Consider the following 67,942-nt stretch of genomic DNA (forward strand, 5'->3'; position numbering starts at 1 on the left):
AACTGGCTGTCTTCTGTATCACAAAAAATTAGGTTCTTCTTTTGCAAAAATCTGGGAAGCATATGGTGGTGTGCAGATGTGTGCATGTGTCTTCCTTGTCTCAGAGTTCAGACAATGGTGTGTTGCTTATGGGTAACTTTGTGTATGTTCAATTTTTGCTCCACATGTTTTCTAGCTAAGAGAAAGCAGAATTGTAGCTGTTTCTTATTTACTTTGTCATGACTTGTTCAAAGGAGAATATACTACAACTACATCGTATTTTGAATGGTCTCAGCAGAGGTCAGAAAAATACTCTCTTGTATGATGTCTTGAACCTTGATTTTTCTGCCTCATTTTCTTTGTTCTTTTTTTTAAACCTTTGTCTTAATGCCCATTTTTAATCAATACATAACGATTGTACAAATTTATGTGGTACATATGATGTTTTGATACATGCATATAATGTGTAATGATCAAATTAGGGTAAATGGAATACCTGTTACCTCAAACATTTATTATTTCTTAGTGTTAGAAACGTTCCAAATCTCTTGCAGCTATTTAAAATATACAATAAATTATTCACTGTAGTACCCTATTCTATTATCAAACACTAGCACTGATTGCCTCTTTCAAGCCATATTTTTGTACCCATTAACCAATCTCTCTTCATCCCTCCTGTACTTTACTTCCCAGGCCCTGGTAATGACCATTCTACTCTCTACCTTTAAGAGATGAACAGTTTTAACTACCATATATAAGCAAGAAGATGTGATATTTGTCTGTCTTTGTCTTGCTTATTTCACTTAATGCCAGGTCCTCTAACGCCATCCATGTTGCTGCAAATGGCAGAATGTTATTTATTTATTTATTTATTTATTTATTTGTGTTATACTTTAAGTTCTGGGATACATGTGCAGAACGTGAAGGTTTGTTACATAGGTATACATGTGCCATGGTGATTTGCTGCACCCATGAATCTGTCATCTTGGTTTAAACCCCGCATGCATTAGGTATTTGTCCTAATGCTATCCCTTCCCTTGACCCCCACCCCCCAACAGGCCCCCATGTGTGATGTTCCCCTCCCTGTTTCCATGTGTTTTCATTGTCCAGCTCCCACTTATGAGTAAGTATGTGTGGTGTTTGGTTTTCTAGCTTCATCCATGTCCCTGCAAAGGACATGAACTCATTCTTTTTTATGGCTGCATAGTATTCCATGGTATATATGTGTCACATTTTCTTTATCCAGTCTATCATTGATGGGCATTTGGGTTCGTTCAAGTCTTTGCTATTGTAAATAGTGCTGCAATAAACATACGTGTGCATGTGTCTTTATAGCAGAATAATTTATAATCCTTTGAGTATATAGCCAGTAATGGGATCGCTGGGTCAAATGGTATTTCTAGTTCTAGATCCTTGAGGAATTGCCAGTGTCTTCCACAATGGTTGAACTAATGTACACTCCCACCAACAGTGTAAAGGCATTCCTATTTCTCCACATTCTCTCCAGCATCTGTTGTTTCTTGACTTTTTAATGATTGCCATTCTAACTTACTTGAGAGAGTATCTCCTTGTGGTTTTGATTTGCAATTCTCTAATCACCAGTGATAATGAGCTTTTATCCATCTGTTTATTGGCTGCATAAATGTCATCTTTTGAGAAGTATCTGTTCATATCCTTCACCCACTTTTGGATGAGGTCATTTGTTTTATTTCCTTGTAAATTTGTTTTAGTTCCTTGTAAATTCTGGGTATTATACCTTTGTCAGATGGATAGATTGCAAAAATTTTCTCCCATTTTCTAGGTTGCCTGTTCATTCTGATGATAGTTTCTTTTGCTGTGCAGGAGCACGCTAGTTTAATTGTATCCCATTTGTCAATTTTAGCTTTTATTGTCATTGCCTTTGGTGTTTTAGTCATGAAGTCTTTGCCCATGCCTGTGTCCTGAATGGTATTGCCTAGGTTTTCTTCTAGGGTTTTTATGGTTTTAGGTCTTACATTTAAGTCTTTAATCCATTTTGAGTTAATTTTTGTATAAGGTGTAAGGCAGGGGTCCAATATCTGTCTTCGACATATGGCTAGCCAGTTATCCCAGCACCATTTATTAAATAGGGAATCCTTTCCCCATTGCTTGTTTTTGTCAGGTTTATCAAAGATAAGATGGTTGTAGATGTGTAGTGTTATTTCTGAGGCCTTTGTTCTGTTCCATTGGTCTATATATCTGTTTTGGTACAAGTACTATGCTGTTGTGGTTACTGTAGCCTTGTAGTATAGTTTGAAGTCAGGTAACGTGATGCCTCCAGCTTATGTTCTTTTTGATTCCATATAACATTTAAAGTAGTTTTTTTCTAATTCTGTGAAGAAAGTCAATAGTAGCTTAATGGGGATAGCATTGAATCTATAAATAACTTTGGGCAGTATGGCCAGTTTCACAACATTGATTCTTCCTATTCATGAGCATGGAATGTGTTTCCATTTGTTTGTGTCCCCTCTCATTTTCTTGAGTAGTGGTTTGTAGTTTTCCTTGAAGAGATTCTTCATATCCCTTGTAAGTTGTGTTCCTAGGTATTTTATTCTCTTTGTAGCAGTTGTGAATGGGAGTTTGCTTGTGATTTGGCTCTCTGTTTGTCTGTTATTGGTGTATAGGAAAGCTCGTGATTTCACACATTGATTTTGTATCCTGAGACTTTGCTGAAGTTGCTTATCAGCTTAAGGATTTTTTGGACTGAGACAATGGGGTTTTCTAAATGTACAATAATGTCATCTGCAAACAAATAACTTGACTTCCTCTCTTCTAATTTGAATGCCTTCTTTTTTCTTTCTCTTGCCTGATTGCCCTGGCCAGAACTTCCAATATTGTTTTGAATAGTAGTGATGTGAGAGCATCCTTGTCTTGTGCCGGTTTTCAAAGGAAATGCTCCCAGCTTTTGCCCATTCTGTATGATACTGACTGTGGGTTTGTCATAAATAGCGCTTATTATTTTGAGATATGTTCCATCAGTATCTAGTTTATTGAGTGTTTTTAGCATGAAGGTGTGTTGAATTTTTCAAAGGCCTTTTCTGCAACTATTGAGATAATTATGTGGTTTTTGACATTGGTTCTGTTTATGTGTTGGATTACATTTATTGATTTGCTTATGTTGAACCAGCCTTACATCCCAGGGATGAAGCCAACTTGATCATGGTGAATAAGCTTTTTGATGTGCTGCTGGATTTAGTTTGCCAGTTTTTTATTGAGGATTTTTGCATCGATGTTCATCAGGGATATTGACCAGAAATTTTCTTTTTTGTTGTGTCTCTTCCAGGTTTCAGTATCAAGATGATGCTAGCCTCATAAAATGAGTTAGTGAGGAGTCCCTCTTTTTCTGTTGTTTGGAATAGTTTCAGACGAAGCTCCTCTTTGTACCTCTGGTAGAATATGGCTGTAAGTCCATCTGGTCCTGGGCTTTATTTGGTTGATAGGCTATTAATTACTGCCTCAATTTCAGAACTTGTTATTGGTCTATTCAGGGATTCAACTTCTTCTTGGTTAATCTTGAGAGGGTGTATGTGGCCAGGGATTTATCCATTTCTTCTAGATTTTCTAGTTTATTTGCATAGAAGTGTTTCTAGTATTTTCTGATGGTAGTTTGTATTTCTCGGGGATCAGTGGTGATATCCTCTGTATCGTTTTTTTATTATTTCTATTTGATTCTGCTCTCCTTCTTTATTATTCTGGCTAGCATTCAATGTAATTTTTTCACAAAAAAAAAAAAAAAGAAAAAAAACAGCTCCTGTATTCACTGATTTTTTGGAAGGGTTTTTCGTGTCTCTGTCTCCTTCAGTTCTGCTCTGATCTTAGTTATTTCTTAGTTATTGTCTTTTGCTAGCTTTTGAATTTATTTGCTCTTGCTTCTCTACTTCTTTTAATTGTGATGTTAAGGTGTCCGTTTTAGATCTTTCCTACTTTCTGATGAGGGCATTTAGTGTTATAAATTTCCCTCTTAACACAGCTTTAGCTGTGTCCTAGAGAGTCTAGTATGTTGTCTCCTTGTTCTTATTGGTTTCAAACAACTTATTTATTTCTGCCTTAAGTTCATTATTTACTCAGTAGTCACCCAGGAGCAGGTTGTTCAGTTTCCATGTAGTTGTGCGGTTTTGAGTGAGTTTCTTAATCCTAAGTTCTAACTTGATTGCACTGTGGTCTGAGAGACTCTTTGTTATGATTTCCGTTCTTTTGCATTTGCTGAGGAGTGTTTTACTTCCAATAATGTGGTCAATTTTAGAATAAGTGCTATATGGTGCTGATCAGAATGTATATTCTGTTGATGTGAGGTGATCTGTAGATGTCTATTAGGTCTGTTTGGTCCAGAGCTGAGTTCACATCCTGGATATCCTTGTTAATTTTCTGTCTTGTTGTTCTGTCTAATATTGACAGTGTAGTGTGAAAGTCTCCCACTATTACTGTGTGGGAGTCTAAGTCTCTTTGTAGGTCTCTAAGAACTTGCTTTATGAATCTGGGTGCTCCTGTGTTGGGTGCATACATATTTAGGATAGTTAGCCCTTCTTGTTGGAGTGATCCTTTTACCATTTTGTAATGCCCTTCTTTATGTTTTTTGATCTTTGTTGGTTTAATGTCTGTTTTATCAGAGGCTAAGATTGCAATCCCTGCTTTTTGTTTTGTTTTGCTTTTCATTTGCTTGGTAAATATTACTCCATTCCTTTATTTTGAGCCTCTGTGTGTCTTTGCGCGAGTTGCATCTCCTAAGTACAGCACACCGATGGGTCCTGACTCTTTAGCCAACTTGCCAGTCTGTATGTTTTAATTGAGGCATTTAGCCCATTTACATTTACAGTTAATATAGTTGTGTGTGAATTTGATCCATTGTCATGATGCGAGCTGATTTTTTTTGCACATTAGTTGATGCTGTTTCTTCATAATGTTGTTGGTCTTTATATTTTGGTAGGTTTTGCAGTGGCTGGTACCGGTTTTTCCTTTCCATATTTGGTGCTTCCTTCAGGAGCTCTTGCAAGACAGGCCTGGTGGTGACAACATCCCTCAGAATTTCCTTGTCTGTAAAGGATTTTCTTTCCCCTTCACTTATAAAGGTTAGTTTGGCAGGATATGAAATTCTGGTTTGAAGATTCTTTTCTTTAAGAATGTTAAATATTGGCCCCCACTATCTTCTGGTTTATAGGGTTTCTGCAGAGAGATCCACTATTAGCCTGATGGACTTCCCTTTGTAGGTAATCTGATCAGTCTCTCTGACTACCCTTAATATTTTTTCCTTCTTTCAGCCATAGTGAATCTGACAATTAGGTGTCTTGGGGTTGCTCTTCCCAAAGAGTATCTTTGTGGTATTCTCGGTATTTCCTGAATTTGAATGTTGGCCTGTCTTGCTAGATTGGGGAAGTTCTCCTGGATAATATCCTGAAGTCTGTTTTCCAACTCAATTTCATTCTCCCCATTACTTCAAGAACACCAATCAATCGTAGATTTGATCTTTTCACATAGTCCCTTATTTCTTGGAGGCTTTGTTTGTTCCTTTTCTTTTTTTCCCTGACTAATCTTGCCTTCATGGTTTATTTCATTAAGTTGATCTTCAATCTCTGATATCCTTTCTTCCGTTTGAATGATTCGGCTATTGATACTTGTGTATACTTCACAAAGTTCTTGTGCTGTGTTTTTCAGCTCCATCAGGTCATTTATGTTTCTCTCTAAACTGATTATTCTAGTTAGCTGTTCCTGTAACCTTTTATCAGGTCTTAGCTTCCTTGCATTGGGTTAGGACATGCTCTTTGGCTTCAGTAGTTTGTTATTACCCACCTTCTTCTGTCAATTCATCAAACTTATTCTCTGTCCAGTTTTGTTCCCTTGCTGGCAAGGAGTTATGATCCTTTGGAGGAGAAGAGGCATTCTGGTTTTTGGAATTTTCAGCATTTCTGCACTGTTTTTTCCTCATTTTCATGTATTTATCTACTTTTGATCTTTGATGCTGATGACCTCGGGATGGGGTTTTTGCATGGGCATCCTTTTTGTTGATGTTGATGTTATTGCTTTCTGTTTGTTAGTTGTCCTTCTAACAGTGAGGCCTCTCTTCTGCAGGTCTGCAGGAGTTTGCTGGAGGTACACTCCAGACTCTGTTTGCCTGGGCATCACCAGCGGAGGCTGCAAAACAGCAAAGATTGCTGCCTGCTCCTTCCACTGGAAGATTCATCCCAGAGGGGCACCAGCCTGATGCTAGCTAGAGCTCTCCTGTATGAGGTGTCTGTCAGCCTCTGTTGGGAGGTATCTCCCAGTCAGGAGGCACTGGAATCATGGAGCCACTTGAGGCGGCAGTCCGTCCCTTGGCAGAGCTCAAGCTCTATGCTAGGGGAAGAATATAGAGAGGTAGCCTGACTACAGCAGTTTTGCCATGCTGCGGTGGGCTCCACCCAGTCTGAACTTCCCAGCAGCTGTGTTTACACTGTAAGGGAAAAACTGCCTACTTAAGCCTCAGTAATGGTGGACACCCCTCCCTACACCAAGCTCCAGTGTCCCGCTTCAACTTCAGACTGCTGTGCTGGCAGCGAGAATTTCAAGCCAGTGGATCTTAGCTTGCTGAGCTCCGTGGGGGTGGGACTCACTGAACAAGGTCACTTGGTTCCCTGGCTTCAGCCCCCTTTCCAGGGGAATGAATGATTCTGTCTCGCTGGGGTTTCAGGTGCCACTGGGGTATGAAAAAAAAATAATAAAAATCTCCTGCAGTCAGCTCTGTGTCTTCTTTGTCTGCCCTGTTTTGTGCTTGAAACCCAGGGCTCTGGGGGTGTAACACACAAGGAAATCTCTTGGTCTACAGGTTACAAAAACTGTAGGAAAAGTGTAGTATCTGAAACAGATAGCACAGTCCCTCATGGCTTCCCTTGGCTAAGGGAGGGAGGTCCCTGGCCCCTTGCACTTCCTGGGTGAGGTGACACCCCACCCTGCTTCTGCTTGCCCTCCATGGGCTGCACACACTATCTAACCAGTCCCAGTGGGATAAACTGCGTACCTCAGTTGGAAATGCAGAAATCACTTGCCTTCTGCATTGGTCTCGCTTGGAGATGCAGACCAGAGCTGTTCCTATTTGGCCATCTTGCCAGATCTATGAGTTTTATTTTTTTATTTTTATAGCCGAATACTATTCCATTGTGCACATACATTGCATTTTCTTTATCCATTCATTTGTTGACATCCACTCTAGTAGATTCCATTTACTGATTATTGTGAATACTGCTCGAAAGAACTGGGAGTACAGACATCTCTTTGAGAAACTGATTTCAAATCATTTGGGTAAAAACCAGAAGTGGTATTGCTGGATCATATGGTAATTCTATTTTTAGTTTTTTGAGGAACCTCCATAGTGTTTTCCATAATGGCTGTACTAATTGACATTCCAATAAATAGTGTTAAAGTGTTCTCTCTCTCTTTTTTTTTTTTTTCCTAAAGGGAGTTTCGCTCTTGTTGTCCAAGCTGGAGTGCAATGGCACGATCTCGGCTCACTGCAACCTCTGCCTCCCTATTTCAAACGATTCCCCTGCCTCAGCCTTCTGAGTAGCTGATATTACAGGTGCGCACCTCCATGTCTGACTAATCTTTTGTATTTTTAGTAGAAATGGGGTTTCACCATGTTAGCCAGGCTGGTCTCAAACTCCCGACCTCAGGTGATCCGCCCCCCTCAGCCTCCTAAAGCGCTGGGATTACAGACGTGAGACACCATGCCCACCCAGCCTCTTTAGTCTTTTTTACATAGCCATGCTAACAGATTCTGAGGCGATTCTCATTGTGATTTTAATTTTAATTTCCCTAATGATTTTTGATGTTGAGCATTTTTCATATACCCATAAGTCATTCATATGTCTCCTTTTGAGAAATATCTATCCAGATTGTTAGAAAAAATCAGTTTATTATTATTATATTATCTGCTTTTGAGTTGAGTTCCTTTTATATTCTGGCTATTAATCTGTGTCAGATGGATAATTTAAAAATATTTTGCCCCATTTTATAGGTTATCCTTTCACTCTGCACACTTTCCTTTTCTGTGCAGAAGTTGTTTTTTAGCTTAATGTAATCTCATTTGTCTAGTTTTGATTTTGTTGCCTGTGCTTTTGAGGTCATAATCCCTAATTTTTTCCCCAGGCCAATGTCTTCAAGCATTTCCGCAATGTTATTCCAGAAGTTTTATAGCTTCAGATCTTACATTTAGCTCTTTAATCTGTTTTGATTTGGTTTTTGTATCTATTGAGAGATAGTAGTCTAGTTTTATTATGTTGCATGTGGATATCCAGTTTCCCCAGCACACTTTATTGAAAAGACTGTCCATTCTCCAGTGTATGTTCTTGGGAACTTTGTTGAAAATGAGTTGACTGTAAATGCAGAGATTTATTTCTAGATTAATTCTTTCTGTTCCATTTGTCTGTGTGTCTACTTTTAAGCGAATATCTTGCTGACTTGGTTACTATAGCTTGGTAGTGTATTTTGAAGTCACATAGTATGATGACATCAGCTTTGTTACTTTGTTCAGAATTGCTTTATTTGTTTTTATTTTTGTTTTTATTTTTTTATTTTTTTGGTAGTGGTATACAAATTTTAGTGTTTTTTTTTCTATATTGGTGAAAAACGTCACTGGTATTTTGATAGAGATTACATTAAATCTGTGGGTTATTTTGAGTAGTATGGTTATTTTAACATGATCGGTTTTTCCAATCCATGGGAATGGGATATTGTTCCAATTTTGTGTCCTCTTCAATCTCTTGTATTGATGTTTTATTGTTTTAACTGTAGATATTTCTGCCTGTTCCATTTGTGATAAGAAGATATAAGAAAGTAAAGGAATGCCTTAACAGCTAAGCTTTGAATGCTTAAACTAGTCAAAATAATTCTCTTATTGAGATTCTGGAGTTTTAAAAATCTGCTCCTATTTCTTAGTGATATAAACCTTCAGATTTATTTATTTTTGTATAATTTTATCTCTGTATGATTACAAACTTTTTTTATTAGAACCATTATGATTGTAATAAGCTTCAAGTAAAAAATCTTCAATTATCTTATAAGGAAATTTTTTTTTCTAAGTTTTATCAAAATATCTGACTGTGACTCTCTCACTTTTGAATTTATATTTTGATTATCTGGTAACCATACTGACAACATGCCTTATGCCATTATTGCTATAACCTTCTCAGAAAATTCTTTTCTATATCTGAATTCCTTGTTTCAAGACTTGGATTGGCCCGGTGTGGTGACTCACGCCTGTAATCCCAGTATTTGGGAAGCCGAGGCGGGCAGATCACGAGGTCAAGAGATTGAGACCATCCTGGCTAACGCAGTGTAACCCGTCACTACTAAAAATACAAAAATATTAGCTGCAGGTGGTGGTGGGCGCCTGCAGTCCCAGCTACTCAGGAGGCTGAGGCAGGAGAATGGCCTGAACCCAGGAGACAGAGCTTGCAGTGGGCCTAGATCGCGCCACTGCACTTTAGGGTCATAGAGGGAGATTCCGTCTCAAAAAAAAAAAAAAAAAGAGAGAGACTTGGATTTTACCTCTATCAACACAAATTTAAACATGCAGTATAATAGGTAAAATGATACTATGGGCTATGACAACTTGAGATGATAATTCTGGTGTTTTCCAGAACATTCTTTAAAAATATCCTTCACATTTCTTTTATAAAAAATGTTATAGAAAGTTTTATTGAGGTACATAGGATTGATTGACTTCAATACTACTGCAACAGGTTAAATATAAGATTTTTCTGGGTGAATCCATGTTAACATTAAGAATATTTAAGAAAGAGAGCTTCAATAGGGATTTTGAGTAGTATAAAGTTCTTCTAAAAGACAAGTTAGAAACTGAGTATCATTACAAAACTAGAAATTTTTTTTTGGTGAGCTAAGTTAGTTTTGCTTTCTCCAATATTTTATGCTCCCAGTATTATTGCATTGTTATTAATCTTCCCTGGAAACGAAGAAAACAAGAAAATAAATCTTTAAAAAATAATAATAAGCATACAATAGGAGTCATTCTTAATTCCTTATAATTCTTATCAGTCTCTATTGATATTTGTATTCTAAAAAAGATGTATTTGTGGAACAAGTGTTTAATTTAGAGGAATTACATTTTGTGACACAATAGTTATTATGTCATGGAGTATTACTCCAAATAGGAGTAATATTTGGAAGTGAGAGGATTTGGTACTTTAGGAGGCACCAGATCCACAACTAGGTACCTGTTCCAATAAGACCTATAAAGGTCACGCACAATTAAGTTCACTTATAATTGAGGTATAATTTACTATTAGAAAACCTTGTTTCCAATTTTATCTGTGTGACAAAAAATAATTAGATGAAAGTTCTGTTTCTCTGCAACTATTTATTAACCATGTAACTTTGAGCAATAAAACACTTTCTGAGCCTGAAGTTCACCATCTGTATCACTGAGCTAATGATATAAACCTTCTGTGTTGTTGTAATGATTTGAAATAATTCAACAAATTACAAAATACATTGTCTAGATTATGGTAGTCACTCACTAAATGACAAAATATAATATCAAGCATATTTTTATTTTTGTGTGAAACTCTAAGACACCAGGCATTGTGTCAAATGTTAAATTACAGGAATTTATTTAACATTCTCAGTAATTCTATGAGGCAGTCTCAGTTGTTAATGTTAATTTTAAATATGAAGAATGTAAGGCTTAGAGATACTATGTTGTTCAAGGTCTCATGGTTAATACTAACTATGCAAATGGGTGTAAAACCAGTACTCTGTGACACAACACAAGAGCTCTTAATTGCTAGAATAAACAGTCTCTATTTTGACATCCATCTATCTCTGTTAACTATGAAATTATTTCCAACTCAGCATTATTCTGTGTTTTTAATGATGCATAAAGGTATGCCTTATAAACTTATGCTTGGTAATTCTAGGTCAGATATATAGTGGCTATTACTCTACTTATCACAGGTGTCAACTTTACATTTCAGCTTCTAAATCTACCTAACTGATACGGAATGGGCTAATTGGCATAATCCTGCAATAAAGCAGTTTAGTCAATTAAGAAGTATTAATTATTATTATTATTTGAGACAGTCTAGCTCTCGCCTAGGCTGGAGTGCAGTGGCGCTATCTCGGCTCACTGCAAGCTCCACCTTCCGGGTTCACGCTGTTCTCCTGCCTCAGCCTCCTGAGTAGCTGGGACTACAGGTGCCTGCCACCACGCCTGGCTAATTTTTTTGTATTTTAGTAGAGATAGGGTTTCACTGTGTTAGCCAGGATGATCTCAATCTCCTGACCTCGTGATCTGCCCGCCTCGGCCTCCCCAAGTGCTGGGATTACAGGCCTGAGCCACTGTGCCCTGCCAGAAATATTAATTCTTAAGTTGACTTTCTTCTTTGGGAAGATGTAAACACCAGAGAATGAAGACTTCTTAAATAAAGGAATTTAATAACTGGAACATTTTGCTTTATGAAGGATGAGGGCAGAATGATGTTTGACAAACTGGTGAAGTGTTTTTGTATATATCTGTTCGAAGCCCTATGATTTTGACTGGAATTGCCAGAATACTTCCTTACATATTTTAGACAAGAAGCATTAAGGACAGAGATTCCATCCATCCTGAAGCAGGTGAACCCAACAGTAAAGTTGTAGGAACCATCCAGCTTGAAACATCTCTGACCACTTAATGATACCAGATGCTCTGCTGAAAAACTTTTGAAAGTGTTCTTTAAACCTCTTGAGATGTTTTTGATTTCTGCTCTGGATATTTCTTGGAATAGAAATATTGGACTACAATTTATCTTCTGTATCTGTCTCTACTGGCACAATTACTCTAACTCATGACTCCAAGCTTGGATAATAGGGAATTCTTGGCAGAGAAACTTCTATGGCTGGCTTTAAAAAGCTTTTTTCCCCTCTTGGTTCCATGAGTCCCTTAATTGTTATCTTGAAGATATAAGACAATATTTTTCACCTTTCATTTTGACCTAATCAAGTATTGGGATTTATTTGTATAAGTTATTTGTATTCCTGAGACATGCATAGCAATTTTGATCACTAATATATATACATTATGTAATTTACCAAAAAATAGTGACATGAAAATAACTTTTTCTGCTCTTAAGATGCTTCTTATGACTCAAAAGGTCCCATGAGACTTTATATTCTGTTCATCTTATCATGAAGAAAGTTCTGTAAAGATTTTGTTTTAAGTCTGAAAACATTATTTTGGGTCTTGATATTTTCTCAGCATACAATTGCATTTGCCATTTCCTTTTAAAAAAAGCCCTACTTGAGGGAGTCAAACTTGTTTAATTTCTATCAAAAGATAACATTTTATTTTGTAGATTTACCCTGTTGATTTCTGTCAGTAGATTCTTATTAATGACAAACAATTTTGTTAATATTTTCTGCATTTAACTATATGCTATTGACTTGGAACCCAAATTACCAATATACTACAAAATTTCTTATATGGTTTCAATAGTTGCATAAACATTTAAAGGAAAGAATAGGAGTCACATACAATTTATCTTTTTTTCATTATGGAACAGGGATGAAACAGTGCTGCTCGAAACTGGTTTATATTATCAGCATATTATGTAGGCTACACATAAAAATAGCTCAATTTGTACATGAAAATTGATAGTATGAATAAGAACGACACTGGGAAGTAAACTCTAATATTTAAACTTTTTTGGTATTTTAACTTTTGTTTGTGTTTTGTTTTGTTGGGTGGTTGGCATTTGTTCTTAATTTCTCCAGATTGTTAGTTTTCTTGCTATCAGAAGATAATTATACAATCCAACTCACCTGGCTGATATAGCATTTTCTAATCTGTAATGAAGTAGGTAAATTCTTAAATAGAAGCAGAGCGATTATCTGAAAATTCTGTCACTTTCTGCTCTTAGAATACTTCGTCTTCCTTACAACTTTGTGTGACTTCTGTAGATAGGTTAATAAATTTATTGGTTTTCCTCAACTATTAAAGTAGGCAGAATATTAGGGATGTCTGAACACTACACAAAAACATTAAAATAATAAATAGGATTACATTCCTAAAAATAGCAGATAAAATATTGATTCTTTTAGATATTTTCTCAAAATTGAAACTGGACAGCATAAGTCTTCCACTGCATTGAGAAAAAACAGCATTTGTGAAATACTGAATTTGATATAATTGTGTATCTTTTTAATGGTATGCGTCTATGATTTGTATTGAAGATGGGTTAATCTATAAGTAATCACTTCATAAAATTATAATAAGTGACATTTTGTTTTTGTATCATTGTCTTTTCATAAGTACTAGATTTCTTCTAGATTTTGCTTAATGTAATATTGAGACTTCTACTCTCTTACACTTAAGACACCCCACTACACATTTTTCCTTCAAAATATTAGCGAGCTTCTTGCAGCGTGGAAATTTGAGTTTATAGGGATATAGAGAAAAGAAACAGCATAAAAAGTACTTTCATGTTTCTTTTTTGAAGGGTCATGGATGCACTAGAAAAAGCATTAAAACACAAAGCGCAATTATTTTTATTTTACAAAAGTGGCAGTTACAATATCTAGAAGACAAATAAAACATATTTTGTAGTTCTATAATTAAAAATCTATAAACCACATTAATAAAATTTACTTTCATTATTAAAAACAAAAAAATGTAAGTCCACTTGCTGATTAAGGATACAGTTGCTGTAATTGAATTTTGGAAAAATTTGGAGTAAACAGTAGACTCAGGCAGAGCTGAAACTAACAGATGCATACAACATATAGCATATACTATGGAATAACCTGAGGACTGATAGAAAACATTACCAATTTTTTTTTTTTTTTTTTTTTTTTTTTTTTTTTTTTGAGATGGAGTTTTGCTCTGTCACCCATGCTGGAGTGCAGTGGCGTGATCTCGTCTCACTGCAACTTCTGCCTCCCAGACTCCAGAGATCCTCCTGCCTCGGCCTCCCAAAGTAGCTGGGACTATAGGCGTCTGCCACCATGTGCAGCTAATATTTTTGAAATGTTAGTAGAGACAGGGTTTCACTCTGTTAGCCAAGATGGTCTTGATCTCCTGACCTCGTGATCTGTCCGCCTCGGCATCCCAAAGTGCTGGGATTACTGGCATGAGCCACCACACCCGGCTCCACCAACTGTTCTTAAGCATTGTGATAGAATTTACTTAAAAGTCACTAAGTGACTCATTTAGTTCATTCTTATGGCATTCAACTGGCATTCCACTTATGTAGACTGGACAACAAACAATGATATTTTGGTTTATATCTGGGGAAAAAGAGTCACAAGCAGCTGAAGCACCACAGCAAGGAAGACTTGAATGCATAAAAGCAGAATAAGTGGAAAAATACGCAGGAATAATAAAAGCAGATTTCTGATACTCAGGAAAATTGAGACCCCACCTCTCAATCTGTCTGGATCTCCTTTCCCAGCAATGAACCCCTTCCATGGCTGCTGTGAGTGTTGGCTGACAACTCTCAGCTGCTACTTTCTCCACTTTACCACCCCATATCCCGACCTTGGCCAGTGGGAGATTGAAATATTTTGATTGAACTAATCTATAATGTTATGAAAAGTAACTTTCATTGTTTCCTCATCCATGTGTAAATACCTCAGCTATTGGTCGCCTAGATGTCATTATGACACAAGCACGATTACTAGATTTTTCAAACTCTTAATTTTTTTGTAATAAAAATGATTGAATCTTTCAAAAGACAGAATTAATTAGCAAATGTATAATCTAAAGAATAGCCTTCCTAATTAAGAATTATAATAACCTAATAAGAGATAAATTTACATTGCAAAACATCTTTCTGTCCTTCCTTAGAATTATCTATTTATATAACTCCATTGTTTGCATTTTAATAAATTTCCTACTATATCTATGTTGTATATACATGTTGAAATACATATTCTCTTCAGTAACCCTTACCTAATATTTAGGTAAGCTATCTTATCTCAACCTCTGAACCCAGAGATAAGGATAGTACAACTCAAAGAAAATAAAGAATGCTTAATCAGGTTCCTACAGAGATTCAAAGACTTTTAAAAGTGGTTTTATTATATCTGTAAACAATGTTTTTATCTTAATATTTATAATTATTAAGGTACTTTAGTGTAGAGAACACTTTTTATTCATTTTTAAGCTTAAGAACTCTAAAAAATTATTTGAGTTATGAACGAACCACACCTGAAACTGAGGAGATACTTGAACTACATTCCATTACTGTAGCTGTTATCTGTTGCCCCAGTAATGTTGCATAATCTTTTTTTATTTTTATTTTTATTTATTTTTTTGAGACAGGGTCTCACTCTGTTGAGCAGGCTGGAGTGCAGTAGCACAATCTCAGCTCACTGCAACTTCCAGCTACCAGGTTCAAGAGATTCTCCCACCTCAGCCTTAAGAGTAGCTGAGACTACAGGTGCTTGCCACAAGCCCAGCTGATTTTTAAATTTTTTTTTTTTTTTTTTTGTAGAGATGAGGTTCTTCCATGTTGCCCAGGCTGGTCTCAAAATCCTTGGTTCAAGGGATCCACCCACCTCATCCTCCCAAAGTGCTGGTATTACAGGTGTGAGCCATTGCACCCAGCCTAAAATTAAGTCATTTTGATCATGGTTGAATGTGTTGGTTTGATAATGCTGCTGACTTTAGCAGGGATGGATTGGGCTCATGTACATGTCTATAGTCAGGTGCTCCTCAGCTGAAAGTTGGCTTTTAGCTGATCTTGGCCAAGCCTTCTATAGTGTCTGGGCTTTCATTGCTACACATGGGCCTACTGGGCTCTGCTCATAATTCTAATAACGTAGATAAAGGGCAAGAGAGACGAAATAGAAATGTATAAGCCTCTGCCCCCATCAAATGTGTGTCTATTCTGCTAGCTAAAGCAATAATGTACCCAAACCCACGGTCAGTGTGGAAGGGTCTGACCAAATGCTGTAAAATTGAAGGCCAATAATGCAGTCAATCCATTTCAATGGTCTGCCCTTCAGCTTAAACTTTCACTAATAAATTTTACTTACCACAATTTTCTCTTTTCATGACTACACTGGTGAGCTTAGAGGAAACAGGAAGACATTTTCTGAAGTTTGAAGGAAGAGAAACAGCCTAGCATTAAATATGTAGTCTGGGAATATAGCATTATTATAGGATCTTTATCTTCTCAGGAGGCAAGACTCTGGTATATTTCTAAAAAAAAAAACCAGTACAATTATTTTAACTTGAGGGTCAAAAAAATTATGATGTGAATAAATTGTTTTCAACTCAATTAAATGCAAAATGTGTAAATCATGTACTGTATACTAGATATAAAAGCCTATTTTATAGACACATGGTATTAAAGTAAAAAGAATATTTCATACATCAGTGCTCTTCAAAATTTAAACTGTACTTGAATCACCTAAAGGTTTTGTTAAAATTCTTATTCTGATTCATCAGGCCTTGTGGAACACACAAAATTCTTCGTTTTTAAATAGATGCTAGGTGATCTTAATATTCCTGGTGTGGAACACCACTTTGAGTAGTAAGGTCGCAGATTAGGCTTTTAAAAAAACAGAGTCTAATGTGAGAAATGAGAGCGAGGCATGTAAATAGATAAAGTACCCTGTGTAAATGTGATAATAGAAATGTGTATAGAAAAGTAGAGCAGAAGGAAAAGTTTGGAACTTTGTATTCTATTAGTCAATACATGAAGTTACCTAATACCATAACATAATAAGGGAAGTACAAGTACTTCTACATTGTCAGAGCATGATGAGAAGAGGTCAGAGAAGTTATTACAACTGAGGCTGTGCCATATCATGAGTGTAGTTGATGGGAGCCATCTACATATCTACAGACTTAAAGAAGGCCATTAACTTGATATACTGTTTAGTACTGCCATCCTTGTGACCATGTGAAAGAAACAACAAAAAGAATATAGGCACTGAAACTACTCTAGAGATATTTTCAGTAGCACCCTATGTTGAGAGCCTAAATTAAAGTGGTGACAGGTAGGATGATGCTAATGTATTCAAGACATATTTAAAATATAGGAGCAAAACGCATTCGTGATAGATTAGTTGAATAAAAAAGAAAAAAAAAAGCTAAATGGAAGAAACATATTTAGCCCCTCCCCTTAGATGTTACTATGGATGCAGAAGTATATATATATATATATATATATATATATATGAAGTCCATTATTTCTCAAAGATAATGTGTATATATATACATTATATATATATGTATGTGTGTGTATATATATATATGAAGTCCATTATTTCTCAAAGATAATGTTGAGAGAAAAGAATATAAATGATATCCTGGTCAAAAAGACTTATTTTGCAAGGAAAGTGGATGTTCTGTCTTAGAGAAGAAAGCATTTTAACACTTACTGGCAAAATCTGATTCTTATATATTTATTCTTCTTTCCAATACATCTTTTTGTTATGTTGTAGAGTAGTGTTTTACCAGATGGTCCATTTTTGGTGACTGTTTTCTCAGATGTTTATCAATGCACCCTTTAGAGTTTCTGATCGACACCTAACTACAGTGAATATTAGGTGCTTATGGCCATACCTGCATGATATTATTTTGAGAACCACCCCTTCCTCACTTGATAAATCTGTCAATCACATCATCCACATTGCTACAGGAGACCTTGGAGCGTTGGCTGACTCAGTCACAGTTGTCATTGCATTACTGGTGCTACCAGAAAATACCCACTATCTTCTCTAGGATCACAAGTCATAAGGAGGATGTGAGCATAGAGCTGCAACGACTTTTTTGAAATAGCCCTAATCACAGGAAAGAGAAGAATGGAAGGAGCTGGAGTCCTAATAACATCCTCCATGTCCCTGGATTCATCCCTGCTTAAAGCCATGTTTACCTTAGACTGTAGCTACATAATCCCATATCTCCGTTTACAATGTTTAATCCATTTCAAGGCAACTTTTGTTTCACATCAATAAAAGAATTTGGGTTAACTTCCCTCCTACAGAAAATTAATAAAAGTATCTATTTTTTCACTTTCAGTGGAGTAAAATTATCAATTTTTTCCAGTTTCAGTTTTTACTTGTTTTTAGGCACATGAAACTATCACTCTGTATAATCATGTGGGTCACGCTAGGCATATACATAGCTACAGGTAAATTGCCAGAAATAAATACAAATTAAATCACAACACTCTACTTTTTGCTAAGGACTGATGTCTTTGTTACATACCCCAACCCCCCGCCACCCTTTTTTTTAATAGTTTCAGGAACATTTTTAAATGGAGGTAAAAGAAGTACCATACAGTGACTTAATTTTTTTTCATGAAAGAAACTAACTTTAGTATGATAAAGAGGCCAGATCTTTCACAGAAATCAATAGATGTTTTTTAAGGGCCATTATAATATTTCCAAAACCAAATATATAAACAGACTAATAATACTATGGGAAGAAACAACAATCATCAAAAGAGATTGCACGTAGTCCATTAGCAGTTTCTACCTACCTAAGGGCAAATGAAAGTCAGCATACATAAAGTGCAAGGAGCCTCGACATGAAGAGGAGCATGAGGAGGATGGAAAGAACATTGAATAAAATTTCTGCAATTTTAATCAGTTGCTCATTTAGTCATCACCTGAACATAAATTCTATGAACACCGTTAGAGGTTATTCATTCATTCAAGTTAACATTTGAAAATATTTTTAAAGTCATATACTGAAGAAATAAGTTAAATTGTTAAAGAGATGCCATATTATCTGAGGATAATCTCATAGAAATTGTTATTCTTTATTGGAAACAGAAATATTAAATTTTCAAATTTTGCCAAATTCTCAGCCCAGCTACTTTAAACACAAACTATTGATGTTTTGAAAATACATGGGCCCCACATTTTGTATTTGAACAAGATATGTATGTTATGACTTAAAGGCCAAAGGCATAACTTAATTTTAGTTGAAAACAAACACCGCAAGAGGCAAATAATTCAAATGACTTCCTGGGAGCATTTTTCTTCAGTAAAAAAAACTCTCTTAAAGAGAAAATTCCTAGTGGTCTAGATAATGAGTATAGATTTAAGTGCCTTTTTTTTTTTTTTTTTTTTTTTTTTTTTTTTTCCTGAGACAGCCACAAACGTATTAGGCAACTTGCTTTCAGAAATTATTCAACAAATATATAAAGATTAGTTTCCAAATTTTAAAAATAGTTATTCTTTTCCAGATGAGACTGATTTAAAAACAAAAACAATATATCATGCCCATTCCTATACAATCTTTTACATTTGAATTCATTCACCTAAGTATTGCGATTGAAATAAATTAATTTTAAATAATCACTAAAAAGAGCTTTCTATTTATTCTGTCAGTGTATGTGCATTATGAGGTTATGCCCTTAAGACAACTGAAGCAGAAACGCAGGCAAACATAATCACTTATTCATCTCATCTGAGTGAAATAATTCTTAGATGATATTAATGTGTTTGTTGCTCTCCTATTCTCAATTTCTCCCATTAGAATCTTGTAAGCAAATTTTACTGATGCCTGGATAGTCTTATTGCTATTGTTTTATGATTCTCAGTCTAACCATTTATTCATAGACCCACCAATTTATTCCATAAATTATTGTGCCTTCATCGTGGGCAAGGCAATATGCCCGGCATTCAGAAGCACAGAAAGCTGAATAATTTACAGTTTCGACTTTTGGTGAGCTTACAAGCAATGTAAGTATGGAAAAGCTCCATGCAAAATATCTGTAACATAAAGTAATAAGTTTGTGAAGACAACTAGATCACTGTAACCATGTGAGACCAAGTAAGATTTGAAGAAAGTGGCATTTAAACTTTACTTTAAAACATAAATGATATTTGAACAGATAAAGACAGAGGAAGACAAATCAGATGAAAGGGATGCCGTACAAAAATACATAAAAGCTAAAAAGTGCAGAACATGTTGGGTAAATAGGTAGACTAAGGAGAAATACATGAAGGGGAAGAAGAGAGACAAAGCTAAAAAGGATACACTGTTTCACCAGATAATAGCAAGTTTTGAATGCCATCCTATGAATAACCACCGTGCATTGTAGAAATTTAGGAGCTATTAAAAGTGTTTGATTAGCCAGGTGTGGTGGTGCATGCCTGTAGTTCTAGCTACTCTGGAGGCTGAGGTGGGAGGATCACTTGAGCCCAGGAGTTTGGGGCTTCAGTGAGCTATGATTGCACCACTGCACTCCAGCCCTGGCAACAGAGTAAGACCTTGTCTAAAAAATAAAAAAAAAAAAAAGTATGAGAAAAGTCATGCTAAGATCAAACTGTGGTTTTGTTATTAAGTTATTGGATGGATTATATGGCCTTAAACTTGAAGTCAGGGAAAATAGGCTCTTAAAAAAGTCTTCGCAAGAAAAATGTTAAATTAGGATAGTCACACTGAAAATGTAAAGAGAAGGCATATGATAAAAATGTGATGGGCATAAAATCAGTATATCCTGGAGACTGGGTGGAAATTGAGGAAGCGAAGGCAAGAGAGACAAAAATGCTTAGGCTTGGTATTGTAATCCTAGGTGGCTGGAAACGGTAATTAGTACTCATATGAATTAAAATAGAGATATATCAGGATGCAATAAGTGATAAGTAAAAACTAGTGTTAAGTTTTTTAGCTAAAATATTTGATTTGAGAGAAATAATCTATTGCAGAAAATCAGTGGCTGATTATCACAGTTATCAAAGGAGGTTAAAAGCCAAACTAAACAAACTTACAAAAAGTTTCTAGGTTCTATCCTCAGGAATTCTGATTCAATCTGTCTAGATAACATCATATATAATTTTTAATTTTAAAAATTTCTAAAAATCAACCATGTCTGGAATTACGGCTTTGCAAAATACTGTGCATAAAATGATTAAATAATAATAGTCCTTAGACCATTCCCTTCTCCTTCTGGGAAGAGGTAATTTAGAAAATGGGACAATTTATTTCCAGCTTAGAATCCAATCAGAAAGTAACTGCCACCTCCAAAATGGAATCTAAAATATATATATATTTTTTCCCATTGCAACAGAAGAGTTGGAGTCTTATTTATTACAGATAGTGAATATAAACAAATGACTCTTACTAGAGAGGCAGAAATGCAAAGTACTATGCAGGTGTTTTCTTGATAATTATTATAGAAAAACAACACTTTGCAGGGCATTTTGGAGAAAATCAAAGACTTCTTCCAAAATCCACTAATAATTATTTTGCCTGAAAAACTAAAAAGAAAGGTATATGTATATTAAAAACAAACACAAAACTTTAGAAACACAGCAAGAGAAACAAAATTAAGGAAACAAGAAAGTTGAACAAGTAATTATTCACTTACAGTACATTAAAATGAAAAGTTATCCAAAAGGCAAAACTGTAGGTAAGTCAAAGGATAAGAACCAAGGAAAGTATTATAGGGATTTAGTATTGTCAATGGATTTTGAATTACCAATTAAGTATAGAAATCCAGCTATCTCCAAGAAATCATTTTGAGTAGAGTGGCTAATATTAGGTACTCAATAAAATACGTGTTGAATGTATGCAGATCAAAAACAATGTAACAGTGAAGAGAATAAATGGATCATAAGAAAGTCATAATTCTGGCCAGGCGTGGTGGCTCATGCCTGTATTCCCATTTGGGAGGCTGAGGCGAGCAGATTACGAAGTGAGGAGATGGAGACCATCCTGGCTAACACGGTGAAACCCTGTCTCTACTAAAAATATACAAAAATTAGCCGGGCGTGGTGGCGGGCGCCTGTAGTCCCAGCTACTCAGGAGGCTGAGGAATGGCGTGAACACGGAAGGTGGAACTTGCCGTGAGCGGAGATTGTGCCACTGCGCTCCAGCCTGGGCGACAAAGCGAGACTCCGACTCAAAAAAAAAAAAAACACGAAAGTGATGATTCTGAGACCCTGAGTCCATATTACTCTTTAATTAAGATTGCCATTAGGTTTTTTTTTTTGTTTTTTTTGTTTGTTTGTTTTTTTTAGAGAAGATAAGTTTACTTAGGAGACATATTTAGTTTTAAAGATGCAGGCATACCTTGTTTTACTGTGCTTCATCTTATTGAGCTTTGAACATTTTTTGTTTTGTTTTGTTTTGCTTTTTTTTGAGACAGTGTCTCATTCAATTGCCCAGGCTGGAGTGCAATGGCGCAATCTCAGCTCACTGCAACCTCTGCCTCCTGGGTTCAAGCGGTTCTCCTGTCTCAGCCTCCCGAGTAGCTGAGATTATAGGCATCCACCATCATGCCCAGCTACTTTTTGTATTTCTGTACAGACAGGATTTTACCATGTTGGCCAGACTCATTTTGAACTCCTGACCTCAGGGTATCTGCCTGCCTCGGCCTCCCAAAGTTTTGGGATTACAGGCGTGAGCCAAAGCGCCCAGGGCCAGAAGATACTGAATTTTAAATAAATTGCAGGTCTGTGGCAATCCTGAGTCAAGCAAATGTGTTGGGGCCGTTTTCCAATGTGTGCTCACTTCATATCTCTTTGTCTCAGTGGGTAATTCTTGCAAATATTTCAGACTGTTCATTATGATGTCTTTAATGGTGATCTGTGATCAGTGATCTTTGATGTTACTATTGTAATTGTTTTAGGGTGCCATGAACTACACCCGTATAAGACAACAAACTGAATTGATAAATGTTGTGTATGTTCTGACTTTTCCAATGACCTGCCATTCCCCTGTCTCTCTACCTCTTCTCAGGCTTCCCTATCTCCTGAGACACAATAATACTTAAATTAGACCGATTAGTCACTCTACAGTGACATCTAAGTGTTTTAGTGAAAGGAAGAGTTACACATGTCTCACTTTGAATCAAAAGGTAGAAATGTTTAAGCTTAGTGAGGAAGGCATGTCAAGAGCCGAGATAGGCATAAAGCTAGGTCTGTTGTGCCAAACAGCTTACCAAATTGCGAATACAAAGGAAAAGTTCTACAAGGAAACTAAAAGTGTTACTTCAACGAAGACACAAATAATAAGAAAATGAAACTGCCTTACTGCTGATATGGAGTAAGTTTGAGTGGTCTGGTTAGAAGATCAAACCAGTCATGACATTCCCTTAAGCCAAACCTAATATAGAGCAAGACTCTAACTCTCTTCAATTCCATAAAGGCTGAGAGAAGTAGAGAAGCTGCAGAAGAAAAGTTTGAAGCTACCAGAGGATGGTTCTTGGGGGCTAAGGAAAGAAGCCCTCTCCACAACATAAAAGTGCAAGATGAAGCAGCAAGTGCTGATTGAGGAGCAATAGAAAGTTATCCAGAAGATCTAGCTGAGATCACTGATGAAAATGACTACACCAAACAATGGATTTTTAAGTGCAGATGAAACAGCCTTTATAGGAAGAAGATGCCATCAGGAACTTTCACAGCTAGAGAAGAGAAGTCAATGCTTAGCTTCAAAGCTTCAAAGGACAGACTGGTTCTCGTTTTGGTGAGTTAATGCAGCTGTTGACTTTAACTTCAAGCCAATGCTCATGTATCATTCTGAAAAATCTCAAGAATCTTTAAGAATTATGCTAAATCTACTCTCTTTATTGCTCAGTAAACTGAAAAATAAAGCCTGGATTAAAAGACATCTGTTTACAGTATGATGTACTGAATACTTTAAGCCCACTGTTGAGAATTAAGCTCAGAAAAAAAGATATTTAAAAAATTATTACTGTTTTGAAAATATTACCACTCATTGACAATGTGCTTGAACACCCAAGAGCTCTGAAGGAGATGTATGAAAAGATTAATGCTATCTTCATGCCTCCTATATAATTTTAATTTTGCAACTCAAGGATCAAAAAGTAATTTTGACTTTCAAGACTTATTATTAAAGAAATACATTTTGTAAGGCTATAGCTGCCCTAGTGATTCCTCTGATGGATCTTGGAAAAGTATTCTGAAAATAATTCACCTTTCTAAATGCTATTAAGAGCACTCATGATTGGCCAGGTATGGTGGTGCACTCGTAATCCCAGCACTTTGGGAGGCCAAGGTGGATGGATGGATTGAGCCCAGGAGTTTGAGACCAGCCTGGCCAACATGGTGAAACACCATTTCTGCTCAAAACACACACAAAATTAGCCAGGTGTGGTGGTGCATGCCTGTAATTCTAGATACTCGGGAGGCTGAGACATGACAGTGGCTTGTACTTGAGAGGTGGAGGTTGCAATGAGCTGAGATTGTGCCACTGCACTCCAGCCTGGGCAACAGAGTGAGACTCAGTCTCAAAAAAAAAAAAAAAAAAAAATCATGATTCATAGGAGGAGATCAGAATATCAACATTAACAGGAGTTTAGAAGTTGATTCCAATGCTCATGAATGACTGATGAATGAAGGATTCATGACGTTAGTGTTCATAACTTTAGTGGAAGATGTAATCACAGATGTGGTAGAAATAGCAGGAGAATTAGAATTAGAAGTGGAGATTAAATATGTGACTGAATTGCTGTAATTTCATGTTAAAAGTTTAATGCATGAGAAATTACTTCTTACAAATGAATAAAAAGTAGTTTCTTGAAATGAAATCTACTCATGATGAATATGTTGTGAACATTATTGAAATAACAACAAAGGATTTAGAATATTTCGTAAATTTAGTTGATAAAGCAGCAGGAGGATTTGAAAGGATTTACTCCAATTTTGAAAGAAGTTCTACTATGGGTAAAATTCTATCAAACAGTATCACATGTTACAGAGAAAGTTTTTCTGAAATAGTCAATTGATGTGGCAAACTATATTGTCTTAGTTTATGAAATTTCCATGGCCATCCCAACTTTTAGCAACCACTACCCTGATCAGTCAGCAGCCATGAACATCAAGTCAAGACCCTCTACCAACAAAAAGACTATGACTAAAGGCTCAGATGATTGCTAGTATTTTTTAGCAATAAAATATTTTTAAAGTATGTACATTATTTTTTAGACATAAAGCTATTGCATACTTGACCATAGTATAGTACAAATGTAATTTTAAATGTATTAGAAGGCCAAAAAATTGGTGTGACTTGTTTTATTGCAATATTTGCTTCATTGTGGTGGCTGAAAACTGAACCTGCAGCATTTCTGAGGCATACCTGTGACATACTTTGGATGTTTCTCCTCTCCAGATCTCATGTTGAAATGTAATCCCTAATGTTGAAAACAGGGCCTGGTAAGAGTTGTTTCATTCGTAGGGGTAGATCATTCATGAATGGCTTGGTGCTCCTTTTCATGGTAATATGTTTATGTAAAAGCTGGTTGTTAAAAAGACTCTGGAACCAACTTCCCTCTGTCTCTCTTGCTTCCTGAGGCCTTGCCAGAAGCTTGCTAGATGCTGGAGCTATGCTTGTACAACCTGCAAAACCATAAGCCAAATAAACATTTTTTCTTTAAAAATTATCCAGTCTCAGACATTTCTTTATTGAAATGCAAATCAGACTCATATAGAAAATTGATAACAAGGAATAGGGTGTTGCTATAAAGATACCTAAATTGTGGAAATGGCTTTGGAACTGGGTAATACACAGAGACTGGAAGAATTTGGAGGGCTCAGAAGAAGACAGGGAGACAAGGGAAAGTCTGGAATTTCTTACAGACTGGTTAAGTGTTTACAAACAAAATGCTGAAAGAAATACGGAAAAAATAAATAAATAAATAAGCAGTATTCTTCAAGATATGGCCTGGCTGCTTCTAACATTCTGAGCTCAGATGAAAGAGCAAAGGAATGACTCAAAGTTGAAACTTATAATTAAAAGGAAAAGAGGGCATAGAAATTTGGAAAATGCACAACCTGGCCATCTGACAGAGAAAAATAAGAGTATTTTCAGGGAAAGAATCCACCACGAGGGTTGTCTATATTTAGTATTCCACAATGAAAAATATAACATACCAATGAAAATAGACAAATGATAACAATGACCCAAATATCTAGAGTTTTGTCACTTCCAATAATGGCAGGTGTGGAAAGTCAGGTTGATTTTTCTTATTAGGTAAGCAGAAACATTTCAAAATATTTACTTTATGTGTTATCAAAGCCTTGGGGATGCAATAAACTATTGAAGAAAGATTTGATGAAAATGTTAGGGGAGAAAAACACAGAAAAATTAACTAGATTTCTGGGGACACTTTTCACTTGGGGGTGTTAGCAAATACAAGAAGAAACAGGAGGAGCCTGAAGGCCTACATAGCAAATTTGAAAGTATCTCAGTTCCAGTGTAATCAAGACAGAAGATTAGAACATACAAGGAAGCAAAGGTAGGAAGCTGATGTGAAAACTCTTCAAATTTTCAGTTCAGATGACTAGAAGCTCCACTCTGATGTTGAGCAAAGTGACAGACTGGATTAAGAAAATGTGGCACATATACACCATGGAATACTATGCAGCCATAAAAAAGGATGAGTTTGTGTCCTTTGTAGGGACATGGATGCAGCTGGAAACCATCATTCTTAGCAAACTATCACAAGAACAGAAAACCAAACACCGCATGTTCTCACTCATAGGTGGGAACTGAACAATGAGATCACTTGGACTTGGGAAGGGGAACATCACACACTGGGGCCTATCATAGGGAGGGGGGAGGAGGGAAGGGGGAGGGATTGCATTGGGAGTTATACCTGATGTAAATGACGAGTTGATGGGGGCTGACGAGTTGATGGGTGCAGCACAGCAACATGGCACAAGTATACATATGTAACAAACCTACACGTTATGCACATGTACCCTAGAACTTAAAGTATAATAATAATAAAAAATAAATTAAAAAAAAAAAAAAAAAAGATGACCTAAGATTTTTAGTATCCCTTCCTAGCCAAAAGCAATCTCTTCTGGGAAAAAAAAAAAAATGGGATTATCCTATGACTGGAATATTTTAACTAACTTTCAAATGGAGATTCTGGCATACTATATAAAATAACCAGGTGCATGAAAAGAGATATCAACATACAAGAGAACCAGAAAAACAAAACAAAACAAAACAAAACAAAACAAAAAAACAATAAAAATTAACAACAGACCTACAGGGGCCTGAAATATTAGGACTTTTTACTAGACTTTACAACTGCTAAGTGTCTATTTTTCAACATCACAAAAAGAAGATTAAGTATTTAGCAAGAAAATAGAAATTATAAAAAAACACAGCATAGACAATTTATATAAAAACAAAATTTTGAAATAAAATTAAAATAATACATTAAAATGAAATGGTTGTATTTAACAGGAAAATGAGAAACAAATGAGGCAAGCATTAATAAACTAGAATTCAGGACAAAACAAAATATTCAGAAAGAAGTACAGAGAGAAAAAGCAGTAAATAATACAGCCAAGAAAGTGAGAAACCTACAGTATACAATGAGGTGCTCAAATATACATTTATCCTTAACCAGAGTAGAGATAGAAAGAGACGGAAACAACATTTGAAGAAATAATCACTAAAAATTCTTCAATAGTAATGAAAGACAAAATTATATCATGACAATGCAAAAAAACCTATGCAGGCACATTGTAATGATACTGGTAAAATCAAAGATAAAGAGACACTTTTTAAGTCAGGCAGACAAAAATGTATTTTTCAAGTAATAAAAATTAGAGTAGTACTTGGTTTGTTTTTTAAAATTTTTTTCTTTTTTTTTATTATACTTTAAGTTCTAGGTTTCACGTGCACAACGTGCAGGTTTGTTATATATGTATACATGTGTCATGTTGTCTTGCACCCATTAACTCGTCATTTATATTAGGTAATTCTCCTAATACTATCCTTTCCCCCTCCCCCCACCCCACAACAGGCCCCAGTGTGTGGTGTTCCCCACCCTGTGTCCAACTGTTCTCATTGTTCAATTCCCACCAATGAGTGAGAACATGATGTGTGTGGTTTTCTGTCCTTGCGATAGCTTGCTCAGAATGATGGTTTCGAGCTTCATCCACATCCCTACAAAGGACATGAACTCATCCATTTTCATGGCTGCATAGTATTCCATGGTGTATATGTGCCACAGTTTCTTAATCCAGTCTACCATTGATGGACGTTTGGGTTGGTTCCAAGTCTTTGCTATTGTGAATAGTGCCACAATAACCATACGTGTGCATGTGTCTTTATAGCAGCATGATTTATAATCCTTTAGGTATATACCCAGTAATGGGATGGCTGGGTCAAATGGTATTTCTACTTCGAGATCCTTGAGGAATCGCCACACTGTTGTCCACAATGGTTAGACTAGTTTACAGTCCCACCAACAGTGTAAAAGTGTTCCTATTTCTCCACATCCTCTCCAGCACATGTTGTTTCCTGACTTTTTAATGATTGCCATTCAAACTGGTATGAGATGGTATCTCGTTGTGGTTTTGATTTGCATTTCTCTGATGGCGAGTGATGATGAGCTTTTTTTCATGTGTCTGTTGGCTGTGTGAATGTCTTCTTTTGAGAAGTGTCTGTTCATATCCTTGAACTTTTTGATGGGGTTTTTGATTTTTTCTTGTAAATTTGTTGAAGTTCTTTGTAGATTCTGGATATTAGCCCTTTGTCAGATGGGTAGATTGCAAAAATTTTCTCCCATTCTATAGGTTTCCTGTTCACTCTGATGGTACTTTCTTTTGTTGTGCAGAAGCTCTTCAGTTTAATTAGATCCCATTTGTCAATTTTGGCTCTTGATGCCATTGCTTTTGGTGTTTTAGTCATGAAGTCCTTGCCCTTGCCTATGTCCTGAATGGTATTGCCTAGGTTTTCTTCTAGGGTTTTTATGGTTTTGAGGTCTAACGTTTAAGTCTTTAATCCATCTTGAATTAATTTTTGTATAAGGTGTAAGGAAGGGATCCAGTTTCAGCTTTCTACATATGGCTAGCCAGTTTTCCCAGCAACATTTATTAATAGGGAATCTTTTCCTCATTTCTTGCTTTTGTCAGGTTTTTCAAAGATCAGATAGTTGTAGATGTGTGGTATTATTTCTGAGGGCTCTGTTGTGTTCCATTGGTCTATATCTCTGTTTTGGTACGAGTACCAAGCTGTTTTGGCTACTGCAGCCTTGTAGTATAGTTTGAAGTCAGGTAGTATGATGTCTCCAGCTTTGTTCTTTTTGCTTAGGATTGTCTTGGCAACGCGGGCTCTTTTTCGGTTCCATATGAACTTTAAAGTAGTTGTTTCCAATTCTGTGAAGAAAATCATTGGTAGCTTGATGGGGATGGCATTGAATCTATAAATTACCTTGGGCAGTATGGCCATTTTCACGATATTGATTCTTCCTATCCATGAGCATGGAATGTTCTTCCATTTGTGTGCTCTTTTATTTCATTGAGCTGTGGGTTGTAGTTCTCCTTGAAGAGGTCCTTCACATCCCTTGTAATTTGGATTCCTAGGTATTTTGTTCTCTTCGAAGCAATTGTGAATGGGAATTAACTCATGATTTGGCTCTTTGTTTGTCTTTTTTGGTGTATAGGAATGCTTGTGATTTTTGCACATTGATTTTGTATCTTGAGACTTTGCTGAAGTTGCTTATTAGCTTAAGGAGATTTTGGGCTGAGGAGATGGGGTTTTCTAAATATACAGTCATGTCATCTGTAAACAGGGACAATTTGACCTCCTGTTTTCTTAATTGAATACCCTTTATTTATTTCTCTTGCCTGATTGTCCTGGCCAGAACTTACAACACTATGTTGAATAGGAGTGGTGAGAGAGGGCATCCCTGTCTTGTGCCAGGTCTCAAAGGGAATGCTTCCAATTTTTGCCCATTCACTATGATATTGGCTGTGGGTTTATCATAAATAGCTCTTATAATTTTGAGATGCATCCATCAATACCTAGTTTTTCAGTTTTTAGCATGAAGAGCTGTAGAATTTTGTCGAAGGCCTTTTCTGCATCTATTGAGATAATCAGGTGGTTTTTTTCTTGGTTCTGTTTATATGATGGATTATGTTTATTGATTTGCATATGTTGAACCAGCCTTGCATCCAAGGGATGAAGCCCACTTGATGATGGTGGATAAGTTTTTGATGTGCTGCTGGATTCAGTTTGCCAGGATTTTATTGAGAATTTTTGCATCAATTTTCATTAGGGATATTGGTCTGAAATTCTCTTTTTTTGTTGTGTCTCTGACAGGGTTTGGTATCAGTATGATGCTGGCCTCATAAAATGAGTTAGGGATGATTCCCGCTTTTTCTGTTGATTGGAATAGTTTCAGAAGGAAGAGTACCAGTTCCTCTTTGTACCTCTGGTAGAATTCGGCTATGAATCTGTCTGGTCTTGGACTTTTTTTAGTTGGTATGGTCTTAATTATTGCCTCAGTTTCAGAGGCTGTTATTGTTCTATTCAGTGGTTCAGCTTCTTCGTGGTTTAGTGTTGGGAGGATGTATGTGTCCAGGAATTTATCCATTTCTTCTAGATTTTCTAGTTTATTTGCATAGAGGTGTTCATAGTTTCTATACTTGGTTTTTAAATAAACAATGGAAGTCAGAAGTCAATGGGAAGACTCAATTATTACCAAAATAGCAATGCAAAAGTAATAAGATGCTATTTTTAGTAAATCGTTGTAGATCAGTTCAAACTTCATTTGGACAAAGTGAAACTTGATCCCTCACCTCACACCATAAACAAAAGTCAATTCCACAAATTTTGTAAATCTAAGTTAAAAAGGCAAAGCAAAATGCTTCTGGAACATAAGACATGATAATATCATCATTCAGTTTGGTTGAGAATAATTCCTAAAACAAAACAAAACACTAAAAATCAAGAAAATGATTATGAATTCAGTCATATTAAATTAAGGTTTTCTTTACATCAGTAGGCATTATTAAGAAAGTGGAAAGAACAAAATTAAGAAAGTGGGAAAAGATGGCCAGGCATGGTTGCTCAGACTTGTAATCTGAGCACTTTGGCAGGCCGAGGTGGGCAGATCACTTGTGCTTCAGAGTTTAAGAACAGCCTGGGCAACATAGCAAAACCCTGTTTCTACTGAAAATACAAAAATTAGCTGGGTGTGGTTGGGTGAACCTGTAATCCCAGCTACTCAGGAGGCTGAGGCCCAAGAATTGCTTGAACCTGGGAGGTGGAGATTGCACTGAGCCAAGATCATGCCACTGCATTACAACCTGGGTGGCACAGCGAGAGTCTTTCTCCAGAAATAAACGAGCAAACAAAAAGTGGAAAAGATATCTGTAGTGCATGTTGGCCAAAATATCTTGTATCCAAAATATATGTCAATAAATACAGCAATCCAGCAAACCAGTACAAAAGACACAACTCAGTAGAAAATATGGACAAATAAACTGAATATTTATTTTAAGAAAGGCGAATATCCAAAAAGTCACAAGTTTACAAAAACCTGTTTAATCTTGTTTTGGTAAATGAAAACTAAAATCACAAATGGATAACACTACATACCAATATGAATAGCTAGAATGAATAAGACTGATGATGCCAGATATTGATGACAATGTGAAGCAAATGAAATTCACATAATTCTGGTTAACCATATACTAGGTCACAAGGCAAGTCAGTAAATTTTTAAAAATTGAAATAATATCAAGCGTCTTCTCAGACATCAGTGGAATAAAACTAGAAATCAATACAAAGATAAGCTCTCAAAACTGTACAAATAAACAACTTGCTTCTGAATGATCTTTGGATAAATGATTAAATTATGATAGAAATTTAAAAGTTTTTTTTAAAAGAATGAAAATATAGGCACAGCATACCAAAACTTCTGGGATACAGCAAAAGTAGTGCTGAGAGGGAGGCTTATACCAATAAATGACTACATTAAAAAGATAGAAATATCAGGGCAGGTACAGCTCTTGTCTGTAATCCCAGCACTTTGGGAGGCTGGGGCAGGCAGATCACTTGAGGTCAGGAGTTCGAGAGCAGCCTGGCCAACATGTTGAAAACCCATCTCTACTATAAATGCAAAAATTAGCCATGCATGGTAGTGCATACTGGTAGTCCCAGGTACTTGGGGAGCTGAGGCACGAGAATTGCTGGAACCTGGAAGGCAGAGGTGGCAGTGTGCCTAAATCGTGCCACTGCACTCCAGCCTGAGTGACCACATGAAGAAAAAAAAAAAAAAAAAGAAAGACCTCAAATTAAAAACTTAACATTGTACCTTAAGGAACTAGAAAAGCAAAAGAAACCAAATCCAAAGGTAGCAGAAGAAAGAAAAATTACAAATATCAATACAGAACTAAATGGAATTGTGACCAAAAAGATATATAAAAGATCAACAAAATGAGAAATTGTTTCTTTGAAAAGATAAATAAAATTGATAGACTACCAGCTACGTTAGCCAAGAAAAAACTGAGAAGTTTCAAATAAGCAATCAGAATTGATAAAGGTGACATTACAACTGATATCACGGAAATACAGAGAATGCTACTATATGCATCTCGATGTACAAAAACTAGAAAACCTGGAGGAAATGGATACATTCCTGGAAAGGTACAACCTCCCAATGTTGGACCAGGAGGAAATAAAAATCAGGAACAGATTAATAACTGAAATTTAATCTGTCATAAAAAAATCTCTCCAAAAAAATATGCAGGAATGGACAAATTTAGAACTGAATTCTGCTGGACATACAAAGAAGAATTGTTACCAATCCCATTGAAACGGTTCCAAAAAATCAAGAAGACAATCCTTCTCTCCTAACTCATTCTACAAAGTCAGTATCACTCTGTTTTCAAAGACACATAATAATGCAACAACAAAAAATAAAGCTGCAGGTCCATGTATCTGATGAATATAGATGCAAAAATCCTCTACAAATACTAACAAATCCAATTCAATAGCATATTAAACATATAAGACACCACAATTAAGTGGGTTTTATTCCAGGGATGCAAGGATGGTTCAACATACACAAATCAATAAATGTGATTCACCACATAAGGAGGATTACAAACCATATAGTTATTTCAATATATGCAGAAAAAAGCATTCAATACAATTCACCACCCCTTCATGATAAAAACCCTCAACAAACAAGGCATCAAAGGAACATACCTGAAAATAATACAAGCCATATATTACACATCCACAGGATGAAATTAAAACCATTCCTCCTAAGAACTGGAACAAGACAAGGAAGCCTGCTTTCATCACTCCTATTCTACACAGTTCTGGTAATCCTAACTAAAACAATCAGGCAAGAGAAATAAATAAATGGCATCCAAATTGAAAAATAGGAAGTCAAATTGTCTTATATTAAGAAAACCTTAAAGGCTTCCCTCAAAAGACTACTAGAATTGATAAAAGACTTTCGCAAAGTTTCAGGATACTAAATAAAAATGCAAAAAAATTGCTGGCATTTCTTTTTTTTTTTTCTTTTGAGATGGAGTCTTGCTGTGTCACCCAGGCTGGAGTGCAGCGGTGCGATCTCGGCTCACTGCAAGCTCCGCCTCCGAGGTTCATGCCATTCTCCTGCTTCAGCCTCCGGAGTAGCTGGAACCACAGGCGCTCGCCAGGACGCCCGGCTAATTTTTTGTATGTTTAGTAGAGACGGAGTTTCACCGTGTTAGCTAGGATGATCTCAATCTCCTGACCTCTTGATCCACCTGCGTCGGCCTCCCAAAGTGCTCAGATTACAGGCGTGAGCCACCGCGCCCGGCGAAAAAATTACTAGCATTTCTATACACCAATATTGATCAAAGTAAGAACCAAAGCAGAACTCAATCCCATTTATATTAGCTACAAAAATATAAAATACCTAGGAATACATTTAATCAAGTGGTGAAGATCTCTACAAGAAAAAACTACAAAATGCTTATGAAAGATATTGTACCTAACACAAAAAAATGGAAAAATACCTTTCTCATGAAAGAATCAGTATCATTAAAATGATTATACTGCCCAAAGAAATCTACAGATTCAACAATCCCAATTATGTTATCAATGTCATTTTTTACAGAATTAGAAAACAGCAATGCTAAAATTTATGTTGAACCAAAAAAGAGCCCAAATAGCCAAAGCAATCCTAAGCAAAAAGTAAAAAGCTGCAAGTATCACACTACCTGACTTCAAATTACACTAAAAGGATATGGTAGTCAAAACAGGATGGTATTGGTATAATAGACACACAGATGGATGGAACAGAATAGAGAACCTAGAAAAAGTCACATACCAACAGCCAACTAATCTTTGACAAAGTCAGTAAAAGTATACACTGGAGAAAGGACACCCTATTCAATAAATGGTGCTGGAAAAACTGGATAGCCTTATGCAGAAGAATGAAACTGGACCCTATCTCTCACCTTATACAAAAATTAACAAGGTGGATTAAAGACTTACACATAAGACCTGAAACTATAAAAATCCTTGAAGGAAACCCAGGAAAATCTCTTCTGGACATTGACCTAAGCAAATAATTTATGACCAAGTGCTCAGAAACAAATGCAACAAAAACAAAAATAGAAAAATTGGATTTAATTAAACTAAAAAGCACAGTAAAAGCAACAATCAACAGAGTAAACAGACAACCTACAGAATGGGAAAAAATATTTGCAAACTATGCATCTGACAAAGGACTGATATCCAGAGTCTACAAATAATTCAAACAGCTCAACAAGAAAACACCTGGTATATTTTATAAAATGATATTTTTTACCACGCAGAGTTTAGATATTTCCATAATTCAAATCCTTCAGTCTTGTGGTAATGTTAGGCATAAAATAATACTGTCTTAATTTGTCTCTTAATTTTCTAATTCCTGCTTAACTTTCTGGTTTTATACCACATAATTTGTAGTTCCCAGAACTGTTCATATTCCTTCATTTTATTTAATAATTTGCTCTTTTCTATCCACCCCTGTGGCATCAACTTACCAACACTTTTTCCTAACCCCAGTTTAGCTGTCACTTTGAAGAACACTAGTAAGGTCCTACATCCATACTGGGTAAGGTTTTCTATCCTATGTGCTCCTTGATATGATGTGAGCACCTATGTACAGCTCATATTGATCTATATACCGATCTGTGCATCTTATCTGTTTTAAACATTGTGAGGACTTGTGTTTTTTATCCTTCAAGTCTTGTTAAATGTCTGGTGCTCACTCAATATTGAAACAAAATAAAAGAGAAAAGAAAGAAGCTGGTGATGGGAAAGGGGAGGAAGGAAAAACAAAGCAGTGATTATTAGGAACTTTGATGATAATGTCTAATTATCCAAAATAGATAACTGTGGATAGTACGTAGAGAATTGTGACCCTTAATTTGCATTCTTTTTAGTAGTGGATGACAGCTGCTGCTAAAAGAAACTACATGGACTCAGCTAGTTTAAGATTTGCCTCCCTTCTCAGCCCCTTTTCACAATCTGGCTCCAATACTTCCTACCTAGCGCAAGTTATTTAACCCTTTGTGCATCGTCTTTCTCATATGTAAAATTCTCACCTTAATACTGTATAACATACAAGATGGTTATGAGTTTTTAATCAGTTAGTATTTATAAGTTGCTTACAAGGAAGCTTGGCACATTGAAAATCTTGTATGCATTCAATGAATAAATATAGGACTTGACACTGGAGTCTTACTATATAATTTAGAGAGTGTTTCTTTAGGAATATTTATGTGTGTTTGTGTGTGTGTGTATGTTGAAGAGCCTATAATTACAACATTTTTTACCACTGAGAAATACATTTTTAATAAAAAAGTTTTAGATTTTATAGTAGGTAAAATTAACACATAAGATATTTAACATTAAACAATTTAAATCAATGTTTTGACAATTTTTAATGTTAATTTTTTGAACACAGAGAAATACTTGATTCCAAAGTTAATGACTTTGATAAGATAAACATCTCCTTTGCACATAGAATTATGAAGATAATACTATTTAATTCTATTCTCTTGTTATCCATTCAACATTTTTGCCTTGTAATTGCAGATATTTTTGCAATTGTCTCTATTACCAACATAATTGACTAAAAATTATAAACTAAAATATTTTATATTCATATCCTCATTTCAGTTGAACTTAAGTGCAAGAGTTTCAGAAAGTTTTTATAAGCCTGAACTCCCATTTCTATGAAGAATGTGTTTCACAATGTATGCTTTTCAGCTTTGTTTGATGTCATTTCTAGTTATAATGGTTCTGTGAAAGCTTAGATATGCCCATTTAATGCAGTCGTTATACTATGCATTTTATTCTGGTACTGGCACAATTACTGAGGAAACTAGAAAGAAGATTTGTACAATTTTCCCATAGGCCTCAGGAAGTTATTGCTCTTGATGTTGGAAGAATGTATTTAAATCAAAATAGCAAAAGTTGAAAAAACGATTCTAAGCATGTTTTTGAACTGTCTACCAGTGCAGCTACATAAATCACTTTGGGCCCACAGGCAGAGGATACAAAAGGATTTAACTTCAGATATAAAGGAAAACCGTCTGAAGACAAGGAAGAATTTTAATTAAACTGAAAATGTGAATCAAAGCATTAACACTTTTCTGTTATGGATGCTCATTGCCATAAGACACATCATGCCTCAGATGATAGTAAAATTCAGAAAGTGTAGTAGAACTTTATGGCGTAAGAAATTTTCTCTGGCTATATGTGAGGTCGAATTTCTTTGTCTTTTTTGATAACTGCATTGGTGGGAACATTTATAATTGAAAATAAAAACTTTCTGAAAAGTGCTTTTATCTTTTCTTTGTGAAGTTCCACAATTTAATGGATGTGGATAAAAATTATAATAAAAATGAAAGCTAAAATAACAACAAATATGGAGAAAAAGATAATCATTTCTGTTGATTATTTAGGTTGTTCTACTCACATACTTTTAGTTTTTGGATCAATTTAGAGTAAAAATATCTGTATAGATTTTAAATTATTATTGAATATTAATATATATTTTGAGTATAAATATGTAATTTATTAATATGATATATTTAATATATTAATATAACTAATTATATTAATATATGATTTATTATATTAAAGTGTGTAATTTAATTTTAAAATTTATAATCTTATAAGTAGTTTTTTCTTAGAGATTTCAATATTGTAAATTATGAATGCTTACTGATTTTTTAAAATAAGTGTCAAAATAAGGATTGTTAGTGGAGCTAAAGATGGAGAAACAATGTGAGGAAGAATGTGCACTCTAATAAAAAAGAAGTGCAGTGGTAGAATAAAGAGAGAAGTAGTAACAAGAGCACGAAAAGAATGAATAAAGAAGTTTAGGAAAAAGTAGCAGATAAATAAAAGTAACTGGGAAAGCAGATTAAAATATGGAGGGAAATATTAGAAATGTTTTTGTTATTGATTAGGCCTTGAGAATAGTAAACATGTACTATTATTTCCAAAATTCAATTAGTATTATAAAAATGTTTACAGTTGATGTACCCATTAATTGATATTTAAAGTCCATCCCCTCGTCAGGCCCCAATCCTTTCCCTCTTACAGCATGAAAATGGTGGAGATGTTTTGTCACTAGATATTGGAGAAATTCATTAGTCATGTTTCCTGTTTCAGTAAAATTCATAGTATCATAGTACCTAATTTCACTTGAATATGCTGTGCTAAACAGTGCTCTTTTTACTCACATGTAAATAAATCTCAGTAAATAAATACATTCCCAAACATATCTTAATTTTGCAGGTTTTTCACTTTTCTGAAGACCCTATAGCCATTCTGTCTCACTATTAGAGTGACTTAACTGCCTCCAAATTTACAAATAACAAAACAAGTTATTTAAAGCTTCAAAAAGGTTACAATCTGTATCTTTCAAAAATTCTCTGAACATTTTCCATGGTTTGTCCATGATTTCTAATTTCCAACAATACACTGTCATTCCCTTTTTCCAATTTAACATCCTCCTCCCCACCCCAGCGATGGCACCTCTTCCAGCCTATTCTTCATCTCATCCAGCATTCCTTCTGAACTGTTCCATTGGTCACTTCTTCCATTCTTTCATCTTATAATTACTCATTTTCTTTTTTTTTCTTGGCCCTCAAAACTTCACACTTTTTGTTTTTATTATTTTAATTGACATATAATTGTACATATATATTTATGGATACAGGGTGATATTCTGACACATGAATACAATGTATAGTGATGAAATAGGGATAATTCACATATCTATATCACCTCACAATTGATCATTTTCTATTTACTTCTCAGTGGCTCTTTGGTAAGATCTTCAAACATAAGCAGTTGTAAAATATATTAAAGCTTTCTTCTTTAATTGTGATACCTGATCAAGCTCTCATACTCTCTTTAAGAGTGGTTACAAAATTATTTCCATATCTTTATGTCTTAGCAGGGAGATAACTGAAATTTCACTTCTATACTACCTTGATTTTATCATTGCCTTAAAAGTCAGGAAAAAACTCCCCCATTGTCACAGTTTAACCAGTGCTCCTAATTCTCCTGCTTGATCTTTGTAGTGTTGATATTACTGTCTAGCACATTCCTGTTGATATTTATCCATAAAATTCAAATGAGAGAGTTTATTTTGCTTTTTCTCTCTGATGACTCTTTTTCGTCCTTTCACTGATTCACCATCTTCTCGTGTTATCTTACTATAGGCACAGGCTAATGTCCTGTTTTCAGATTCATTGATTTTCTGCTCCTGTCTTTAGTATTTCCTTCCTTCTGTTTGTTTGGGATCATTTTTATTTTTTTCTATTTCTTCTTCTTTGGTTTCTTGTGGTAGAAATTTAGCTTTGAGAGTTTTCTGCTGTTCCAAGCATCTATAAATTTCCCTCTGAGCATTGCTTTAGCTACTTTGTTGCTTTAGCACTGTTTTAGTGCTTTTTCTCTAAGACTGGCTATAGCCACATATTTTGATATTGCTTTCATTCAGTTCTGTGTATTTTCTACTTTCTCTTGAGACTTCTTTTCTGTCCCACAAATTATTTAGAAATGTGCTGTTTAATTTCCAAACACTTGAAGATTTTCCTGTCCTCTTTCTGTGTTTGTCTTCTTTAATTCCATTATGCGCAAAGAAAACAATTAATATCATCTGCATTTAAAAAAATTTATTCAACTGTGTTTTATTACGGCCTCCACTCTCCCCTGCAAAAGAGCCTGCCTTGGTGAACATTCCATGCACATCTGAAAAGTGATGTGGTTAGACTGTCCACCCAAATCTCACCTTGAATTATAGTAATCCACGTGTGTCAAAGGCAGGGCCATGTGGAGATAATTGAATCATGGGGGTGGTTTTCCCCATATTGTTCTCATGGTAATGAATAAGTCTCATGAGACCTGATGGTTTTATAAATGGGAGTTCCCCTACACAAACTCTCTTGCCTGCCACCATGTAATGGGTGACTTTGCTTCTCATTTGCCTTCTGCCATGGTTGTGATACCTCCCCAGCCATGTGAAACTGTGAGTCAATTAAGCCTCTTTCCTTTATAAATTACCCAGTCTTGGGTAGGTCTTTATTAGCAGTGTGAGAACTGACTAATAGTATAATACAATTTACACTAATAATCCAATAAATTGGTATCAGGTAGTGAGGCACTGCTGTAAAGATACCTGAAAATGTGGAAGCGACTTTGCAACTGGGTAACAGGCAGAGGTTAGAAGAGTTCAGAGGGCTCAGAAGAAGATAGGAAAATGTGAGAAAGTTTGGGACTTCCTAGAGACATGTTGAATGGCTCTGAACAAAATGCTGATAGTGATATGAATAATAAGGTCCAGGGTGAGGTGGTCTCAGATGGAGATGAAGAACTTGTTGGGAACTGGAGCAAAGGTGACGCTTAACTATGTTTTAGCACAGACTGGTGGCATTTTGCCCCTGTCCTAGAGATCTGTGAAGCTTTGAACTTGAGAGAGATGATTTAAAGTATCTGGTGAAAGAAATTTCTAAGTGGCAACATGTTCAAGAGGAAGTAGAACACAGACGTTTGAAAAATTTTCAACCTGATGATGCAGTAGAAAAAAAAAACAAAACACACACACACACACACACAAAACAAACAAACAAAAAACCTATTTTCTGGGGAGAAATTCAAGCCTGCTGCAGAAATTTGCATAAGTAATGAGGAGCAGAATGCAAATCACCAAGATAATGGGGAAAGTGTCTGCAGGGCACGTAAGAGACCTGCACAGCAGCCCCTCATATCACAAGCCAGACGCCTAAGAGGATAAATTGTGTGGGCCTAGCCCAGGGCTCCCTGCTGTGTGCAGCCTGGGGACTTACTGCCCATGTCCCAGCTGCTTCAGTCATAGCTAAAAGGGACCAGGGTACAGCTTAGGCTATGGTTCCAGAGGGTGCAAGCCTCAAATCCTGGCAGCTTCCACATGATGTTGAGCCTGCGGATACACAAAAGTCAAGAATTGAGGTTGGGGAACTCCCTCCTAGATACCAGAGGATGTATGAAAATGCCTGTGTGTCCAGGCAAAAGTTTGCTGCAGGGATGGGGCCCTGCTAGGGCAGTGTGGAAGAGAAATGTGGGATTGAAGACCCAACACAGAGTCCCCACTGGGACACTGTCTAGTGGAGCTGTGAGAAGAGGGACATGGTCCTCAGAGTCCAGAATGACAGAATCATGGACAGTTTATACCGTGTGCCTAGAAAAGCCTCAGACACTCAATGCCAGACCATGAAAGCAGCCAGGTGTGGGTATATACCCTGCAAAGCCACAGAAGCAGAGCTGCCCAAGGCCGTGGGAACCCACCTCTTGCAACATCATGACCTAGATAAAATAACCTGTATGTGAGACATGGAGTCAAAGGAGACATGGAGTCAATGACTTAAAGCTCCAAAGTCATTTTGGAGCTTTAAGATTTAACTGTCTTGCTGGATTTCAGACTTGCATGGGGCCTGTAACCTCTTCATTTTCGCCAGTTTCTCCCATTTGGAAAGGGTGTATTCACCCAATACCTGTACTCGCATTGTATCTAGGTAGTAACTCATTTACTTTTGATTTTACAGGCTCATAGGTGGAAAGGACTTGTCTTGTCTCAGATGAAACTTTGGACTTGGACTTTTGAGTTAATGCTGGAATGAATTAAGACTTTGAGGGACTGTCAGGAAGGCATGATTGGGCTTCAAATGTGAGGACATCATATTTGGGAGGGGCCAGGGGTGGAATGATATGGTTTGGCTGTGTCCCCACCCAAATCTCATCTTGAATTGTAATAATCTCCACATATCAAGGGTGGGGTCAGGTGGAGATAATTGAATTACAGAGCTGGTTTCCTCCATACTGTTCTCTTGGTTGTGAATAAGTCTTGTGAGATCTGATGATATTAAAATGGGAGTTTCCCTATGCAAGCTCTCTTGCCTGCTGCCATGTAATAGATGACTTTTCTCCTTATTCACCTTCTGCAATGATTGTGATGCCTCCCCAGCCATGTGGAACTGTGGGTCAATTAAACCTCTCTCCTTTATAAATTATCCAGTCTTACATATATCTTTATTAGCAGCATGGGAACAGACTAATACAAAAAGTCTGTATATCCTGCTGTTGTTGATCACAGTGTTCTGTAAATGTTCATTGGATTCCACTTATTCATTCTTCTATATTTTTGCTGCTTTTCTGACTAGAAGTTCTACCTATTACTGAGAAAGGAATGTTAAAATCTCCAACTACTGTTTTTGATTTGGTTATATTTCCTTTCAGTTGGGTAAATTTTTACTTTGTATAATTTGCAACTAATTTCATACACATTTAGAATGGTTATTTCATCTTGGTGAATTGATCATTTTAGCATTACGTAAAATTCTTAAAGTCTTGTAACATTTTTGGTTTGTTTGGATGTCTAGTTTGTCTGATATTAACATACACACGTTAGTGTTTTATTTTAAATCAGTATATTTTAGATGAGTTACTTGTAGACAGAATACCACTAGATTTTTGTTTTTATCCAACTTACTATTCCTGTCTTTTAATTGGTGTGTTTAGATTTTTTTCATTCAATATAGTTATAGGCATTCTTAGATTAGGTCTACAATTTTATTATTTATTTTCTGTTTATTCCCTCTGTTTTCCCTTTCCTGCCTCTTTTGGATCACTTGAATAATTTGTAGTATTTCATTTTAATTAATCTATTCTGTATGTAATTTCTGTTGTTATTCTGGGGATTACAATATACTTACTTAATATAATGCAGTCTACTTTGAATCAGTATTTTAACACTTCAACTGAAATGTAGAAAACCTAACCCCGCAAAGACCCCTTAACAACCTCTGCATTTATTGTAACAGTACTAAGAGGTGGGGACTGTAACTTGTAATTAGGTTACAAGGGTTCCACCATCATGAATTAATTAATGCAGTTATCATGGTAATGGGTTAGTTATAATGGGAGTAGCTTTGTTATAAATGCAAGTTCTCTCTCACAACCACTTTTTGCCCTCCCTTCTTTTTGCCATGGGATAATCCTTACTGGATTCTGGCAACATTGGACTTTCCATCATTCATAATCATGAGCTGAATAAAGTTATTTTCTTTATGAATTGCTCAGTCTGTGGCATCTGTTATAGCAGCAGAAAATGGACAAAGACACAATCTGAACAGAGAAAATGAACTGAAAAAAGATGAAGAAAGCCTTTGGCAGCTCTGGCAATTAAAAAAAAAAAAAATCAACATTCATGTTACAGGATGTCAGAAGAAATGAGTAGAGCTGAGATTACAGAGTATTTGAATAAATAATAGCTGAAAACTCCCTAAAGTGATGAAAGATACAAACCTATAGATTCAAGAAGTTCAGAAAATTGGGAACAAGATAAACCCCTCAAATTCAACCTAAGACGCATATTAATTAAACTTCTGAAAACTAAAAGCATAGAAAATAATCTTGAAACTACTCTGAGAAAAACAAAACACTACCTATAGAAGAACTTCAACTTTAAAAACTGTGTATTTGTTGTCTGAATTTGTGAAGACCAGAAAGCAGTGATACAATATATTTTAAATGCTAAAAAAATGTGGAAATTGTGCATTCTGTATACAGATAAATGATTCTCTTGAATAAAGCTTAAATAAAGACATTATTAGCTGAAGAAAAAATAAATACGTTTGACACTAACAGATTTACCCATAAAGATGAGCTAAGTAAGGCTCTTAAAACAAAAGAAAACAATAATAAGAAATTCTGGAACATTAAGAATGAAAAAAACAATAGAAAAAGAAGAAATATGGGTAGAAAATATAGAGTATTCTTTTCCTCAGAAGCTTTATAAAACATTTTCATCATTAAAGCTAAAATTATAATATTATATGAAAAATAAGACAATAATATTTAAAAGTTGGGAAAGTAAAGAGACAAAAATGGAAATAATGTGGTCATAGTCCATTTGAAGTTGTAAAATGTTAATACAAGTAGAGTGTGAAAGTCATATTTGTATATTTTAATATGCCACTCAATCAGTACAAGAACTATACAAAAAGAGTGAAAAAGACTAATTTAATGATACCACAATCCTAAATATAAGTTCGAGTAATGTACAGAACGATAAGTGTAACAAAGAAATGAGAGCAAAATAATACAGAAAGATAATTATAAAATGGTAGATCTAAGCTCTAACGTATCAATAATTACTTTCAGTAGAAGTAGTCTATACATACCAACCAATGGAGAGATTGGCAGAGTGAATTAAAAAAATTACAATTCAACTATATGTAGATTACAAGAATCTCACTTTTAGGGACATGGGTAGGTTGAAAGTAAAGGAGTGGAACAAGATATACCTTACAAATATTAGCTAAAAAATAGAGTGCCTGTATTAAATACAATAATGTAGACTTTGGAGGAAAGAAAATTACTTAAGAGAAATAAGGATATCATACAATAATAAAATAGTCAGTATAATGGAATCCAACAAGAAGTTAAGCAGAACTACAACAAGAAAATATCTACAAAGATATAAATTAAACAATAAATTTCTATATAATTCATGGTCAAAGATGAGATTTCAAAGCAATTTTGAAAAATATAGGTAACTAAATGAAATGAAAATGCAACTTATAAAAATGTGTGGGGTTCCATTAAACAGAAGTGGAAGGAAAATTTATGGCACGTAATGCTTACATTTAAACCAAAGAAAAATCTGAAGTCAAAAATATAAGTTCCTCTGTCAATAAATAAGAAAAAGGGAAAAATAAACTTAAAACAACTATAAGGAAGGGAATAATAAAGATAAATGCAGAAGTCCATAGCAATGATAATAGAAAAATAATAGAATAAATAAAACAAAAAGCTTATTCTTAGAAGTAAGTAATCAAACGGATGAAATTCCAATAATATTGACAAAAGAAAAAGAAAAAAGACACAAATTCTCAAAATTAGGTATAAAACAAGCAATGAAACTACAGACCCTTCTGTCATTAAAAGAATGATCCGGGAATACTAAAAAGAACTCTACACTCATAAATTTAACTACTCAAACAGAATGAGTCAACTCCTCAAAATCTGAAAACTACATAAAAACTCCTGATAAAATAGATATAGTAGCCTCATAACCATTATTTAATTTGATTTGTAATTTAAAATTCCCCAAAAAGAAATACCTTGGCTCAGTTAATTTCATTGAAGAATTCTACTAAATATTTAAAAGAATAATGAACACCAATTTTACAAATTGTCTTTAAGAAGATACAAGAGGTGGAAATGCCTTCCAACTCATTTTACAAAGTCAGTGATATACTTTGATTCCAAAATTAGATAAAGATGTTACAAAAATTGAAAATTACAGAACAATATTCCTCATTAATTTAGACCTAAAAAAAGTAACAAAATTATAACACACTGAATACAAAAATGTATACAAATAATTACATGACTTGATTACACGGGATATATTCTTGTTATTCAAGCCTGGTTTAAATATTTTAAAAATCAGTCGATGTAGTTTACCTTATTAATAGACTGATGAAGAAAAGCATAATGATTATATCAATTGTTGTAGGAAAAGCTTTTTATGAACCTATTTCCATTCTACCCTAATTCATTTTCATAAAAATCCCTCAGAAAACAAGGAATAGAGGAGAATTGCCTAGGCTTGAATAAAGAGCATCTAAAGGATCTGATAGCCAACACCATACCTAAGAGTAAATGATTGAATATTTTCCCCCAATATTGGCAAAAAAACAAAATGCCTCTGCTTTTATACCATTTATAAAATATAGTATTGAAAATTATAGTCACTGCAATAAGAAAAGAAAATAATAAATAAAAGACATGAAGATTGGAAAGTGAAAACAAAATAAGAGAACAAAAACTGACCAATGGCATACTTATCTACATAAAAAATCCTAAGGAATCTATAACAAACTCCTGGAACCAATAAGTACATGGAGGAAGGTGACAGGACACAACATAAATGTATAAAAGCCAATCACATTTCTGTATACTAACAATGAGAATATGAAAACCAAAATTTACAACAATGATATTTAAAATTTCTCCAAAGAAAATAAAATAGTTATATATTTAATTAAACACTTACAGTATCTGTATGCTGAAAATTAAAAATGCTGATGAAATCAGTCAAAGATGACCTAAATACTTGGGGAAATATATCATGCTCATTGAACTGGAAAACTCAATATAGTAAAAGTATCAACTCTCATCACATTTATATATGTTTAATGCACTTCCTATCAAATCTCTAGTAAGTGATTCTATAGAGATTGCCAAGCTCACTCTGAAATTTTCATAGAAAGGCCTAGGCTCTAGAAAAGCTAAAACAGTCCCAAGAAGGAAGATTAAAGTGAGACATCAATCTACCTGATATTCAAGATTACCATATAGCTACGGTAATCAAGACAGATCAATGAAACAGAACAGAGCACTTGCAAATAGACCCACATATACTCAGTTGATTCTGAAAAAGATGCAAAAGCAATTTAATGGAGAATAACCTTTTCTACAAATGCTATTGGAAAAATTGGATATCTATGGATATCTATCTCACAGACAAACCAACCAACCAACAAACAAGCAAACAGGCTAGGTGTGGTAGCTCATGCCTATTAACCTAGTACTTTGGGAGGCTACAAAGGGAGGACCACTTATGGGAAATGTAGCTCAGAATAGATGCCATACAATTAAGTTTAAAATTTTTAAGGTATAATACTTTTTTAAAGAATTGAGAGAAAAAACTTTGCAATATGATACTACTCAAAAAATTCTTAGATTTGACACCGAAGTACAATTCATTAAAAATAATTGATAAATTGAATCTCATGAAAAGTAAAATTTTGCTCTACAAATTAAATTGTTTGCCCTGCAAAAGTCATGTGAAGAAAATATAAAGACTACAGAGTGGGAAGACTATTTGCAAACGACGTAAGAAAAGGACTATTATCTGAAACATGTAAAGAACACTTAAAACTATCTATAGCAGAGTGTGGTGACTCATTCCTGTAATCCCATCACTTTGGGAGGCCAAGGTGGACGGATCACGAGGTATGGAGATTGAGACCATCCTGGCTAACATGGTGAAACCCCGTCTCTACTGAACAACAACAATAAAATTAACCAGGTATGGTAGCACATGCCTGTAGTCCCAGCTACTAGGGAGGCTGAGGCAGGAGAATCACTTGAACCCGGGAGGTGGAGGTTGCAGTTAGCTGAGATCGCACCAGTGCACTCCAGCCTGGGTGACAGAGCGAGACTCCATGTCAAAAACAAAACAAAATGAAAAATATCTATTTAGATACTTTTTGAACTATTATTATCTATTTAGATATTTTATGAACAAAAAACATGGACGTTACACCAAAGGGAATACACAGATGATGAATAAGTGTTTGGAAATATATTCAAATGTCACTAGCCAATAGAGAAATTCCAATTAAACTCACAATGAAATATTACTACACACATAACAGAATGGCCAATGGAAAGAAAAAATGGTAACACCTAATATTGATGATGTTGTAGATAAACTGGAGCACTCATGGATTGATCATTTGACTGCAAACCAGTACAGACTCAATGGAAAATAGTTTGACAGTTTCTTATAAAAGTATGCAATTACCATATGACCCAGCAATTGCACTCTCCAGAATTTATTCCAGAGAAATTGAAACATATGTTCACATAAAAACCTGTGCACAAATGTTCATAGGAGCTGTATTCAATATAGACCAAAATGGGCTCTTTACAGTTTTTGTCTATACTGAATGAAGATGGAGTCCAGTTGTCCTTCAACAGATGAATGTTTGAAACGTTGTAGTAACTATATTCCATGTACTACTCATCAATGAAAAGGAGGAAAATGTTATTCATTCTACCATTTGGATTAATCTCTAGGATGTTATACTGAGGAAAAACATCTTAAAAGAATAATATCATATGATTTTATGTATGTGACATTTAAAAAATGTTATTTTAGAATTTTAGAAGTAGAAAAATGATTAGTGCTTGGGGTGAAGGACTGGTAGAGGATCTGAGGAAACTGTTTTAGTTACAAAAGAGCAACATGAGGGATATATGTAGTGATACAACTCTTCTGTGCTGGTGGATACATGAACTTATGAAAGTCTAACACTGTATCTAGCTAAATACACACAGAAGAGACAAACACAGGTAAAACTGGAAAATTTGGTGAATTGGTGGGTTTTATCAGTATCTTGGTTATCATATACTACAGTTTTGAAACATGTTATAGTTTGGGGTAACTGGTAATGCTGTACATAGATTCTATTATATTTTAAAACTATATGAATCTAATGATCTCTAAAAAAATTTGAATTAAAATATTGTTTCTGAGTATGTGTATGCAGGGGTGGGTTTGTGTCTATGTATGTGTGTTCACATATATTGAAAGAGGATGTCCCAATCCAAGTTCATTATCTCTCCCCAAATTGCTTGCTCTTCTGGTACAGTATCTCAGTATATTTTAGTGATTACATCATGGCATGACTTGGAGCCAACAAATCTGGCGTTGAGTGCTGATTCTGCTCTTTACTAGTTTTTACTTTGATAAGATGTCTTTAGTCTCTTCAGTTTTCAATTTCTCCATCAGAAAAATGCTGGGTGTGTTTTTTAATAGAAAAGAATCACCTTTGTAAATTATTTAGCTGAGTTCTTTGCATATATTATTTATCTGTTTATCTGCATCTGCAATTAATGATATTACTTTTTCAAGATACCTTTCTTCCAGAATTTATCATGTTCTGAAATTTTTTCTTTACCTTTTATTAGTCTTCTAGTACTTAATCCGTTGTGATTATTGTAGTTAAATGCATTAATTTTATTATACTTTGATTGTTGAAATAATCTCTTTAATAACTTCCACTTTTTGTTACCTGGCGCTGGATCACAAAAGTAATTTTTCTAAACTTGAGTTAGATAATGACAATGTAATGTATTGAATTATTTTATTTCAGTATGAAGCGGACATGTAGAACAGAATAAAGGACAAAGGCAGAGGAAGGAAAGTCAGACTACCTGAGTACTCTCTGACCTTGGCATCTCCCATTAACTTTCTGAGCTTCAGTTTCATAATCTGAAAAATGAGTTTAATAATAATAACTACCTCATAGGCTCACTGTGATCATGAAAAGAGACAGTTCCTCTAAAGTACTTGGAGGAGTGCCTAGAACCTAGTAATCAATAAGAAAATGAATAACAAACGTTCACTATTGGAAAGGAAAATAAAAGTTGTGGAATACTGCAGAGAATGATAGTTTGACGTTTTTCACTACTGTTTAGGAAAAGAGACTGAGGAATCAAAGTAAGTGAACTATTGTTGGCTATAATAATCTTATTCCATGTTATGCTACTTCCTGGAAAGAAATAGTAATCCTCCAACAAGATTCTTTTGATTACACAGAATTTAGACCCAATGGTAATTCGTGCTAATATTATTTGCAACAGTGTATCACTTTGTTCATTTTGATAGATTAGAGTATTAACCTGTCTGGTAACAGTGAATACATTAATTGTTCTTCAGTCTCTTTCTGACCCACTGTCCTTTGATTGTACATGAAAGGTTTTGACCACTTAAATATTATTTAAATTTTCCATAAAACATTATTTCTCTATTATGGTCATTTTACTCCCTCTGTCCATCCAGGGAATATTTGGCAACATTTGGAGACATTTTTGTCTGTATATCTCAGGGAATGTAATGAGCACATACATACATGACTTAATTCCTAACTCACACAGAGATTTGGCTATTGATTGCTTTACAAATATCAGGATTCATAATAATTATTTTGAATTTAAGAATATAGCATACTACTGTGAAGCTTTATGTGTACCTAAGGATATTGCAAATTTTAATAAATGGAGGAACTCTAAATTATATTTCTTAAAAAAATAAGAATAACTTGTTTTTAACTTGTATATGTTAAAATGAAAATTTATATACAATTCTCTTTCCAATGAAAAGCTAAAGACCACAAGAGAGCAGGGATAATGATGTAAGATTTAATACGCGTTTTAATAAATAAATAAATTAAATTATAAAATATTAGTTGATTTGGGTCATGATGTATAGTGAGGATAACACTTTGGTGGTATAAATAATAATAATGATTTTCTCAAAATTAAAAATACACAAATAAGACTCAAATAGAAAGAGCCATCGCAGAATCGGGCATTTGGAATTTCACTTTGAACCAATGAGATTATCAGCTACATTTTTTTTCCATGTGTTTTTACTTGTGCATTTGGTAAAAATAAATTGTCAATATATGACTGCTTGAAGCCTCTGAGAATATTTGAAATCTCTCAGGAAAAGTGTATGCCGAGTTTAGGCGTGATAGACAGACCTTCAGGCAAATCTCACTGGTTCCCCTCTCCTGGTGTCTATGCCTCTGTGTAATCCCTCCCCCTTGAGTGGGTGTGAGACTTAAAACTTTTAAAATTTATTTCTAACCAATAGAAATGAACAATATATATATTATATATTATCATGTATGTAATATATACACACACATGTTCATTTATATATAATATATTATATAATATGTATATACATGGCAAAAATGATAAGGTGATAGAAGGTCGGTTCTGTGATTACTTTACCTTATGTAAGGGTAAGGTATGATGTATCATGCCAAAATGAAATAGAGATTCACCTATCTGCCTGATGAAGTCAGCAATCAGTTTGGGGGAGCCTATGTGGCAAGGAGCTACTGTTGGTTTTTAGGAACTGTGGGTGGTCTCTAGGACAGGAAAACCCCCTCAAGTTGATAGCCAGCAAAAATGCTGGGACTCTCAGTCATGAAGCCATAAGGAAACGAATTCTGCTAAAAGAAAGAGCTTGGAAGTGGATTCTTTCCCAGTCAAGATTCCAAATGAAAAACAGTCCACCTAACACCTCCACACTAGCCTTGTGAGACCCTGAGCAAAAGTACTCAGCTAAGCCATATTCCTGACCACAGAAACTGCAAGATAATAAAATGTGTGTTGTTTTAAGCTGCTAAACCTGTGGTAGTTTGTTTTGCAGCAAAAGAAAATTAATACGTGGGCTTTGGTTTTGCAGATCTATCTATCCTCTACTTATTGTGGGATTTTAGGTATACACTGCAAGGCATGAGCTTTTAAAATATATGTGAGGAGTTTTTTCAAGTATAATGGTCTACTGCATCAGCCAGGCTTTCATCACAGTGAAGTCAACAGAAAGCCTCAACATTTAAACAAAAGTGGGTTAATATGAATCTCACTTAAAAACAAGTGAAAATTAGTGTTTGGAACTCTGACTTGTACCTAATCCATTCTTTTTTTTTTTTTTTTTTTTGTTACTTCTTTGCTTAGCTTTCTGTTTTTAATGAAAAAATGTAGTTCAAAAATTTTGAAAGACATTTTGTTATGCATTGGTGTAAATTGGAGAAAAAATATTTTCGATGATTCAAGAGTGAATGAGTCATCAACAGATGGTTTCAGTTAAAGCTTTTCTCAAAACATATACTTACCGGGGAGTAAAATAACTAGTGCAGATGTCTGGTTTAAACAAATTTGTCTTTTTGTTTGTTTTTTAAAATATAACTCAGGTAAATATAAATTTTTTAATTTGGAATGGAATATATCATAAAACATTGTTTTATCTCTGTCACATGTTATAGCCACACCACAGAAAAGTAGGTGATTATATTCAAGGTATTAAATATTCGGAGCAGGTCAAAAAGTGGGAATGTGTAAAATCATGTTTGCATGTTGAAGGATCCTAATATTTTCATACAAATCATGACCTAATAAAAATCCTGGCTATGACTATGAATGTTTTGTTCAAAAGAGAGAAAAGAAAGAGATGAGGTTACACACATTTTTGGCCAACTGATATGGTTTGGCTCTGGGTCCCCACCCAAATTTCATTTTGAATTGTAATCCCTGTGTCTCAAGGGAGGATCCTGGTGGGAGGTGATTGAATTATGGGAGTGGTTTACCCCATTCTGTTCTACTAATAGTGAGTGAGTCTCAGGAGATCTGATGGTTTTAAAAGTGGCAGTTTTTCTTGTGCACGCTCGCTTTCTCACCTGCCAGCATGTAAGAAGTGCCTTACACCTTGATTGTAAGTTTCTTGAGGCCTCCGCAGCCGTAGGGAACTGTGAGTCAGTTAAATCTCTTTTCTTTGTAAATCACTGGGTCTCAGGAAGTTATTTACAGCAGTGTGAAATGGACAAATATACCAACTAATCAGCAAAATATTATATATTTTATGTTTTCTAATTGTGTATTGCTAAATAGTTTAGAATGCCTAATGTGAAGAAGGCAATGATATTCTAATAAAACTAGTAGAAGGAGGTATCAGATATTTCTCAAGTTGATTTTATGATTCTGGTATAATATTTAGGGTTTTCCAGAGAAACAGAACGATAGAATATACATATTCTTTTGTATTATTTCAAGGAATGTATGCATTATTTTAAAAATGCATTATTTTAAAGACTAGGCTCATATGATCATGGGGCTGACGAGTTGAAAATCTATCAGGCAGGCCAGTAGTCTGGAAATGCAGGCAGAATTTCTGTGTTATAGTTTAGAGGCAGAACTTCTTGTTCTCTGGGAAACCTCAGCTTTTGCTCTTATGGTCTTCAACTGATTGGACAAGGCCCACCCACATTATCTAGGGTACCCTTCTTTACTTAAAGTGAATTGATTATAAATGTTAACTACATCTACAAAATACCTTCATAGCAACACTTAGATTATTTGATTAAATAACTGTACTATAGTATTGCTAAGATGGCAGAGAAATTAATAATCACATCTGGTTTCATAGTTTGCTTTCTTTTAAACATATATACATATATGTACACAAATTACATAATATACATGTAATATATATTTCTACATATTCATTCAACTATTAGTTAATTGATTAATATAATATCCATTAATTACTACTAATATGTATTCATCAATATTATTTTAATTGATATATTATTTTTATATATTCATTAATTCAACTTCATTTATTAAACATTTTCTATACTGTGTTCTGAGACCCAAACAACAAATAGGGTATTATTCTTATATATTGGAGAAGTTCAAATTTCATTGAGATGAAATATAAGTCAAGATTTTATGAATATTATTATAGCATTCCTAGTTTTCTATTTGAAAAAAAGGCCTAAATTAGAGATCATTTATTAAAAATTATCTGGTAACTATATGTGCAAGGCACTAGACTATGTGCCCAGTATAATTTAACGGTTAAAAAAAATAAAGTGTCATTCCCTAAAGAGTTTAAAATATACTGGGGATTGATTCAGCTCTTATTTCAGCCACTAAGTGATATAGGACATATTACTGTAATTCGATATTCAGTTTTCTTATCTGTGCAATGGGAATTGAACTAAATAGCATTTCAGCATTTTTTTTTATGATTCTAAAACATTATCATTTTCAAGACTGTTTGTATAGAAAGTCATTCTTTAGTGGGTAGAATAGATGCATTATTTGTATTAATTTGGTTTCGAGTAGAAAAATAGCAATTGATACCATGTGTTTAAGTAGTGAGCTCCAGATATATTTTCTCATATTTAGATTAATATCTAAATTGCTTTCATAAAACAATACAAATTAATCTGATAGAGAAATTACCAATAAGTAGGAAATGCAGTGGCCAATAGCAGAATATGTTCTTTAAGTTTGCATAAGCATTAGATGAACAAAACTGTTTTGAGACAGTTTGTTATTAATTATACATAGGAAAAACTATCATGTGAGACTTGAGGATTTGAAAAGCTCTATGTGTTGAAGATTGTTCTTTGAAAGTCATGTTATGTTTGTCTCCAAATGAAATCTTGTTTTCAAAATTTGGCCATCTGAAAATAAAGAGGACCCTTCATTGTAAAATAGATATTATAAGGATGTAAGGTTTTTAAAATATTTGAATGAGGTGATGTACTCTAATTGTTTGTATTAATTTTCATTTTAAAAATTACACAGGTCAATAAAATGATCACGATGCAATTGGTAGCATGCGTAGTTGATGATTCAGGAATTTGAAGAAAAATGATACACTATTTTGTATATCCTTTCTTGGTGTGAAGAAAGACCAAACCTTCCATTCTCTCACTGAACTGCTTTTAATTTTCAAGCCACATTAAAATTTCATTCTTTGTATTTGCTTTCTATTTTCATAGTGATGGGAATGGAATGCGATCTCCATCACTCAGCCATTATCCTGCCCTTTGTGGCCATCGCCTTTGACACAGGCCTGAGTTCACCACAACTTATTTTTACAATGATCCTGACATGCAGCCAGTCCACTTGGCAGAATTTTCACTCTTGCTTAGCTGATTTCAAAATGAAGATTCTTATTGTTTCTCTTCAAAGCATTTCTAGTTTCAGCAAGAAACCTTTTAAAATAAAACTGCTGTCATGCGAATGACTGAAGACAAAATGCATTTTTTTTCCAATTCCCTGATTCTGTCTCAACTATTAAGTTCTGAGGAGCTCTCCACTTTTCAGTCTTATTTATAAAGATATTATTAAATCTAGCAATATTTTCTCAAGAAATTGCTGGGCAGTGAATACTTTTTTTTTTATAATGGTGAATGGATTCACTGTTTTCATATACTGTGTTGTAGAAAATATATCCAATGTACATGTAGCAAATGCTTGTCTTGTTCGGTATTAAATTACTGAATTGTTTATGACTATCAGTGAGGCAAAGGGAACATTGCAAGGTTTGGGACTGGGGTTATTTTCTTTCTGACTTTTGATGTCCTCCTTTTAAGGTTTCACTTTGCTGTTTACTCTATGTATTATGTCATTTCAGTTTTTTTCTTCCTTGGTGGACTTTTTACAGCCTACGAGGAGCTGGTGGGCTTCGAATTTTCAAGGTATAATTTACTAGTTTTCTCCCAATCACAATGTTCTGTGACTATTTATTTATTTATTTTCACAGAGCTAGTTTTATAACCAGGGTGGTTACAAAAATAAATGGTAACTAAAGTACATAAATTCATCTTGCATGTAATTTTGGTTTATAGCTTATCCTAGTCGTTCCCAAACTTTAGTGTGCACCAGAACCACCTGGAGAGCTGTTTAAAACCAACCAGACAGCTGAGTCCCACCCCAGAATTCAGTACTTCTGAGGGGTGGGGTCTGAAATTTTGAATTTTCAATGACTACCCTGCCAGTGCCACTGCTGCTTGGCAAAAGACCAGAGTTTGGAAATTACCTCTGCAGAACATGAAAGAATACTAGACACTTGTCATGTTGTTCAAATAAAATAGCACACTGTCATCTACTGAAGATGGCACAAATGCCATTATTCTTAAGAAATAGCTGTGACTTTCTCATCTTAAAACAGTATACCTTCTTTAAGCTTAGCTCTTGCATTCTGTGACTAAAACTCGAATTGAAGGAATGGCCATATTTCTGACAAGTCATGAGGCTTACCAAGGTCCATTTCATTTGCTGTATAACTTAAAATACAATTCTACTTACAATTGCCTGGCATGGATGATTGCACTTTTTTTAATGTACATAATACATTTGACACTGAGAAATAAGAAGCTATGAAAATAAGGTTGATAGCCAGTAAAGAAGTTTTTCCTTAAATGGTTGCAATCTGCCAAGAGCTGATAAGGAAAGAATCCTGTGGGGACAATGACAAAAAACTTAAAGCCATCAAACCCATGTCAGCACTAGGCAAGAAAACAAATAGAATTCCAGACAATTCAGAACAAATACTACAAATCAGAGACCATACTCTAACCTCCTTTCAATCTTACACTTTTGAAAGACAACTTAGAAGTACAAAGGATGGTGAGCAACTCCACGCTAATAGTTAACATTGTGCCTTTACTTTTGACTTTCTTCTGTTGAGCTGGAATTAAATGTGTCTTTAGTAAAAACTTTTCTCAGTTTCTCTGTGGTGCATATCATATTGTCTCTAATGTAAAATGCTCAAGAAAAAAAACTGAGGCTGAACAAGGGTAAGTTAATTATTTAAAATTGTGTGTTAATTATGATGAATTAGAGTAATGAAGTTATGCTTAGCAGATTTCTGTTGTACCTTTACATTCTCTGTTCTAAATGGTTTTGAAGCTATAAAGTATTATTGGAGAAGAATATTACCATATGAAGTTAAAATTATTAATCATAGCTTCATAGATCCATACCCATGAATTAGATAGCTAATTATTCCTCATTTTTCACATGGTATTATATAAAAGGTATGTCTCAGATTTGTAATTTTTAAAAAAATTTTGACGTTAAAATGAGTTGTGTGTCAAATTTTGATGCTACTTCTTACACAGAGTACTTAAAATGAATGGGAGCGGAAAATGGATTAACTGAAGTTGTTGTGACTTACGAAATCTTATAGTTTAAAAGATTTTAAAGTTGTTCAACTAAGGGAGATGAGCATAAAGCTAATAATACCAGTATCTCTCTATCATTGAAAGGTTGCCATATGCAAGGCAGTACTTCCAAGGCTGTGAACTGCACAACTTCTTTAAAATGTTTTACAGATGATATCCCATGGAGTTTGTGGAATTTTCGGTTTAGGGAAGTCAAATAACCTGAAAATCTCATTCAGATGCTGAATACTGAAGCTAGAATTTGAACTCATCCTATTCTTTTAATTATACTGCCTTTTACAAGTTTATATTAATGAATTCAAGGTTACTTATATGTGCGAACAACCTCCTCTTGTTGATAAAAATATGTTAATAGAAATGATTTCCCAAAGTGGAATTTTATAAAAGACTGCATAGAAAGTAAATGCTATTGAAACCAGGTAGGGGTGGATATAGCCATAGATCTTTATAATACAAATATATTGGTATATTATAGAAACATCCTACTTAGTTGAAATGCAAAAGCGATCAAGAAAATAGTGCATTGTTTTGTAGATTTATACGAGACTAGGAAATCCAGGGTGAGATAACTCAGTGAATGGTGAGTATAGTGAATGGCTGTGAAATAAGAGGAAATAAAGATTCCCTAGCATAGAGCAAAAGATATTGAATTTTATGATGTTTTTCTTTTTCTCATGTATTTTTTTCTTCTTGTTGTTCTAATTTGTGAAATAATATGTGCATTTGTTTTCTGCTAAATCGTTGCTTTACTGAATTCACTACTTAACTTATCAATGATAAAAGGAGTTATTTCAAAGACTTGGCCAAGGCAGCTGAAGGTATGAGAATAAACCAACTTCTTGCAAAAAAACAAGAACAGGACAAAGCAAAACAAGACAAAACAAAAAACCTAGAGTGGTGATTACTAGTAAGGTTTGGCTCTGTATCCCCATCCAAATCTCATGTTGAATTGTGATCCCCATTGATGTGGAGGGACCTGGTAGTAGATGATTGGATTATGGGGGCAGATTTCTCCCTTGCTATACTCATGATAGTGAGATCCCTTGAGATCTGGTTGTTTAAAAGTGTGTAGCACCTCCCCTTGGTGCTTTTCCTCCTCCTCTGGCCACTTAAGATGTGCCTGCTTCCCCTTTGCCTTCCTCCATGATTATAAGTTTCCTGAGTCTTCCCCAGTCATGCTTCCTGTACAGCCTATGGAACTGAGTGGATTAAACCTCTTTTCTTTATAAATTACCTAGTTTTACTTATTTCTTTATAGCAGTGCGTGAATGGACTAAGGCAGTTAGTGAGAGAAAGCTTCTCTCTTGGCATTGCTATGGTGTTTGGGCTCAGTTTTACTCATTGTCTTGTAGAAGCTCTGAACTAAATCGTCAGCCTCTAGCAAGTATAGTTTGAATTAAAGATAGAAAGTATAAAGCATGTCTATTTTTCTTTTAATTAATTTCAGTTGCCTGTGAAAAGAAAAAAGATAAGAAACATGTAGATAAAGATAATTTATTCAGCAAAGTCGTCAAGAAAATAGGATGGCTTCAATGCAGAATATTTGAGTCATTTTAGAAACAGCATCAAACTGGCAGAAGTTTGGATAAAATGACAATGATGTTAATAAAGTAGCAAATGTACTATATTTCAATAATAGAAGTGGTAAATCATTTTAAATAAGTTAATTATAAAGGTATATTTTTACAAAAATGATAGGACCAGAGAGATATTAATTTAAAATTATATGAAAAAAGAGACATTGAATAGGGCTATAACTTTATCATTTTGATATCACATAGTATTGATTCATCAGTAAGGAAGAATTTTATTTATGATATTGTATAAAATACTTGAGTTTAAGAAAGATCTCATTACATTATTTTGTAATCACCCAACTAGGGTATTTTATCGAGATAATAAGCATCCTAATGGTCAGATAATCCCTTAAAAGATCTTTAGGTAGCCAAATGGAAATATTCAGGTACAAATTGTTTTCTTTCAAACAAACAGTATTATTAATTAACACCCTAGTTAATTGAATCCACAGAACTGACTACAACATTACTTCCTTCCATGAGTGTACATTTAATACCAGTAATTTTCCTTCAAAAAAGTAAAGTTAGATTAACAAACATTGACATTGGTCTAAAGGGGGCTTTTATACAGCTAACAAATAATTGTCAGTAACAATTAAGCTGTTTCACAGTTAAAGCTTACTGAAGGAAGCAGGGAGAAATGAATAGACTATTTTGTAATACAAAATTTACCTACTGCATCCATGAATCATTGAACAAATACATCTTTGTAAGAAATATAGAGCAGGGAAGAATGAATTAAAATATAGATGCCAAATATGAAGTAAGATCTAGGTGTTAATTCATTAATTCTGACAATGTATTTATAGAATGACTAATATGGCCTTTTTTGTAGAATTTACATTAATTCAGTTTTCCTGGAGAAAATATTTAGAAGTTTAGGTGCAGTTGACTGAAGACGTAGAAATAACTGAGAGCACAGTTGAGATTGGAGAAAATGAACATGGTACTCTTCAAAACAAAATGATGTAATCTAGAAACATTCAGCAGCTTGTTGGTAGCAAGAAAGAATGCATGCAATTTACTGCATTAGTCTGAGGAGTAGCAGAGCGGTAGATGTACATTGAAGTGTTGTGTGAGCTTCAGTTGCACAAAAACTTAACGTAGAACTGCAAGAGAAAAAGTCTATTGACTACATGAAATTTTAACATCAAAAGGGTAGGTGGAAAAATTAAAACCAGCAAACAAAACTTGAATCAGAAAGATAGGAAGAAAATTAGATCAGAAGAACATTAACATAAACAAAATTGTAAAAGAAATGTTAAAGAGGAAGACTGTCATTTTCATATTCAATGCTCCAGAAAGCTTAAGGAAGACTGGGTACAAATGTTAGGGATGTCAGGAAAAGTCTCTCAGATGTTGTTATTTCTGTGTTTGAACCAAAGCAAGGACGAGATCACCAGTGTACTTGATTCATAAACAGAAATTGGTGCTGCTTTATCAACACTGCTGGTGAGAAAATCTCATGTTTTTATTGTGGTGAAATTCACACAGCATAAAATCAGTCATTGTAAAGTGTACAATTAAGTGGCATTTTGTACATTCGCAATGTTGTACAACCCAAAGCCTCACTTTTAATAAACGTAGTTTGTCTTGAAGCATAAAATGAAAAAGCCTGAAGAAATCATCTAGGGAAAGTATTGACTTGTAGCATAGAACCAAAAGAAATGAAAGAGAATATTTGGAGTACGTATGGGAATGATTCCACTCTTTGCTGACTAATGGATTAAATTATGGTCTAGAATATCTAACAAGAAACAAGAACGTCTCCATCTGGTAGCAAAGAATTGACTTTGAAGGAAACTCCACAGTGTTACTTGAGCTAATCAAGGATTGTGGCAAAGCTGCAGTTTTCTTGATAGCTTTATGACCCCTTACAGTTGTGCATACTTTATTTTCCAACAAGTACCATCTTATTTGGTGTTATTAAAATTTTATAGCATGCTAGGTCTTTTTTTTCTTCTACTTTTTTTTTAACAGAGCAATTATGTCTTGCAGAACAGGCTATTTTAAATCATCATTTAAATATAAAATATTTTAAAAATAGAGTTATAAAATGATTTTCCTATACCTGCAGTTAGTGAAAGTATTTCTGGGAATTATAAGCTCAGGAAAGAATTTTAGTGTTAGGAGGATATTGAATGAAATGGAAGAACTGTCACGTACAAATGATGAGATTAGATAGATTTGGTTTTGTGGTGTCATGATAAATATTGGCTTTCATCCTAGGTTCCTGACTCACAACTTCCATAGCCCTTATTACAGTCTTTTGTTACAATGTTGGGCGTGTTAGACCTTAGGGGCAGGCCTCTGACCTTCTCCTGCCCTCTTTTCTTCTACCTTTCTCTCACCTGTCCCAGGCAGGACTCTACTCTTCCCTGGCCTTTCTGATCATGGGTCTTAAGAATTTTCTCAGAGAGGGTCCTGCCCTATATTCTAGTGGGGAAGGAATACTGCTGTCCTGAAGCTTCCATAAAATCCCAAGAGATTGGGTTAAGTTGGCTTCCAGATAGGTGAACACATGGAGATTCCTGGAGGGTGGCGTACCCGGGGAAGGCATGGAAGCTCCACACCATTTTCGACATGCCTGCCCTATGCAACTCTCCATCAATACCCTTTGCAAAACCAGCAAATGTAAGCAATTGTTTCCCTCAGTTCTGTGAGCTGTTCTAGCAAATTAATTGAACCAAAACAGGGAGTCACGGGAACCCCAAAGCCTGATGCCAGTTGGTCAGAATTTCAGAGGCCTAGATTTGTGACTGGTGAGCAAGGGGCAGTTTTGGGGACTGAGCCCCACCCTGTGGGATATGATGCTATCTCCAGATAGACAGTGTTGGAATTGAATAGGAGGACACTCATCTGGTGTCCACTGCTTGGTGTGTGGGGAAACTCCCCTCTACACTTTGTCACGGAAGTCTTCTGTGTTGATTGTTGTGACATGAGAGCAGAGGAAGCCCATGGTTTGAGAAAGTTTTCCCCACACAGGTTGTCTTAGGGGAGAAAACAAAAGCTAGCTGATAAATGTAGAAACAGAAAAGAAGATGGTGGTGACGGTAGCCTAGCGTGCCAGGGAGCTGTTGCTTTTCCCTAATTGCTTTCATCCAGGCTCTATCAGTGGTCGGCATCCATGGAAATCAATGAGAACTTGCACACCAGTAAAAAACATGGAGAAAACCCAGGAAAATAGTAAGGGGAAAAGAAAAGACAATAGCTTGACTACCTCTCAGTGAAAGCAGAAGAACTCTGAGATCATACGACAAAAGCAGAAGGCAGCTAATGAGAAGTCTATGCAAACAAAAGAAAAATGATGACTGGCTATTTGGAAAACCTGGGTGCTACTACCAACTGGGTGTGTCATAAGCTCTAAGGTCAAGATTCTGTAGACTGAACAGTCATTACGTATGTTATGGCTTATGCTTTAAAAACTATTTTAAATTTTACCTTTCAGCTTGACTTAGTGTGATGTTTTAGAAGCATTTTTCAAAGAGTAAAACACTAACCATGCAAAAGAAAAAGTTGAAATATGAAGATTGAGAATAAGAGTGGAGGCACAGATGTGGGGAGTCCAGCTGCTGGTTGTTTTTAATAGGAGAACTTGGTTAAGCATTTACACTGCTTTCTTCTATTTAAAACCATGATGACCTGATTCAGATAGTTTCCCTTCTGCTGTGAACATGAGATCATAGATGAAACAAAACCTTCAAAGTAAGCTCTAACTAAACACCAAATAATAAAAGAAAGATTCAGAAAGCACAAAATATAATAAAAGTCAACATGGTGAGAGCCGATGGCACTGCAGCCCACAGTAAATTTTACCCTGTATTTTGGCATGAAAGGCTGGGTGTAGGCTTGTCATTCACCTAGGAAAACCAGAGAGACAGCCTCAGGCTGTTGCAGGTGGGTAAAGTGAATTTTCTAATCCTGCATTAAAATATGCATGAAAATCTTTTCATAGTTTTTCTCCATTTATGAAAAGTGACCTAGAAAAACTCTACATACATACAAAGAGATTTGGCCTTAAATTTTTTGCTCTGTTTAGGGTCTTAGGTATAAAGGAGGGAAGAAGGGAAGGCAAGTATAAAAAAAAAAAATGCCTTAGGGCCCAAACATGTCTACATTTAATTTTTTTTTTTCTGTCTAAAATCATTCCAGGACTGTTGTAATCCATATATCCTTATCAGTAATAAGGAAACTGAAATAATAAAATCAGAGAAAAATAAAAAAGTTAGTGCTGAAAATAAACTCACACAACTGGATTACATGATATGATTAGAATGTTAGTAGATGGAAATAAACAGAATTAGGCATTAAAGCATTATAAATATGAAAACAGAGAAAAACTTCTAACTAAATATGCTGAAGTTTATTGATGGGATAACAAAATAGAATTATATATATATTTTATAATATACATATTGTTATATATTATTTATATTTACTATGAGGAATTGGCTCATGTAATTATAGAAACTGAGAAGTCTCATGATCTGCTATCTACAAGCGGGAAACCTAGGAAAGCTAGTTGTGTAATGTAGTCTGAGTCTGAAGGCCTTAGCACTGGGGAAGTCAATGATATAAATCCCAGTTCAAGGGCAGAATATGATATTAGATGTCCCAGTTCAAGTAGTGCGACAGAAAAACAAAAGGGGTAGATTCCTCCTTTCTTTACCTTCTGTTTTATTCAGGCCTTCAGAGGATTAAATGATACCCAACAATGTTGGCAAAGGTAATCTATTTTACTCAATCCACCAACTTAAATTCTAATTTCATTTGCAAACACCCTCACAGACATAGCCAGGAAAAATGTTTAATCTAGGCACCCCATGGCCCATTCACCTGGATGCATACCTTTGTCTATCATACTCAATGAACAGACTAAGAAGATTAGGAAGAGCCAACCAGAGGATTATTGACCTGAGAGGTGGATCTAAGAAAACTACCTGACATACTACAGAGAAATTTAAGCAGATGGTGATAGTAACTGTAGGGCACACTAAGGGTTTCCTGGGATATTCATGATATTCTACTTCTTTATATTGGGACAGGTTCCATGAGCGTGGTCACATTCTGAAAATTTGTGAAGTGGTACATGGAAGAGTGATATACTTCTATAAAAAGGTTAAAAAAAGTTTATAAGTACAAAAAATGTGAAATGTAACATTTGAAATTGTAAGTGAAAAAAATTATATAAAAGTTTCTAGTAATTTTAGAGAAGCAAAAATGGAATTACAAACAAAGAAAAGAAACCATGAGGACCAGAAATACAAGACACAGAATAAGATGGTTGAACTAAATCTAAATATAAATCTACCTGTTTAAATACAGGAAATATCAGCTTTGATAAAATAACAAAATTTTATTTAAAATAATCATACCTAAAACTCAATGACTAAGAAATTTTGAAATTCAAGAAATAAAAAAGGTTGACCAAGTATTAATTGCATAAAATATTAATGTATAATTAGACTGTATTATATATTTATTACAGATAAAAGTCATTAATACTAAAAATCATTAGTCAGACCTTGTAATCTTGTATCTAAATATCTGTAATTCAGTAATTACTTAAAATTATTTTTTAAGAGAGGCTTTAACATTGCTAAAATAATTAAGAGAAGATGAATTTTAACAATGGAGAAATAAAGCTCAGAGAAAGAAGCGGGATATAAGGGGCAAAAGAAAACATTAAATTGAACTTACATAACATTCTTCAAGTTATGAGTTTAAGTAGAATTCAAAGTAGAGGTCACTGATATTAAAAAAATATGAAGAACTGAATGGAAAAAAAAGTATGATATATATACTTATCAATACTTGTGAAATGCAGCAAAAGCCACAGAAATTTGCAATTTCAAGTACATTTTTTAAAAAGAAAACAAGAATATGTATTAAATTCAAATAGTAAAATAACAATAATAGTACTTGTAAAAATGTAGAAATATGGAGATAATTATGAAAAAATGTTAGATTAATACTAAAGAATTTACAAAATGCTGTTTATACGTGTTAATAATAAAAAATTTCCAAAAGGACTTATTACAAAAAGATAGTAGGTTTAATTTATAAATAATTGAGACATAACTATAAGTATAGCAAGATAAAAACAAAAGTCAATGGAAAACAACTTGGTTTGTAATATCAAGAATTGGAAAAAATTAAACATTTACTAACAGGGGAATGGATACATTTTCCATAGTTATATAATGGAATACTATGCAGTAGAAATTAATGAACATATACTTATGTGGATAAATGTCAACTGTAAGGCTACATAAAAATCCATTTCTAAGAAGAATGCATATAGTATGACATCAGTTCAATAAAGGTTTAAACATACATAATGATATCAGCTTTAAATCTTATATCATCAGATCGTGCTAGCCGTTCCTCTATTTTTGCTCCTACTTGCCATATAAAAGCTCTCTGATCAGTTCCTGGTATCAACTTAATCTTTTACTTTCTGATTTCCCATCACTTTCTCCAACATTGGTGCTGTCATAGTTCTTGATGATTTAAAAGACAATCCATTATCTGCCATTTTCTGGCATCTCAGTTCCTGTAAGTTCTTTCATCTAATGATCTTCATCAACATCTCCACTTGCAAGTCCAACACTCAGTCATTGGGCTCTCCAGCCATTACTTCCTGTCTTTTGACTAATGTTCCAGTATTGCCACAACTTTGCTCTTACTATGATTTACTGTGTTAATTTTCTAGGGCTGTCTTAATAAAGCACCTTACTGCCTAGTTCACTGAGAAGACGGAGGAAGTCAGAAGAGACTTTCTACAACCCCCACTACAATTTCTAATAACCCACTTGCACTTGAACTCATATTTTCAACTTTATCCTGTGCACATCTTTCACCTTCCTACCTACGAACTAGATCTTTTCCCTATCTTCCGAAGTCTTTTAGTGATTTTTCTTTTTCTCTCAACCATTCCCTTTCTACTAGAACTTTCCTATAAATATATAAACATACTGTTGTTTCTCACATTTTTAAATGGCCTCTTAACCTTGAATTTCTCAAATACTGATCCACTTATCTCCTTGTCTATACCCATGATTCCCAGTTTTTCTTCCACGATTCTCTACTAAACTCCTACCAGCAAGACTTCATTGTTACTACCTAACCAAAATGGTTTTTATCGAGGTCATCAGTGACTTCCAGTAAGATAATTCCATGGTTATTTCTCAGTCCTCATTTACTTGATCTGTTAGCATTTGTCATATTTGTTACTCTGAGGACATCACACTCCCCTGGTTTTCCTTCTTTCTCAAAAGATAATCTCAATCCCATAACTGGTTTCTCCTCATCTCACAATCCAATTTTTGTTACTCACTGGGAGTTAATGCACCTTATAATGACATTTTGATCAATAATGGGCTGTATATAAAATGATGAATGCATAAAATTATAATGGAGGTGAAAAATTTCTATCATCTAGTAACATCATAACCACCATAATGTCATTGTGCAACCCATTATCTTTGCTATGTTTAGATACACAAATACTTACTATTGGAATACAATTGCCTACAGTGTTCAGTGCAGAAACATGCTGCATAGGTTTTTAGCCTAGGTGCAACAGGGTATACCATACAACCTAGGTGAGCAGTAGGCTATACGATCTAGCATTGTGTAAGAATCCCATGTGATGTTCACACAACAACAAAATTGCCTACAGATGCATTTCTCAGAGTGTATCCTTGTTTAATGATGCATGGCTGTATTTGGGCCTTTTCTCCTTACTATTATGCTAATTATCTTGAAGCCCATTCAGTGTCATTTATATGGTAATACTTCCAAATCTTATATTTACAATCTTCCTTTCCCTGCAGTCCAGCCTCATATATACAACTGTACCCTTGGCATCTTTGCTGATATTAAAATATACATATATAATTTACTATGTTTGAAAGTGAGCTCCTGATCATTCTACTGCCATTGCCTCCAAACATGCTCTTTTAATAGATTTGTTTGCTTGTTTGTTTCTGCTAATGGTAGTTCTCTTTCCAACAGCTCAGAACTAAAATCTTGACCTGTGCCATCATTATCTTTCACCTGGATTATTGCAACAGCCTCACAAGTGAACTTTCTGCCTTCTATCAAGCCCACCACTGAAAAATAAAACAAAAACAAAATAAATCTAGTCTATTTTCAACATACCAGGATTTTTTGATTAAAATATCAATCATATCATGCCTATTCTTTGCATAAAATTCTGTCAACTGGTTACCATCTGACAAAGAGTTATTAATAAGTTATTATGAATGCCTACAGCCAGTCCAAATCTATACACTCCTCTACACTCTTTTATCTCTCTGATTTCACTTTCTGCTCCTCTCCTCCTATCTGTCTATATTTCTTTACTGTTCTTTATATATATCCAGTATATTCTCAAACCGTCATTTCTTTTAACTACTTACTCAAGAAACAATACATCATCTGTGAAACTTGACACTGATCACACTTTATGTTTTCTCTTACCCTCATCTAACATATTATATATTTTAGAAATTTATTTTTTTCACTGTCTGCCAAATTTACTAAAATGCTATCTTTATGAGAAGAAAGATTTTGGTCTGTGTTTTGTCCTTTGCCCTATTTCTAGTAGCTAGAATAACACATGCACTTAATGTAATAGTATATACCACTTAATATTTGTTGATTGAATAGATGAAAAATATGTGTGTATCTGAATGTGTGTACTATGGATATATACATATATAGCAAACATGAAGATCTGTGCATGGAAAAAGTAAACACCAAATTGGGGAGATTCATCTCTTAGTTATCCACCTAAGAGGAATAATTGCTAATACAGGAAAGAAGCAATCTGAGGAGTACACAAGGAGATTCAAAATATTGGAGTTTATTTCATTAGTTTAGTGAAGAATATGTGAGTATTTGTTATATTATTTGTACTTTTTTGTATGTCATAAAATTAATTTTATATGAAGGTAATGACATACTAATCAGTTGGATAAAATTCTATTATGCTATGTTGCCTTCTTGAGCACTATCTTAAAAATTCCATGTATGTATTTAAAAAGTTGCTTGATTTTGGTCTGTTGGAGTTTGCTTGAGGTCCACTCCAGACCCTGTTTGCCTGGGTATCAGCAGCAGAGGCTGCAGAAGAGAGAATATTGCTGAACAGCAAGTGTTGCTGTCTGATTGTTCCTCTGGAAGCTTCGTCTCAGAGGTGTACCCAACCGTGTGAGGTGTGAGGTGTCACTCTGCCCCTAGTGGGAGATATCTCCCAGCTAGGCTACTAGGGAGTCAGGGACCCAACTGAGCAGGCAATCTGTCCATTCTCAGATCTCAACCTCCATGCTGGGAGAATCACTACTCTCTTCAAAGCTGTCAGACAGGGACATTTGCATCTGCGGAGGTTTCTGCTGCTTTTTATTTAGCTATGTCCTCTCCCCAGAGGTGGAGTCTACAGAGGTAGACAGGCCTCCTTGAGCTGCGGTGGACTCCACCCCGTTTGAGCTTCCAGGCCACTTTGTTTACCTAATTAAGCCTCAGCAATGGCAGGCGCCCCTCCCCCAGCTTCGCTGTCACCTTGCAGTTAGATCTCAGACTGCTGTGCTAGTAATGAGGGAGGCTTGGTGGGTGTGGGACTCTCTGAGCCAAGCGTGGGATGTAATCTCCTGGTGTGCTATTTGCTAAGACCCTTGGTAAAGTGCAGTATTAGGGTGGGAGTGACCCGATTTTCCAGGTGTTGTTCGTCATGGTTTCCCTTGGCTAGGAAAAGGAATTCCCTTCCCTCTTGTGCTTCCTGGGTGAGGCGATGCCTCGCCCTGCTTCGGTTCTAGCTCTTTGGGCTATACCCACTGCCCTGCACCGACTATCCCTGCAGCTGAGGGTCCTGACTGTTAGAAGAAAAACTAACAAGCAGAAAGGACATCCACACCAAGACCCCATCTGTACGTCACCATCATCAAAGACCAAAGGTAGATAAAACCACAAAGATGGGGAAAAAGCAGTGCAGAAAAGCAGAAAATTAAAAAAATCAGAGCGCCTCTCCCACTCCAAAGGAACACAGTTCCTTGCCAGCAACAGAACAAAGCTGGACAGAGAATGACTTTGACAAGTTGAGAGAAGAAGGCTTCAGTCGATCAAACTTCTCAGAGCTAAAGGAGGAAATAAGAACCCAGTGCACAGAAACGAAAAACCTTGAAAAGATTTGACAAATGGATAACTAGAATAACCAATGCAGAGAAGTCCATAAACGACCTGATAGAGACGAAAACCATGACACGAGAACTACGTGACAAATGCACAAACTTCAGTAACCAACTCAATCAACTGGAAGAAACAAAATCAGTGATTGAAGATCAAATGAATGAAATGAAGCAAGAAGAGAAGTTTAGAGAACAAAGAGTAAAAAGAAATGAACAAAGCCTCCAACAAATATGGGATTATGTGAAAAGACCACATCTACCTCTGATTATTGTACTGGAAAGTGGCGGACAGAATGGAACCCAGTTGGAAAACACTCTGCAGGATATTATCCAGGAGAACTTCCCCAATCTAGCAAGGCAGGACAACATTCAAATTCAGGAAATACAGAGAACACCACAAAGATACTCCTTGAGAAGAGCAACTCCAAGACACATAATAGTCAGATTCACCAAAGTTGAAATGAAGGAAAAAATGTTAAGGGCAGCCAGAGAGAAAGGTCGAGTTACACACAAAGGGAAGCCTATCAGACTAACAGCGGATCTCTTGGCAGAAACTCTACAAGCCAGAAGAGAGTGGGG

General features: G+C 35.0%; 1 pseudogene; it reads left to right on the forward strand.

The window, feature by feature from the left end:
• The first annotated feature begins 19,594 nt into the window (after positions 1–19,594).
• LOC105543660 lies at positions 19,595–60,484 on the forward strand (annotated as a pseudogene).
• The last annotated feature ends 7,458 nt before the right edge of the window (positions 60,485–67,942 follow it).

Source organism: Mandrillus leucophaeus, unplaced genomic scaffold (assembly GCF_000951045.1).
Source record: "Mandrillus leucophaeus isolate KB7577 unplaced genomic scaffold, Mleu.le_1.0 Scaffold289, whole genome shotgun sequence".
NCBI classification, from domain to species: Eukaryota; Metazoa; Chordata; class Mammalia; order Primates; family Cercopithecidae; genus Mandrillus; species Mandrillus leucophaeus.